General features: G+C 41.7%; 1 protein-coding gene and 1 pseudogene across 5 annotated transcripts; one reads left to right on the top strand and one right to left on the bottom strand.

Moving 5' to 3' along the window:
• Positions 1 to 19,684: 19,684 nt before the first annotated feature.
• On the bottom strand, positions 19,685 to 20,777 carry LOC112619400 (annotated as a pseudogene).
• An 8,976-nt stretch (positions 20,778 to 29,753) lies between these two features.
• Positions 29,754 to 66,571, top strand: SLC35G2 (solute carrier family 35 member G2). 5 transcript variants are annotated; one of them, XM_025377856.1, is made up of 2 exons: positions 29,754 to 30,319; positions 65,120 to 66,571. In XM_025377856.1, the coding sequence occupies exon 2, from the start codon at positions 65,138 to 65,140 to the stop codon at positions 66,374 to 66,376; it is 1,239 nt and encodes a 412-aa protein (XP_025233641.1). In that variant the 5' UTR covers positions 29,754 to 30,319; positions 65,120 to 65,137; the 3' UTR covers positions 66,377 to 66,571. The 5 variants fall into 5 exon arrangements, with proteins under 5 accessions (XP_025233641.1, XP_025233642.1, XP_025233640.1 ...); XM_025377857.1 differs by having other exon boundaries at positions 29,754 to 30,468; XM_025377855.1 differs by having other exon boundaries at positions 30,118 to 30,733.
• Positions 66,572 to 72,089: the final 5,518 nt, after the last annotated feature.

The following is a 72,089-nucleotide window of genomic DNA, read 5'->3' as shown; positions in this document are numbered from 1 at the left end:
CTCTAAGTCTCTATCTCTGTGGAGATAGCACAGACTGTGTGCCCACCTGCCACAGGAAGCCCCCTATAAAATCTACCTCCTGTGTCTCTTCATAAATGGGCTCTGTGGCTGGGAGCAGTGGCTCACATCTGTATTCTCAGCACTTTGGGAGGCCAAGCCGAGTGGATCATGAGGTCAGGAGTTCAAGACCAGCCTGGCCAAGATGGTGAAACCCCATTTCTACTTAAAAAATAAATAAATAAAAAAGCCAGGCATGTTGACAGCTGCCTGTAATCCCAGTTGCTTGGGAGGCTGAGGCAGAGAATTGCTTGAACCTGGGAGGCGGACGTTGCAGTGAGCCAAGATCGCGCCACTGCACTCTAGCCTGGGCAATGGAGCAAGACTCTGTCTCCAAAAAAAAAAAAGAGAGAAAGAAAAAAGAAAAAAGAAAAAAGAAATGGGCTCTGTGTTTCCTGTATAAGACATCTCAAATACAACTGGTATAGAATAGAATGAGCTCTTAAAACAGCTCTACATGGTTTTGCTTACAGTAGGTTGAAACAATTCCACCAAAATGATATATAAATGGAATGAGGAATTAAAGAGCAGTGACATTTTCTGGATTATTTTCCTGAGTCAGTTCTAATATTGCCTACTCTGCAATATCTTTTCCTCTTCGCCTCCCCTATCACTAAACATTGTTATTCCTACCAATGAAATATCCCTGGGACCTCTGCACTTCACTCCCAGGGCCTCTGCTTTGGTTCAAGCAGGTTGGCCCGCCCACAGTTCCCCAGTGTCTCTGACCATCTCCTCACAGCTGTCAGGGCAAAGGTTCTAAACACAAATCAGCGCATCTTACTTTCCAGCTTAAAATCTCTCAGGGGTTCTCACTGCTTCCAAAGTAAAAGCTACGTTTCCTCACTTGATGCCAGAGTCCTGCTGACACCTGGCCCTGCTCCCTCTCCAGCCTCATCTTGTGCTCATACTCCCATCACATACAATTACCCATAGAGCCTCAAAGGTCCCTTATGTTTTCTGCCTCTCAGCTTTGGCTCTTGCTATTTCTCTGTGCCTGGAATCCACTTTTCCCCCTTGTGAAACTCCCCTCAGCAAACTCCTACTCATCCTTCAAGACCCTATCCAAGTGATTCCAGATCAATGAAGCCTCCTCTGTCTACCCTGCAAGGGAATAGCACGGGGCAGAATGACTACATGTCAGTTCCTTGTAGGCTGAGTACCAAAAAGAGATGGGGCTCTGGCCATGGGTAGGGATCAAAGGAATAGATCAGAAGTTGCAAACTCAGAACTTCTCCAGTCCTTATTCTGTCTCCAGAAGTGTTTTCTTTGTCAGGCATGAGTTTCAATTTTTTAATTTTGAGCAGCTGTTCTTCAGATCTCAATTTATGTTAATGGTTGGTCCCGGAGGGCCTCTGGGTAAATGGGTGAAGGGGTTGTGGGAGGGGAACTGTTAAGAAGGGATATATAGGGCCATACATGGTGGCTCATGCCTGTAATCCCAGCACTTTGGGAGGCTGAGGCGGGCGGATTATGAGATCAGGAGTTCGAGACCAGCCTGACTAACATGGTGAAACCCCGTCTCTACTGAAAATACAAAAAAATTAGCCTGGCGTGGTGGCGTGTGCCTATAATCCCAGCTACTTGGGAGGCTGAGGCAGGAGAATTGCTTGAACACAGGAGGCGGAGGCTGCAGTGAGCTGAGATCATGACACTGCACTCCAGCCTGGGCGACAGAGCAAGACTCCGTCTCAAAAAAAAAAAAGAAGGGCTATGTAAGTATTTGGTATTTTTGGTTTTTGGACAGTAACATCTCTCCGATACACAAGGAAGAGTGTGGTGCTCTACTACTTGGTATGTGTATGGCTCCAACCATAAGACTTCTTATAAGTTCGGTTAGAGGCACCCATGAGAGTAGCTGTGCTCAAAGCTAATGGTACAAACAGAGCCTCCTCAACAAGATCTGCCCCTTGCTGCCTGGGTATGTAGCTGGAAGGGCTAGGGCTGAGTACTCACAAACTGGCAATCAGTGGTACAAGGCTGGCCACCATCAAGCCCTGTTCTACCGCTCTATCATCTTCGTGTCACAAGCTGAAATTGGAGTGCCATGTTTACTTAATTGAGAAAGAAAGAAGGCAATTTGATTTTCATCCTGCTGGTAGAGTCCTGTATCTTTTTCTGTATCCAAATAAGTCAGAACCAAGGTAGAAGCTTGCAAAAAGCTTCCCAGGGAGCTCAAATACTCTCATGCTGCTTCCCCCTCCCCTCATTGCTTGGCCCCTTCTGTTCTTTGTATGTGCTTCTGTCATAGCACGTGGCACACTAGTATACCAAATGTTTTCCATTCCAAAACACTATAGATTGTAAGACATCTTTTAATCTATTAATTTGCTAATAGAGAATTTAATAATAGATATTTGTGTCAGGGGAATTCAAAAGATTAAATGAACTCATCTATTCATGCATCTGACTTTGGAAGCTTTAAAATGTTTTTTAAAAAGCATCTTTAAATTGAGGAACTAAGTCAATGATTTTTTACACCGTTTCTCTTCAACAGAATGTGAACTTGGTAAAGTCAGGGACAGCACATTTTTGTCCCTCTTCTCCCCAACTCCCCACCTCCAGGCCATGCCTGTTGGTATCCTGAATGAATGTTTCATTTGGAAATTTTTCTAGAAGCTCCCTTGGTTACTATGGTAACCCAAAATTTGTTTCAAAGCCCTGTGTACCAAGGGAAGCCCTGCTGAGGATGGCTGCCTGCTGACCTGGACTCTGAACCAGGCTGCATATGCTGACCTCCCTTACTAGGCAAACAGAAAAATGATAGAAAAAAACACTTCCGATAAAAACTGCAGAGGTGGCAGCTTTGCTAATATAAAAAATTTTTTAAAAATAATTCTGTTGACATTTTTCGAACTTTTTACCAATACAAAAAAAAAAAAAAAAATCTGACCTCTCAAAGTGTTTTCTCAGTGAGCCCCTAGACAATTTGAACAAAGGACCCTTAGTGGAGAGTTAGAAAATCTGTTCTCATGGTTCAGTAATTTGTTGAACTTCTGTTGAATCCATTTATTCTCTGAAAATATAAAGATTCCAGCTAAGAAAGACTGCATATAAATACAATAATAGTGCCATTTCCCAGGTGCCTATTCATGCTCCAGGTACTTCACATAGACTTACTTGACAAACACTGGTATATCATTTACTGTGTACTAAGCCCCTTTCTATATTCCTTACACATATTAATTAATTTGATTCTTATAACAAGCCTATGAAGCAGCTTATGTTGTTATTCACATTTTAGAGATCAGAAAACTGAGGCATAGAATTGAGGCATAGAGGTTAAGTAACTTGTTCAAGGTCACATAGCTAGTAAGCTCTAGAGACCAAATTAAATCCCAGGGTGCCTGGCTCCAGAATCTGTGCTCCTCACCAAATTGCTACACTGCCTCTTTCAATCTTTTCAATAATCCAATAAAATAGTGACATCTATTTTATTGAATTGTACCAATTAAACAGATTTGATACTCAAGCTCAGTCAGGTAACATGTCTCCATAGCTTCTCTGCATCTGACCACATTCTGCCCTGGGAAAATTCTGGAAACACTCCCAAGGGTTATTAGAATCAACCTTCTGGCTGGGCACGGTGGCTCACGCCTGTAATCCCAGGACTTTGGGAGGCTGAGGCGGGCAGATCACGAGGTCAAGAAATTGAGACCATCCTGGCCAACATGGTAAAACCCCGTCTCTATTAAAAATACAAAAATTAGCTGGGCACGGTGGCACATGCCTGTAGGCCCAGCTACTCAGGAGGCTGAGTCAGGAGAATCACTTGAACCTGGGAGGTGGAGGTTGCAGTGAGCTGAGATTGCACCACTGGACTCCAGCCTAGCAACAGGGCAAGACTCCATCTCAAAAAAAAAAAAAAAAAAAAAAGAAAAGAAAAAAATCAACCTTCCATCTCCTACTTCCCCAAACACATACATTCATAGGAAATGCATAATGTTTCTCTGAAAGTTATTTTTAGGAGTCTAGGTGCCCCAAATGCACAGAGACAAATTATTTTGAAGTGATGCTCTAAGGCATGCACTGGCAGGAATTGAATATGCAAACATAATGAGTTCAATTAATTAGAAGAGAGTGTTTCTTTTAAGACCACAAAATAACTGCTGTTTGAAGTGTGAGCTCATAATCAGAAATCCTGTAACTTAAATGCCTAAAGTGTTTGAACTGTATTAGCCTAAGAAAATGCTCTTGGGATATGGAAGAGCATTGTCTTCCACAGACCTGTCAGCTGGGAGAAGATATAATACCCTAAGGCTGGTTCCACTCCCTCAGGTGAAATTTTGAGTCACTTAAACATACAATAGTAGGGTAATCAGCCATTCTGATTGGCCTGGGACTATCCAGGTTTTAGCACAGAAAATCCCTCATACCAATGAAACCCCTTAGTCCTGGAAAAATTGGGATGGTTAGTCACCCTCAATTAAGAACCAGTTATGGTCTGGCAAGGTGGCTCATGCCTGTAATCCCAGCACTTTGGGAGGCTGAAGTGGGTGGATCACCTGAAGTCAGGAGTTCGAGACCAGGCTGGCCAACCTGGTGAGACCCTGTCTCTACTAAAAATACAAAAAATCAGTCTGGCATGGTGGTGCACACCTGTAATCCCAGCTACTCGGGAGGCTGAGGCAGGAGAATCACTTGAACCCAGGAGGCAGAGGTTGCAGTAAGCCGAGATCGTGTCACTGCACTCCAGCCTGGGCAACAGAGTGAGACTCAGTCTCAAAACAAACAAGCAAACAAAGAAACAAACAAAACAGTTATAAGTGGCAATTTCTGGTAGAAATTCCCTTTTGGCTGGAGAAGAGGAACTGAGGGTAGTGAGAGGTAAAGTTCATGCCAGGCAGAGAGAGCAGCTTGAGCAAAGTCCCAGAGGTGTGAAATGTTAGGGGGGTTTTGAGAAGTTGCAAGCCTCCCTCATGGCTCTGGTTTAGAGTTGAGGAGGAATGCAGAGCAGAAAGTGAGGGGAAAGGGAGGTGACTGGCCAAATATTAAACTAATGGAATTTGAAATTCCTGGATAGAGCTTTATGAGCCTGGTTCAATATTAAGGAGCTGTCACCAGGACCAAGAGCACTTTTCTGGTGATGATGGTCTTTTTGAGTCTTGGTTAAATTAAAAACAAAAGAAAACACAACAAAATGGGCTTGGGGCCGGGAGCAGTGGCTCATGCTTATAATCCTAGCACTTTGGGAGGCCAAGGCAGGCATGTCACTTGAGCTCAGGAGTTCAAGACCAGCCTAAGCAACATAGGAAACCCTGTCTCTACAAAAAACACAAAAATTAGCTAGGTCTGGTGGTGCATTCCTGTAGTACCGGTTACTCGGGAGGTTGAGGCAAGAGAATCACTTTAACCTGGGAGGCGGAGGTTGCAGTGAGCTGAAGTCACACTGCTGCACTCCATCCTGGGTGACAGAGTGAGACCCTGTCTCAAAAAAAGAAAACAAAAAAAAGTAAAACAACAAAAAAAGGCCTTGGCTTATAGAACCTTAAATCAGTGGTCATCAAACATTTTGACTCACATGTTCCCTAAAATAATTTGAAAATTATGTATCTCCTTATATATTTTTAAGTTGACATTTAACATTTTTATCATAAGTTTAATCCTTGCAAACTATATAGTTTCTGGCACTTTAAAAATATAGACATTTAAAAATAAGTCAGGCCGGGCGCGGTTGCTCAAGCCTGTAATCCCAGCACTTTGGGAGGCCGAGACGGGTGGATCATGAGGTCAGGAGATCGAGACCATCCTGGCTAACATGGTGAAACCCTGTCTCTACTAAAAAATACAAAAAACTAGCCGGGCGAGGTGGCAGGCATCTGTGGTCCCAGCTACTCGGGAGGCTGAGGCAGGAGAATGGCATAAACCCAGGAGGCGTAGCTTGCAGTGAGCTGAGATCCGGTCACTGCACTCCAGCCTGGGCGACAGAGCGAGACTCCATCTCAAAAAAAAAAAAAAAAGTCATTATATAACTTTAAAATAAATCCAGTGGAATCTAAATAACAAAGCAATTCAATGTTTGATATCCTCCCCATCAACATTATTATTATTATTACTATTTATTTATTTATTTTTTGGAGACAGAGTCTCGCTCTGTGGCCCAGGCTGGAGTGCAATGGTGCGATCTTGGGTCACTGCAACCTCTGCCTCCTGGGTTCCAGTGATTCTCCTGCCCCAGCCTACCAAGTAGCTGGGATTACCAGGCACCCACCATCATGCTGGCTATTTTTTGCATTTTTAGTAGAGATGGGGTGTTGCAGGAAGTCAGGGACCCCAAACAGAGGTACTGGCTGGAGCCATGGCAGAGAAACATGAATTGTGATGATTTCATGGACATTTATCACTTCCCTAATAATACTCTTATAATTTCTTACACCTGTCTTACTTTAATCTCTTAATCCTGCTTTCTTTGTAAGCTGAGGATGTATGTCACCTCAGGACCCTGTGATGATTGTGTTAACTGTACAAATTGATTGTAAAACATGTGTATTTGAACAATATGAAATCAGTTCACCTTGAAAAAGAACAGAATAACAGCGATTTTCAGGGAAACAAGGGAAGACAACCATAAGGTCTGACTGCCTGCAGGGTTGGGCAGAATAGAGCCATATTTTTCTGCTTGCAGAGAGCCTCTAAATGGACATGCAAGTAGGAGAGATATCACTAAACTCTTTTCCTAGCAAGGAATATAATTTTAAGACCCTAGGAAAAGAATTGCATTCCTGGGGGAGGTCTATAAACGGCCACTCTGGGAGTGTCTGTTGTCCTTGTCCTGTTTCCTCAGAAGCATGTGATCTGTGTTCTCTTTTTGCCCTTTGAAGCATGTGATCTTTGTGACCTCCTCCCTGTTCATACACTCCCTCCCCTTTTGAAGTCCTTAATAAAAACCTGCTGGTTTTGTGGCTCAGGTGGGCATCACGGACCTACTGTTATGTGATGTCTCCCCCAGTGGCCCAGCTGTAAAATTCCTCTCTTTGTACTCCCTCTCTTTATTTCTCAGACTGGCCGATGCTTAGGGAAGATAGAAAGAACCTATATTGAAATATTGGGGGTGCAGTCCCCCGATAATGGTGTTTCACCATGTTGGCCAGGTTGGTCTCAAACTCCTGACCTCAGGTGATCCACCCATCTTGGCCTCCCAAAGTGCTGGGATTACAGGCATGAGCCACCATGCCTGGCCAACACTCTTTTTTTTTTTTTGAGATTGAGTCTTACTCTGTCACCCAGGCTGAAGTGCAGTGGCAAAATCTTGGCTCACTGTAACTTCCACCTCCTGGGCTCAAGTGATTCTCCCACCTCGGCCTCCCAAGTAGCTGGGATTACAGGCATATGCCACCATGCCTGGCTAATTTTTATATTTTTAGTAGAGATGGGATTTCACCATGTTAGCCAGGCTGGTCTTGAACTCCTGACCTCAGGTGATCAGTCCACCTGGGCCTCCCAAAGTGCTGGGATTACAGGTGTGAGCCATCACGTCCAGCCCCAAACCAACATCCATTTAAAAAATACATGAGTAGTCCATCTCAGTGGTTCATGCCTGTAATCCCAGCACTTTGGGAGACTGAGGCAGGCAGATCACAAGATCAAGAGATGGAGACCATCCTGGCCAACATGGTGAAATCTTGTCTCTACTAAATATACAAAAATTAGCTGGGTGTGATGGTGTGTGCCTGTAGTCCCAGCTACTCAGGAGGCTGAGGCAGGAGAATCACTTGAACCCGGGAAGCGGAGGTTGCAGTGAGCCAAGATGGCGCCACTGCACTCCAGCCTGGTGACAGAGTGAGGCTCTGTCTCAAAAACAAAACAAAACATGAACAACCTCTTTTTCAGCAGAAAATTTTACATTGGTCTTTTTTTCTCCTTGAACTTATATTTCCATTCCACTTTCTCCACAGATTTTTTTTTTTTTTGAGACAGAATTTCATGCCTGTTGCCCAGGCTGAATTGCAATGGCACAATCTCGGCTCACTGCAACCTCCACCTCCCGGGTTCAAGTGATTCTCCTGCCTCAGCCTCCCAAGTAGCTGGGATTACAGGTGCCCACCACCATGCCTGGCTAATTTTTGTATAGTAGAGATGGGGTTTCACAACATTGGCCAGGCTGGTCTTGAACTCCTGACTTCGTGATCTGCCCACTTTGGCCTCCCAAAGTGCTAGGATTACAGGCATGAGCCACTGCACCCAGCCCACAGAATTTTTTTATACTTGAAAGTCTTTTGTTGATCATACCATCATACTTCTTGGCAACAAAAATTATGCATGTAAATTAAAATGGAATTAATTAGAAATAAGTTTATTAATGAGATGGAAGCCTATTTTAAAAAATTGTTTCGGCCGGGCGCGGTGGCTCAAGCCTGTAATCCCAGCACTTTGGGAGGCCGAGACGGGTGGATCACGAGGTCAGGAGATCGAGACCATCCTGGCTAACACGGTGAAACCCCGTCTCTACTAAAAAATACAAAAAACTAGCCGGGCGAAGTGGCGGGCGCCTGTGGTCCCAGCTACTCGGGAGGCTGAGGCAGGAGAATGGCGTAAACCCGGGAGGCGGAGCTTGCAGCGAGCTGAGATCCGGCCACTGCACTCCAGCCTGGGCGACAGAGCCAGACTCAGTCTCAAAAAAAAAAAAAAAAAAAAAAAAAAAATTGTTTCATGAATGCATGGGTGAAAATTTTTTATTGCTGAAATGAGATTGCATTTAGAATCATTCATATTTCTTTTTTGTTTATGTTTGTGTATATATATATATGCATTATATATGACTGAGAAATCTTTATATAAATAAGATGATGGGAATAGAAGAATGGAAGATATTTTGTTATAACCAAATGTCACTCAAGCTTCAAACTCCTCCTAAGTTATATGCCAAAAGAAGATATATAATAAAAAATTATTTTTGTTGAACTATCAGCTGACAACTTGATTAGATCCTCCTTTGATTTTGTTGAAATTAAAGAATAGGAAACACCAGGCTTACAAATAATCTTGTTATCCAATGATTCACTTTCTCAACACTAAGATCAAAATATCGAACCTCCCCCAACACACACGGATGCATGCATGCACACGCATGCACACACACACACTACACCACCACAGACACACACCACCCACACACCCTTTCACTCTTTCTTGGTGCACTAGAGTGAGATTCAGGATGGGTGGGAGCTGTGTGCTTTCTTTAGTACAGAGGGGGAAGGATAACTGTAAAAATGGTATATAGGAAATGAGAACCTGAGAGAAAAATCAGTACCAAACATTTAGAAAAAAAGAAACAAGAAAGTTGAGGATCTGAAATTTGATTTTCTTTTCTTCTATTCTTTCTTTCTCTCTTTTTTTTTGAGATGGAGTCTCGCTCTGTTGCCAGGGTGGAGTGCAGTGGCGCGATCTCGGCTCACTGCAGCCTCTGCCTCCCAGGTTCAAGCAATTCTCTTGCCTCAGCCTCCCCAGTAGCTGGGACTACAGGCGTACACCACCATGCCGGGCTGATTTTTGTATTTTTAGTAGAGATGGGGGTTTCACAATGTTGGCCTAGAACTTCTGACCTCGAATGATTTGTCTGCCTTGTCCTCCCAAAATCCTGGGATTACAGGCGTGAGTGGCTGCATCTGGCCTGAAGTTTGGTTTTCTTAGAACTATCTTGCACTTGAATCCTTTGGAAAGTCTTCACATACTTCTAAGGCTACACACATTCCTCAGGTGGAGGACCATTGTATTAGAAGATATTATTGCTGTCCTGTGTGGGAGCAAGAATGGGAATGTCTACCTCTCATGTCCAGAATAAACTTTCTAAACAAGAATTTCCTAAGAAAAGGAAATCCCCTCCTTGTATCTTGCCATATTGGCCTTGCCTTAACCTTGAAATACTTGTCTTGGGGGTATTCCTTCTGCATCTTGAGTTTTTCTGTCTGTACATGATCCTTTTTCAGCTTCATTTCTTAGCCTTGGGTCCTTCCTTGGTGGTGTCCTCATAGATGAAAAATACTAGGGGATGTCTTTTCTGTCTCTATCCTGATTCACAGGGATTGACCCCAGGAAAAGATTCTAAGACAGTCATTATCTTTGGTGGAGGAGGGACAGATTCTTGTTTTGGACCTACAGAAAAGGATATGAGAATGGATCCGTAAGTCTGATCCAGTAAGTCTTCAAGCTGGGTGCATGACACAAATTTCCCCAATTCTGACTATCCACACGCCTCTAAACGCTCCCTCCACACCAACTCTCCCAGAAACCTGGAAATGTTTTAAATAGCAGAGAATCTATTTGGCAGAAGTGTGGAAAAATGTATTGAAAGAGTCAGGACTAAAAGCAGTGAGATCATTTAGGATAACTTTGGGACCACCTAAAAGACCTTTATGGTCTGTGCAAGAGATTATGATGGCCTAAATTCAGGCAGGAGCAGTGGGGATGGAAGGAATGTGTTAACTTGGGAGACGTTAAAGAAGTGGAAAGAACTTACTCAACTTAATGACTGATTGGATGAAGGTGATGACAGAGGGTATGGTTTAGGATGAGCTCCATTTTTCTGATATGGGCAACTAGATAAATTGTAGTACAGGTATGGTTTGGATCTGTGTCTCCATCCAAACCTCATGTTGAATTGTAATCCCCAATATTGAAGGTGGGAGGTGATTGGATCATGGGGGCAGTTTCTCATGGTTTAACATCATCCCCCTTGGTGTTGTCATGGCAATAGTGAGTTGTCATGAGATCTGGTTGTTTAAAAGTGTCTTGCTCCTGCTCCAGCCATGTAAGAGAAGCCTGCATCCCCTTCGCCTTCTGCCATGATTGTTAAGTTTCCTGAGGCCTTCCCAGAAGCCAAGGAGGTGGCCAGCATCATGTCTCCTGTACAGCCTGCAGAACTGTGAGCCAATTAAACCTCTTTTCTTTATAAATTACCCAGTCTTAGGTATTCCTTTATAGTACTATGAGAATGGACTAATACAAGTACCATTCACCCATTAGCACAAAGAAAAAATGAATTTGAGGAGAAGATGGCAAGTTCAATTTTTGCATGATTAATTTGAGGGAGCTGCTGGATAGACAGGAATACTTATAAAGTAGGTGGTTCAATACATGGGTCTGGAGCCCAGGAAAGGGCTGAGTTAAAGATACAAATTTAGGAATCAGGAGTGTATAGGTGTAAATTCAAGCCATGAGAGAGGATTAAATTACCCAGAGAGAGGGTATAGAAAGGGATGAGAAAAGTGCTAAGTGCAGAATGCTTAGAAAAACAAACACAAGTCTGGGTAAAGAAGAGACACCAGCCAAAGGGGTGTTTAAAACAGAAGAGAGGGAGGAGAGCTTCCAGGAACACATACATTGTCCTAGAGTCATATGTCTCAAAATATGAGTGGATTTTTCTTTCTTTTTCTTTCTCTCTCTCTCTTTTTTTTTTTTTTTCTCTTTTTCTGAGACGGAGTCTCACTCTGTTCCCCAGGCTGGAGTGCAGTGGCATGATCTTGGCTCACTGCAACCTCCGCCTCCTGGGTTCAAGTGATTCTCCTGCCTCAGCCTCCCAAGTAGCTGGGATTAGAGGTGCCCGCCACCACGGCCAGCTAATTTTTGTATTTTTAGTAGAGATGGGGTTTCACCATGTTGGCCAGGTTGGTCTGGAACTCCTGACCTTAGGTGCTCCACCCACCTTAGCCTCCCAAAGTGTTGGGATACAGGCGTGAGCCACCACGCCTGGCCTTTTTTTTTTGAGATGGAGTTTCTCTCTGTCACCTAGGCTGGAGTGCAACGGTGCAATCTCAGCTCACTGCAACCTCTGCCTCCCGGGTTGAAGTGATTCTCCTGCCTCAGCCTCCTGAGTAGCTGGGATTACAGGTGTGTGCCACCATGCCTGGCTAAGTTTTGTATTTTTAGTAGAGACGGGGATTCACCATGTTGGTCAGGCTGATTTCGAACTCCTGACCTCATGATCTGCCCACCTCAGACTCCCAAAGTGCTGGGATTACAAGCATGAGTCACCATGCCCAGCCAAGTGGATCTTTCCTAGACAAATGCAAATAAAATTAAAACTTTATTCAATCCTATTGCCCCATTAGTGATTCCCCCTTTTCTTTCATCTACATGCTAAACTTGTTGAAAGAGTTGTTTTCCATTTCTGTCTCCAATTCCTTATCTCCAACTCTTCTCTTAGAATCCAGCCATGTAGTTTCTGCCTTTTCCATTCTACTGATCTTGACCTCTCAAGGATCTTCAGAATATATTATCAATGGCTTTTTCTCATCCCAGACTTTTGGAGATGATGCAAAGAAGCACCAGTAGGGGTGTAAGGAAATGAGAAAAAAAAGAGAAGGGAGATAATAAATGGTGTATTTTCAAGTCAGTTACCACTGTGGGTAACTGGAACTTAATTCTGCTGGGGAACTCTCAGAGTCAGTGTACAGCACAGGCTCAGAGTTATTCTAAGGGGTGAGGAATCTGGTGTATATACATACCAATTCTAGTCAGTCCTTGATTGAGGGTTGCTACACTGGGGTGAGGATGAGGAAGCATTAATTCCCCTATACTTCTACCTTGACAGTGCTGAGGCAGAATAGGATCCAACGACTAAAGGTCCTAAGACATTAGGAGTCAGGAGTCCTGCCCTATGCAATAAGACCTGAGAAGATATGGACAGGACACTAAATGGGTCTGCCACATCCCTTCTTGGTCTCCCCAACATATTTTACTCTGCCATACACTCTTTTTTGAAGTATTCTCTTTCTTTGATTCCTGTCCTGATACCCTAACCTGGTTCCTATTCCCATCTTTGCCCTCTCTTCACCTTGAATAGTTACTTTTTTCTTTCTTCTACCTCTTGAACAGGAGCAAACTGGAAGATAGAACTTCAGTTGTCAGTCCTCTGTTCTTTGTTTCTTTATAGACTCACTTGATTATTTTTCTAACTTCACTACCTCAACTCTTGCTTTTATGCAGATTACTCCCAGTGTGTTGTATATAATTACGTTCAATGACTTAGCTGTTGAGATCAAGATTTATTTGAAGGTCTTCGGAAAAAAAAAAAAAAGACTTTGGCTATCTTTTATAACTCAACAGACTGAAAAATCTATAAATGTCTGCTGGGAGTCATTCAAGAATTACACTTCCAGCTGACAGTGTGAGAAGCAGGCTCAATAAATGACTCAGCTTGCAATCAATAGAGCATTATGCTTCAAGGAAATGGGAAAGTCTCATACCAATTTAGAATTTGTCACTAAATTTAGTCTGACTCTTTGTCCAGAAAGAAGTGCAGCTCTCTACTGTCAAAAGCTGAGCTCTTGGGAATTTTTTTGCCTATTTCCTGGGCAGAGCCATAATTAACAATGTTTGCTCTCAAGAAAAGCAGCATGACGCATGTCCTTAAATCAAGCCTGTGTGAGTGAGTGAGTGTGTGTGTGTGTGTGTGTGTGTGAGAGAGAGAGAGAGAGGGAGGGAGGGAGAGAGAGAGAGACAAGGAGATGATCATGTGGTGATCAGGGAAAGGTAGAGTGAAGGAATTGGAGCCTAAGGGAAGAATAAAGGGAGGGCTTCTGGCTCCATCCATCTCACTGGCTTCTAGGAAGTAGCGTGGAAATGAGGGAATTTTAGATTTTTAGACTGTGCTCAATCTTTTTTCATGATCATTTACAAATTTCTTTGGGCCTCTGTCTGATACATAAGAGGGGAACACTGAAAATTTTACTGGAAGCTCTGGGCACATAGGAGGGGCTTGGTAAGAAACCCAAGAATTGTGATTCCTGATTTTTTACTGTGGCCAATTTTAAGCATTTTGGGGGCTTTGTTTGTTTTCTTTCTAGATCTTGGAGATCTGTTTGTCCTCAAGGTTCTGAAATTTCACGAAGCTATGCTCCGGTGTGGGCAGACTTTAGAGTGCTATACCGGCACTCCATAGGCCCTTTCAATCTGCAAACTCTAGGATATTGTCCTGAATTATTTTGAGGATTGTTTCCTTCCCTCTTTTTTCTCTTCGCTTTTTCTAGACTCTGTATTTGGATGTTGGACTTCCTGACAGGTCTTCTAATTTTCTTACCTTTTCTGTCCTTTATTTCATCATTTTGTCCTTTTGTTCTATGTTATGGGAGACTCTCTTTCAACCCATTTACTGTGTATTTGTTTTTTAAATTTTTACTGTCTAACTTTAAATTTTCAAGGCTTTCTTCATGTTCTCTGGGTATTCCTTTTCATAAACACACCATTTTCCTCTTTCATTGATATAATATTCATCTCTCTGAAGATTTTTGGTGATTTATTTTCTGTTTTCTTTCTTTCTTTTTTTTTTTTTTTAGAGACAGGGTCTTGCTCTGTCACCCAGGCTAGAGTACAGTGGCATGATCATAGCTCACTGTAACCCTGAACTACTGGGCTCAAGTAATCTCCTCAGCCTCTTAAGTACCTGGGATTACAGGTGTGCACTACCACACCTGGCTAATTTAAAAAAATAAAAATAAAAAATAAGCTTTTTGTAGAGATGGAGTCTTGCTATGTTGCCTATGCTGGTCTCAAACTTTTGGCCTCATTCAACACTCCTGCCTTCGCCTTCCAAAGTGGTGGGATCACGGACATGAGCCACTGTGCCTGGACTAATTCATTCTTTCTATTTGTCATCTTAATTTAGGTGTCCTGAGACAAAACCTTGGATGGTCCACCCTACTTAGGGCCCTCTTCTAGGAAACACTGGTAGTGAGGGAAAGGTGTGAGTCACTGGAGGTGCCCCTGAAGAAGGGAATTCTGTGAACCTAGAAAATTTAATCTTTCCCCCAGACCAAAGAGAGTGGGGATTCCTGCAGTTCAGTCCATACTGCCTCCTGGGGCTGTGTATCTGCTGAGGTTCGCCGGAGATTCTGTAGGGGAGGGTCAGGACTGACAAAGATTATTTGCTTGATCAAACTTTAGCCAAGCTCCTAACACTTCTCTTAGGCCCATTTGTACACTCCTTTGTAAAATCCAGTTTTAGCAAAGAACCTGCTAAGTTGGTTTACCAAGACCCTCCCACACTTGATATGTGATCACCCTCAAGATCTGACCAGGTTCCACATCCTCCACCATCCCCTAGGTGACGTCTGATCATCCTGGCGTATCTTCAGCAAGAATCCTGTTAGGTTGGTTTAGCCAGAATATCCTCCTTGTCCCTGATGTTTACTCTTTTTATTTATTTATTTATTTATTTAGATTTCCTTCCTTCCTTCCTCTCTCTCTCTCTCTTTCTTGATGGAGTCTTGCTCTGTCGCCCAGGCTGAAGTGCAGTGGCATGATCTTGGCTCACTGCAACCTCCACCTCCCAGGTTCAGATGATTCTGCTGCCTACGTCTCCCAAGCAGCTGGGATTACAGGTACACACCACCACACTCAGCTAATTTTTATATTTTTAGTAGAGACAGGGTTTCTCCATGTCTCTGAGGAACTTGTAGGTCCAGAGGGGTTAATTGGTTTGCTCAAGGTCACACAGCTACTGAGCAGCAGAGCTAACAATAGAACTCAAACCTTCCATCCCTCCTCAGGAGCCTGTGCCTAACACCACCTGCTGTGTGGGCAGGCTGCCAGTCTACATGTCCGCATCTCCTTAAAGATCATTAACGTGGTTCATAAACCACCTTACTGCTGAAGAAGATTTCACTCTAATTTTATCACATTTGTTATTATTACATATAACATTAAATACCCACAGTGAGCAGTCACATCTTTTATTTTATTTATTTATTTATTTATTTTTGAGACAGAGTCTTGCTCTGTCGCCCAGGCTGGAGTGCAGCCGCGCAATCTTGGCTCACTGCAAGCTCCGCCTCCTGGGTTCACGCCATTCTCCTGCCTCAGCCTCCCGAGTAGCTGGGACTAGAGGCTCCTGCCACCATGCCTGGCTAATTTTTTGTATTTTTTGTAGAGACGAGGTTTCACCATGTTAGCCAGGATGGTCTCTTATCTCCTGACTTCGTGATCCGGCCATCTAGGCCTCCCAAAGTGCTAGGATTATAGGCATGAGCCACCGTGCCCAGCCCCGAGCAGTCACATCTTAAGTTTTAAAATGAAAGACTCTTTCTGGATTAATGGAGAGAGAAGTTACTCTGCATTTAGGAAATTTGGTGGCAGGCTGATTGTTCTTTGCCATTAGGCCCCCAATACTTCCACTGGGCCTAGCTCTGGTGATTCCTCACGGCAGATTCCCTCCCCACTGCCATGCCTTTTGTTTGTATTCTCATAGTTAAATCTGAGCAGAGGACTCCTAGGTAGTAGATTTTAGTGTATCAGGTGCAACTACTGGATATTATTTAAACATTTTTTTTTCTAGAGCACAGATCAGGAGTCAGAAAGGATCTTGATGCAGAAGTACTGACCACAGGAAAGAGTTGCCAAGATTAAGTTGTTTCTGTTTTGCATTATTTTTTTATTTTTTATTTTAATTTTTTTTAGTATTCTGTCCAATAAATGCTTGTTGAGCAGTAAGTCAAATCAGATTTGGTAGATATCAGAGGTGGTGAATATTTGCTGTTCTGGGCCACTCAACACAAATTTCCTCTTTTCTTAGAACTGGTATCTAATATTTATTCCCAGGGTCCACGTACCTCAGGGAAATCTGAAGCTATCCCTCTTCTGCTTTAGAAATGGGATATTGATATGGGATATGAAGCTATCTTAAGCTAATAAACACTACCCTTATAACCACAATGATTGGACAGGGAAGAGAAAGTCCAACCAGACTCAGCTCTGGACTTCGGTTCATCACTGGGAGTGGAGAAGTGCTCGTCTTCCTTTCATATGAACAAAGAAGCCTGTGGATCCAGGAGCCTTTGATAGTCATCTTAGAATGACAGTGAGAGAAGCCTGCCAAGAATGAAACCAACAATGAAGAAGTACAATTGAGAAACAGAGAGAAACTGGGTCTTGATCTCATCATTTTAGGAGCTAAATAAAGCCTGGCCTGGAGCTCTGGACTGTTCAATTACATGAACACTTATATTCCCCTATTGCTCAAAACAGCCTGTTTTACTTAATTTAAAATAATATATCAAGGTCAGTCTCATGCCTGTAATCCCTTTGGGAGGCTGAGGTGGGCAGATCACTTGAAGTCAGGAGTTCAAGACCACCCTGACCAACATGGCAAAACATATAAAATACAAAAAATACAAAAAATTACCCAGATGTGGTGGCAGATGCTGTAATCCCAGCTACTCAGGAGGCTGAGTCAGGAAAATTGCTTGAACCTGGGAGGCGGAGGTTGCAGTGAGCCAAGATAATGCCACTGCACTCCAGCCTGTGTGCCAGAACATGACTCTGTCTAAAAAAAAAAAAAAAAAAAAATTTACGTATTCTTCTCTTTTCCATTTCTTTGTATATGACCTTCTCTACAGTCAGACACAAGTATCTACCAACCACTGGGGATGGCAGTGGAGATTAGTACTCCTAAAAAAATAGAATTAATTTAGGAAAAAGAAGAGTCAAAGTTTAGCTTTTTACTTGGGTGCAGAAAGGGTAAAAAGGGGAGATAGTGGAGTAAGTAGCCAGACTCTTGTATCACAATTTTAACCTTCAGGCAGAAATTCCATGAAGGCTATTAAATTGACTGTGAAGAAAGCTGAAAGTAGAGGGTCTTGGATTCCACTCCCTGTTTGGAAATACGACAGGAGAAAGCCTCACAGGGTGGCTCTGCACCAATACAGGATGGCTAAAGCAGAGTGAAAGAGCAACACGGCACAGACAAACAGAGTGAGGCCTGAGTTGACAGTCCTGATTCTATTCAGGCTTTAGCATGTTATGGAAGGGACTCACAGGTTGCACTGTTAGGTACTTAGAAAGTAGCTGATGGTGCTAGCTAGTCTGGCAGAAGGTTATCCTGGTGGCAACAAAGTGACCTTGTAGCCAAACCTACAGGCAAATTACCTGGGTTGGCAATTCTCTGGGAGTCACAGCCAGACATCAGGGGGATCAACAGTGCCAGTGTCAACCAAGCAGGGACAGAGATAATCTGCCCTGTTGCATTGACTTGAGTTTCCCTCATATGATTTAAAATGTTTTAAATGTACTCATGTTTTTCTCTGAGAGTACCGTGTACTATGGGTGGTGACACACTTGACATTTGTATTTGCATTTTTCAGCCAAAAAAAATATTTTTTTTTAAAGACAAGGTCTTGGTATGTGGTCCAGTCTGGAATGCACTGGCATGATCCTAGCTCATTGCATCCTTGAACTCCTGTGCTCAAGTGATCCTCCTACCTCAACCTCCTAAGTAGCTAGGACTACAGGTGTGTGCCATCACACCTGACTGTTTTAAACTGTTTTATTTTTTGTAGTGATCAGGTCTTGCTATGTTGCCCAGGCCAGTCTTGAATTTCTGGTCTCAAGTGATCCTCCTGCCTCAGCCTCCCAAAGTGCTGGGATTACAGGTGTGAGTCACCGCACCTGGCCCAAGTTAACGTTTTTTTATTGTGGTGAAATATGCATAAGATAAAATTTACCATTTTCACCATTTAAAAATTTGTAAACTTCATTTTATTATTTAATTTGTAAGACTAATAAAAATACCATGAAAAGCAATTAAAATCATAAAGATAGTATTGTGGGTTTTTTTTTTTTTTTTTTTTGGAGACAGAGTCTCACTTTGTCGCCCAGGCTGGAGTGCAGTGGCCGGATCTCAGCTCACTGCAAGCTCCGCCTCCTGGGTTTACGCCAGTCTCCTGCCTCAGCCTCCCGAGTAGCTGGGACTACAGGTGCCCGCCACCTCGCCCGGCTAGTTTTTTTGTATTTTTTAGTAGAGACGGGGTTTCACAGTGTTAGCCAGGATAGTCTCAATCTCCTGACCTCGTGACCCGCCCGTCTCGGCCTCCCAAAGTGCTGGGATTACAGGCTTGAGCCACCGCGCCCGGCCGGGTTTTTTTTTTTTTTTTTTTTTTAAGATGCTGTCTCGCTCTGTTGCCCAGGCTGGAGTGCAATGGCGTGGTCTTGGCTTATTGCAACCTCTGCCTGCCGGTTCAAGTGATTCTCCTGCATCAGCCTCCCAACTAGCTGGGACTGTAGGTGTGTGCCACCACACCTGGCAAATTTTTATATTTCTAGTAGAGACGGGGTTTCATTATGTTGGTGAAGGAGATTCAAACTCCTGACCTTGTGATCCACTGCCTCGACCTCCCAAAGTGCTGGGACTATAGGTGTGAGCACCCGGCCTGTATTGTTTTTTTCTATGTAGACTTCGGAATTCTTTGATTATTGTATTATAAACCATTAATCCGAGTAATTAAGAAAATATCACTAGAGAATTTTCTTTCACTAAATGTTTAAAGGAATTTCTTTTCTTTTAATTTAGATGCTAGTTAAAAGAGATGGAGAAAGAGTAGGTCCTTTTTTTTTTTTTTTCCTTTGAGACAGTTTCGCTCTTGTCACCCAAGCTGGAGTGCAATGGCGCGATCTCGGCTCACTGCAACCTCTGCCTCCTGGGTTCAAGCAATTACCCTGCCTCAGCCTTCTGAGTAGCTGAGATTACAGGCTCCCACCACCATGGCTGGCTAATTTTGGTATTTTTAGTAGAGACAGGGTTTCACCACGTTGGCCAGGCCAGCCTTGAACTCCTGACCTCAGGTGATTCACCCTCCTTGGCCTCCCAAAGTGCTGGGATTACAGGCATGAGCCACTGCACCTGGTGAACAGGTCCTTCTTAGATTTCTGATTGAAACTGCAGTGTAGACCCTTTCATTTTCTTTTCATAATCTTCAAATTTCTCATACTAAGCGACAGAGAATTGATTCTTCCAGTCTACAGAAATATCCTTTCTTATGAAGGGAGACAGAATGGTCCATCTGATTATTTTCCATAGTGGTATAATTTCCACTAGGATTCTGCTTTATCACATCAGAAGAGCTATACTAGAAGATTTTTCCACAGTTTCTTCTGGCATTTCTTTTTCTATTTAACAGCTTCTGAATTCCACACTTTGAATTCTCTTTCATGTCTTCATAAAAATAGGTAAAAGATACAAAACCCTTTCCTCTTCTCCCAGCAGTTTCATACCATAAAAGATACATCATAAAAGATACATCAAAAAAGATACAAAACCCTTTTCCTCTTCTCCCAGCAGTATAGTCATACCAGAAACCAAAACACATCTTTACAGCCATGAATTTATCCAGGAACTCCTCCCAGCTTTCAGGCCTTGGGTGCATTTTTGCCAACTGGTAGAAATAATAAGACACAGCCACATCTTTGGCATTCCATGCCATGTAGATTATCCTGCAGTCATTCTTCTGAAATAAAGAATGGAGAAGTTGAATGTGTAGGTATGTTTTCACCAATCAAGGAGATTGCATGTTTTTATTTCATTTATTTTTATTTTTTATATATTTTTTGAGATGGAGTCTCACTCTGTCACCCAGCCTGGAGTGCAGTGGCGCGATCTCAGCTCACTGCAAGCTCTGCCTCCCAGGTTCACACCATTCTCTTGCCTCAGCCTCCCGAGTAGCTGGGACTACAGGCGCCCGCCACCATGCCAAGCTAATTTTTTTATATATATATATTTTAGTACAGACGGGGTTTCACCATGTTAGCCAGGATGGTCTCGATCTCCTGACCTCATGATCCACCCGCCTCAGCCTCTCAAAGTGCTGGGATTACAGGCGTGAGCCACCACGCCCGACCAGCGATTGCATGTTTTTCAACTGCTCAATACCACTTGTGAGTCTGGGAATTATAAATTCCACGAAAGGCACTTGGTTTGTATATTGCAACCCATTTAAATTTCTCTGCATCTCCATTGTTACAGACCAAATCCAGTGTTTCACAGATCCGGTTTTGGGATAGATGGATGTCGGAAGGTCGTTTGGTTGTGCCTCAAGCAACCCCACCTGGGACCACTCCTTAGCAATGCTCCAGAGGAGGAGAATACGCTGAACATTCACTCATTCCCTCCTGAAGCTATTCTGCTTCTTGTCAATTTGAGGAGATTTTTCTGAAGTGCAATTTTTTATCTTCCTTTGTTTCAAGCTTTTTCAACTCCACCCCTGCCTTATCTCATTCAGATTGATTGATTGATTGATTGATTGATTGATTGAGATGGAGTCTCACTCTGTCGTCCAGGCTGGAGTGCAATGGCATGATCTTGGCTCATTGCAACCTCCGCCTCCCAGGCTCAAGCGATTTTTCCCGCGTCCGGCCTCATTCAAGTATTTTTTATTTAAAAAGATTACAGGGTGGGCTCAGTGGCTCATGCCTGTAATCTCAGGACTTCGGGAGGCCAAGGCAGGTGGATCACTTGAGGCCAGGAGTTTGAGACCAGCCTGGCCAACATGGTGAAACTCCCATCTCCACTAAAAATACAAAAAAGTAGCTGGGCATGGTGGCATAGGCCTGTACTCCCAGCTACTCAAAGAACCTCTTGAACCTGGAGGTTGCAGTGAGCTGAGATCAAGTCACTGCACTCTAGTCTGGGTTACAGAGTGACTCTGTCTCAAAAAAAGAGAAAAAGACAAGACAAGAAAAGGAAAGGGAGGGGAGGGGAGGGGAGGGGAGGGGAGGGGAGGGAAGGGAAGGGAAGGGAAGGGAAAGGAAAGGAAAGGAAAGGAAAGGATAGGAAAGGATAGGAAAGGAAAGAAAGGAAAAAAGATTATGGTTATGGCTGAAACTATTTGGCAAAAGACAACGACAAAATTATAGGCTGTGCACGGTGGCTTACGCCTGTAATCCCAGCACTTTGAGAGGCCAAGGCAGGCCTCCCAATCACCGATCACCTGAGGTCAGGGGTTCGAGACCAGCCTGACCAACATGGTGAAACTCCGTCTCTACTAAAAATACAAAAATTAGCCAGGCGTAGTGGCAGGCGCTTGTAACCCCAGCTACTTAGGAGGCTGAGGCACAAGAATCACTTGAACCCAGGAGGTAGAGGCTGCAGTGAGCTGAGATAGCACCACTGCACTCCAGCCTGGGCAATAAAGTAAGACTCTCAAAAAAAAAAAAGTTATAATAAATTTAGCTTAAATACTTCAGTTGGCTTTATTTGTGATTCTAGAATCAAGACTTTATTCCTTAAAATAGAGTAAGTATTCCCCCATTTTTGTTATTTTTAAGTGAACAGTTCTATGGCATTAAACACATTCACATTGTTGTTCAACCATCACCACCACCCATCTACAGAACTCTTCTGTCTTTCCCAACGGAAACTTTGTACCATTAAACACTAAGTCCCCATTCTCCACCCCAGCCTCAGTACCACCATTCTACTTTCTGTCTGTATGAATTTGACTACTCTAGGTACCTCATATAAGTGGAATCATAAAGTATTTGTCCTTTTGGCCTATTTCACTTAGTATAATATTATTAAGGTTCATGCATGTAATAGCATGTGTCAGAATGTCCTTCCTTTTCAAGGCTGAATTATATTTCATTGTCTGTGTATACCGTACTTTTTAAATTCATTCATCCATTGACAAACACTTGAGTTACTTCCACATTTTAGCTATTGTGATTAATGCTGCTATGAACACGGTGTACAAATACCTGTTCAAGTCTCTGGTTTCAATTCTTTTGTTTGTGTATCATAAGTAAAATGACTGGATCAGGCTGGGCACAGTGGCTCATGCCTGTAATCCCAGCACTTTGGGAGGCCAAGGTGGGCAGATCATCTGAGGTCAGGAGTTCGATACCAGGCTGGCCAACATGCTGAAACTCCGTCTCTACAAAAATTAGCTGGCATGGTGGCACATGCCTGTGGTCTTAACTACTCTGGAGGCTGAGGTGGGAAGATCACTTGAACCTGGGAAGCAGAGGTTGTAGTGAGCTAAGATCATGCCATTGTACTCCAGCCTGGATGACAGAGCGAGACTCTGTCTCAAATTGAAAAAAAAGAAAAAAGAAAAAAAGAAAAGGAAGTAAAATTACTGGATGATATGGTAAATCTGTTTTTAATTTTTTAAAGAATCATTACACCAGTTTCCCAGTGGCTATGATGCACGATTTTTTACTCCTTAGTTTAGTTAAAATCCAGAGTATTGTCTCAGGACCAGGAAAAATTAGGCATGCAGACACATTGAAGGGTAAGGAGGGCAGATTTATTGCATGAAAAGAAAACTCAGCAAAGAAAGAGGGGGTCCTGCCAACAGGATCTCACCTCACAGATTGAATACCAGGCCACCACACATGTGCTGAAGAGGCCAGGCTCCTCCCCTTATATAAAGTGTGAATTCCCGGTGGCTCCACCCCACTCTCTCAGGGCACAGGCATTGCAGGCATGCCCAGGGAAGACTCTGGGCAGGTTCCCTCATCTGCACAAAGGCATCTGATATTTGGGATAGTGAGAGATTCTCTGGGAACCCTTGCTTATTTGCCTCCTGTATCTATCAGCTATAGCATTTTACAGTTCCCACCAGCAATGCCAACAACGCCAATTTCTCCACATATCCTTGCCAAGAATTGTTAATTTTTGGTGTTTTGATAATATTTTTCCTCATGAATATGAAGGGGTATCTCATTGTGGTTTTTAATTTGCATTTCCCTAATAATTAGTGATGTTGAGCATCTTTTCATGTGCTTATGTGCTTATTGGCCATTTGTATATATATCTTCCCTTTTTTTTTTTTTTTTTTTTTTTTGAGACAGAGCCTCCCTCTGTCACCCAGGCTGGAGTGCAGTGGCATGATCTTGGCTCACTGCAACCTCTGCTTCCTGGGTTCAAGGGATTCTCCTGCCTATAGTCCCTCCCTAGTAGCTGGGACTACAGGTGCGTACCACCACGCCTGGCTAATTTTTTGTATTTTTAGTAGACATGGGGTTTCACTGTGTTAGTCAGGATGGTCTCCATCTCCCAACCTTGTGATCTGCCCGCCTTGGCCTGCCAAAGTGCTGCGATTACAGGCGTGAGCCACCTTGCCTGGCCAATTTTTTTTTTTTTTTTTTTGAGACGGAGTCTTGCTCTGTCACCCAGGCTGGAGTGCAGTAGTAGCATGATCTTGGCTCACTGCAACCTCTGCCTCCTGGGTTCAAGTGACTCTCCTGCCTCAGCCTCCCAAGTAGCTGGGATTACAGGCACCTGTCACCATGGCTGGCTAATTTTTGTATTTTTAGTAGAGACAGTGTTTCACCATGTTGGCCAGGCTGGTCTCAAACTCCTGACCTCAAGTGATCCGCCCGCTTCAGCCTCCCAAAGTGCTGGGATTACAGGCGTGAGCCACCACACTCAGCACATTTATATATCTTCTTTAGGGAAATGTCTATGCAAATCCTTTGCCTGCCCGTCCCCTCCGGCTTTTTTTTTTGAGACAGGGTCTCACTCTGTTGCCCAGGCTGGAATGTACTGGCTCTATCTTGTCTCACTGCAACCTCCTATTTCTGGATTCAAGTGATCCTCCCACCTCAGCATCTCAAGTAGCTGGGAACTACAGGGACATCCAGCTAATTTTTTTTATTTTGTGGGGTAGAGATGCCCAGCTAATTTTGTATCTATAGTAGAGATAGGGTTTCACCATGTTGGTCAGGCTTGTCTCGAACTCCTGATCTCAGGTGATCCGCCTGCTTAGGCCTCCCAAAGTGCTGGTATTACAGGCGTGGGCCACTGCACCTAGCCTATCCTATGTTTTCTTCTAAGAGTTTTATAGTTTATGCTCTTATATTCGGGTCTTTGATCCATTTTGAAACTCCACACAGTCAATAATCCACACACAACTTTTGACTCCCCCCAAACTTAACTATTAATAGCCTACTATTGACTGAAAGTCTTACTGATAACAGAAACAGTTGATTATCACACATTTTATATGTTATATGTATTTGGTATGTATTCTTACAATAAAGTCAGTTAGAGAAAAGATAATGTTAGTAAGAAAGGTAATCCACCCGCCTTGGCCTCCCCAAGTGCTGATATTACAGGCATGAGCCACTGTGCCTGGCCGCAGTTATGATTTAATACTGCATCTTCATGTTTGTTTATATTTCCCTTGACTGCTAATGGTGACATATACAGTCTGTGTTTGCTTAAGTTTTGATAAGTTTTTTTTTTTTTTTTGAGATGAAGTTCTGCTGTTTCACCCAAGCTGGAGTGCAGTGGTGCCATCTTGGCTTACTGCAAACTCTGTCTTCCAGTTTCAAGTGATTCTCCTGCCACAGCCTCCCGAGTAGTTGGGATTACAGCCACCTGCCACCATGCCTGGCAAATTTTTATATTTTTAGTAGAGACGGGGTTTCACCATGTTGACCAGGCTGGTCTCAAACTCCTGACCTTGTGATTTGCCCGCCCTCGTCTCCCAAAGTGCTGGAATTACAGGTGTGAGCCATGGCACCCGGCCCAGTTTTGATAAATTTTGACTTTTTTTTTTTGAGAGAGTCTCACTCTGTCACACAAGTTGGAGTGCAGTGGCGCAATCTGGGCTCACTGCAACCTCCACCTCCTGGGTTCAAGTGATTCTCCTGCCTCAACCTCCTGAGTAGCTGGGATTACAGATGTGCACCACCAAGCCCGGCTAATTTTTATATTTTTAGTAGAGATAGGGTTTCCCCATGTTGGCCAGGTTGGTCTCGAAGTGATCCACCCACCTCAGCCTCCCAAAGTGCTGGGGTTACAGGTGTGAGCCACCACAACTGGCCTGATAAATTTTAATGTTTTATAATAGATCTGTGTATATTTTATGATAGTAAATGATAGAATGGACTAGTATCTACATATATTTTATGCATTCATGACGTACCTAACTTTTTCTTATTTTTTTTCTATATTTCTAGGCTATATGGTTTGCAAATTTTTTCAAATGGTCACAAATCTTCAAAAACTTTTCCAATATATTTACTGAAAAAAAAAGGCCCACATATAAGTGGATCTGTCTAGTTCAAACCGATGTTGTTCAAGAGTCAACTGTATTGAGTTTTGTATCTGATTATGAGAGTGAAGTCGATGATGTTGATAAGAGGAAATAAGTATCTCCAGAATGGTAACGAGGAACTCTGGTAACTTATTCAGGGCTTTGAGGATTCTAGTTCTTTTCTGGGATCAGAAAACGGGACTTTTTACTTAAATAAAAATTGTGAGTATATGAAAACTCAGACTAAAATACATTTTAAGAATCTTTTCTGGTATCTCTTTGTATAGGAACAGCAAGACATTTCACTTTATTTTTTGTTTTGTTTTTTATTTGTTTTTTGTTTTTTTTTTGTTTTTTTTTTTTTCTGAGACAGAGTCTTGCTGCAATGCCCAGGCTGGAATGCAATGGTGTGATCTCAGCTCACTGCAACCTCTGCTTCCTGGGTTCAAGCGACTCTCCTGCCTCAGCCTCCCGAATAGCTGGGATTACAGGCACATGTCACCATGCCCAGCTAATTTTTGTGTTTTTACTACAGACGGGGTTTCACCATATTGGCCAGGCTGGTCTCGAACTCCTGACCTCAAGTGATCTGCCCACCTTGGCCTCCCAAAGTGCCGGGGTTACAGGCGTGAACCACTGTGCCGGCTGACATTTCACTTTATTTTTTAAGTTAAAGAAACATTTCAGCTGCCTTGCTGTCATTTTCAAAAGAAACACTAGTTTGGTGTCCACAAAAAATACTGGAAAGCAATATACATCTTAACCGAAGTTGTTTTGAGAGGTACCTATAGTGGATATTTTCTTTTTTCACTTGCCCATCACTATATGGTTTCTTCTGGTAAAACGAATCTTGATTTTCTTTTGGAGGATGAGCTCTCCCCTATTCTCTGTCTCTAGATTTTTCTTTTTTTTTTTGAAATGGAGTTTTGCTCTTGTTGCCCAGGCTGGAGTGCAATGGCACGATCTGGGCTCACCGCAACCTCCGCCTCCTGGGTTCAAGTGATTCTCATGCCTCCACCTCCTGAGTAGCTGGGATAACAGGCATGTGGCACCACGCCTGGCTGATTTCTTTTCTTTCTTTTCTTTCTTTCTTTCTTTCTTTCTTTCTTTCTTTCTTTCTTTCTTTCTTTCTTTCTTTCTTTCTTTTCTTCCTTTCTTCCTTCCTTCCTTCCTTCCTTCCTTCCTTCCTTCCTTCCTTCCTTCCTTTCTTTCTTTCTTTCTCTTTCTTTTTCTTTCCTTTCTTTCTCTCTTTCTCTCTTTCTCTCTTTCTTTCTCTCTTTCTTTCTCTCTTTCCTTCTTTCTTTCCTTCTCTCTTTCCTTCTTTCTTTCTTCCTTTCTTTCCTTCTTTCTTTCTTTCCTTTCTCTCTTTCTCTCTTTCTTTCTTTCTTTCTTTTTGAGACAGAGTCTTGCTCTGTCGTCCAGGCTGGAGTGCAGTGGCGCGATCTCGGCTCACTGCAAGCTCCACCTTCTGGGATCATGCCATTCTCCTGCCTCAGTTTCCCGAGTAGCTGGGACTACAGGCGTCTGCCACCACGCCTGGCTAATTTTTTTTTGTATTTTTTAGTAGAGACAGGGTTTCACCGTGTTAGCCAGGATGGTCTCGATCTCCTGACCTCATGATCCGCCCGCTGCAGCCTCCGAAAGTGCTAGGATTACAGGCGTGAGCCACCGTGCCCGGCCCTAACGAGACGGGGTTTCTTCATGTTGGTCAGGCTGGTCTTGAACTCCCGACCTCAGGTGATCTGCCTGCCTTGGCCTCCCAAAGTGCTGGGATTACAGTCATGAGCTACTAAGCCCGGCCCTGTCTCTAGATTAAGGTATATGAATTTGCCAATGAGACATAAACTTAAGATTTTATTGGAACTACTGGGAAATAAGTGCTCTGCTTATTTTGGAATGGTTAGCTATAAAGATGATATAAGTTGAACATTGGGGAAAGGTGGGGAGGTGGCAAGAAATCACTATGTGAGAACAAACTCTTTGAAGTCAACAAAGAGGAAAGGAGAGATCATGTCCTGATGTCAATGTTTGCATTCGTGAATCTAGTCATATCTGAAGTTACCTATCTATGGATTTTTCAGTTATTAAGCCAAATATACTCCTTTTCTTAAATCAGTCTAAGTTTTTGACACTTGTAAGGAAAAGCCCTATGTATCATAGCACAAAATAATTTCATTTATTAAACATCACAAAAAGTCTAAAAATCCTCTTTCATATCTTTCTATACCTTGGTGTCACTCAGAATGTCAGCTGTGCTAAATCCCTAGTCTCACTCTCTCAAAACTCCCAGAAACCATCTATCCTAAAGTCAGCTCATTCTAGGTCTTTTTTTCTTACGCCCTTACTCAAACTTTGCTGGTTGTCTTCCTTATTCCCACCCCATTCCACCTTCTCGAAAACAAAAAATCTAACTGAGCCTTGCAGATCAGCCTAGCTTTCTGAAGCTCCTTTTGCTTCTTTACCTCTACTCCTTATTGAGATCAGCACAATTAATGCCTGTTTGAACAACAAATGATCCTTTCTCTTTGGAAGGGTGAAAGTATGGAAATATTTACATGTTAAATGTTCTGTTCTGGTCTCATTTGTATTCAGTACAAATAGTGTGTTTGCTTGGACATTAATTTTATTTACAAATAGCTACAGCTGGGGGTCCCTTTGGGTAAGTCTTGCTAAGATACTGCATTGGTGGGTTTTTTGTTTGTCTGTTCATTTTGTTTTTGTTTTGTTTTTTAAGGGGATGGGGAAGGAATCCAAGTAGTCAAATCAGTTTGGTTGTTTTTACAAGCCTGAGAAATGGTCAAATTCTGGATTCAGACCAAGCACACCATAGTGTGCTAGAGGCAATTTAATGACTTCCCGCCCTCTTGCCTTTTTCCCCCTCTTTGGGAACATTCTTGTATTTTCTACAGAAACAGCCAGAGGCTCCCAATTGACAATTGCCTCACTCAGCAGTTTCTTGTTAGCACATTTATCAGCCACTGTTCCCAGGACTCTCTTAAGTGTCCTAAGAATATTGACTCATTCAAAAGCAGCCCAGTTGTAGTTGGGAGAGCACCAGCACTTGCTCTATAAAGATCTAGATTGTCTCTCTACCTCAAGAGGAATCCAAAGTCCTATTATGCTGGACTCTCAAATGATCCCCAGCCCTTTGGTGCTCACACTGTTTATGAGCAGTCTGAATTTCATTCTTGGGTCTACCTAAACCGGCACCCTCGGGCTATGGGGCCCAGTGGGGAGACCACCTAACATGCTGGCTGCCTGGAGCCCAGGGAACTGTCACGATGGCTCTGGAAGACTTCTCACCTTTTAAAAGCCCCATATTTCTTTTACATATCTTTTCGTCTTCATGAATTTTGCCAACCACAACGGACTAAAATCTATTATAGTGTCCTGGAAAGGTGGGGAAAAGATGAGATAGTTGAATAGAGTTTAATAAAGGGACTATTTAAAAAGGTGTGGATGGGGTTAAAGGAAACCTCTGGGCGTCATTACCCACCCCAGGCCTGAGGCGGCAAGGGTAGTTAGTGGTAACCAGAACCTGGAGGAAACTGCAGGAGAGGGCCACAGGATGGGAGTAATGGCTTTCAGATGAAGAACATAGCCACTGCTAACAGGGTGGCCCGCTGGGGATGCAGGGGAGGTCCTGAATCACATTCTGCCTTCAGATCTGCTGGTGCCTCCCACTTGCCAAAACCAATTGAAAGCCAGATTATAGTTGACGTAGCCCATAAAGGTCAGTCCTGAGTCACAGAGTGGAGTGGACAGTGGGTCTGAAGGGACAGAGGAAAAAGCAACAGGCAACTCCTGTTTTTTCCCCACAGTCAGCACCTTGGTTCAGCCCTCACCCTTTCTTGCCTGTTCCCTGGACCCATCAAATCCACTGCTTTTGATGACCAGTCTGTTTCCAAGAGGCTATATTCATTCCACTTGGGACTGCGGCATATGGACCTGGGTAGAAGAACCAGGTGTGCAGTGTCAAGACCCTTACTTCAGAGACCTCATCAGTAAAATGTCGGGTGGACTCGGGATGCCCGAAGACTTTTCCGGACCAGGATTTTCCGATGCTGGACACATGTTTAAACATCAAGGAATCGACTTGCGACTTTTAAGCACAAACAATGGGTGGAAATGGACAGAACTGCCTCCCTGCCCACTTGCAGCGGACTACATAGCCCTGGCAGGCAATTTCTTCAAACAGGCGCCCTCCAAGGGCGTAAGCTAGAGGGGCCCGGGCAGGCGCTTTCCCGTACTTTGACCCTCCCACCTCGCGGGTAGAGGAAGTCCTTCAGTTCGGTCACAACCCTCGGCGTCCCCGGCAGTCTCCGACTCCGGCGCGAGTCAGGTTGTGGGGCGGGGAGGGGGTGGTGGCGGCGGAGAGCGCAGGCGCAGAGTCTGCGCCGGCGGCGCCCCGCTCTCTCCGCACCCCTCCGGGCAGCGCCCGCCTTGATTTTCTCAGGCGAGTGCACGCCCGCCTGAGTCGCCTCTGGGGGCACCTTCCTCGCCGCGACACGCAGGTAACCGGGCCCCGGGAGCCGGTCGGCGGCGGCGGACTGGGACCCTGACCCTGCCTGCCCGGCCGCCCCACAGGGGAATGAGAGCGGACCCCGAACTCCACACACCCGCGTTTAGCCGCCACACCTAAGGGGCAGAACAGTCTTTTTGGGTAAGGGCCGGGTTGGAGGCGACGCGCCCCGCCCGCTTTGCAGACCTCAGGGTGCTCTGCACGACGCCTGAAAGGCCGCGGGGCCCGCATTTCTCTGCGCTCACCTCCTGGAGAACCGGGACACGGGGACGGCAGGGCCAGCATCGGCTACGGCCCGGTTTCCCGTTTCTTTCCGCTGTCGCGTGTCTGGGCCCTCCTGCAGCGTCCATGATGAAAGCCAGGGGCTGTTGCTTTCCTCTCGCCCAGTAGCCCACCCAAGCAAGGGGTGAGTCCCTGTGGCGTCATGGAATCAATTTCAAATACAAGTTTTAAAAAAGGCTGGATGATTTTAGAAATATGGTCAAGAATGTGTATTTTCCATTACTGTCTTGTCTTATGCCCATCACTCTTGAACGCCAGTCTATGGGCGCTGAGATTTTCGTGGTACGTCGACAGTTTGTAGAAATATTTTCCCAAGGGAAGACGAGGGCAAGGGTTAGTGGAGGAAGGGCCTGGTCACGGCCGAGAGTGGCGGAGGAGGCTCAGGGCAAGTCAGCTCAGCCTCCAGCAGCCACGGGGAGGAAAAGGCGAATCTTTCCTGACGGTGCTGTGGGCGCTGTAGAATTTCTACGCCACGTGCACCCATTTGGCCTCATTTGAGAGGAGGAGAGGGAAAAAGGGTCGCGTGGACCGGCAGGAAGTCGTGTTGTGGCGTATGAGGGCTCAGCGCGGATTTCCATCTCGGGCCAGGTTTTCTCCCGGCTCCGCGAGGAACGAGGCGGAAAGCTCGCGGCCGAGTGACGATCAAGGGCGCGGAGATAGTAACGCCCAGGGTTCAGAGGGCTGGGGGCAGCTCCCGAGGAGCGATCTTCCTCCGCGAGAAAGGACTTGGATCAGGCTTGCCTGTGTCCGTGGTGCTGAAGTGCCTCGCGCGCCCTGGTCGACTGACTTCCTGGGCGGCGGCCTGCGTTGCCCTTCTACTCTGCACCTTTGCCAAAAATAGCCCATCTCCACGGCAGGTGGCCAGAGTGGAGCAGGCCCAACACTGAAACCCTTTTCAGACAAGTTGAGGCTGGTTTCCTGAACATAACATGAAAGCAAATTGTGGCTTGCCTTGGAGGTACAGATAAGCATATGCATAACAGATTTTATTACCTATGAGAAAGTACACACCATGAGCATAAACAGGAATTCTCACATATACTTAGGAAAGATACAGGGATGTGTATTTACACACAAACCTAACACACATGCAAATACACTCATCCCTTTTGAAAACCATCATACACTACGAGCCACACATTTTTTAGAGCTTTTGTAATCCATCTTTATTTTTTGACACTTCTAGTAAATGTGAACTCTGCAGCACCATTTATTTTCATAATCATCTGTTCCAAAGGCACAGAGCCTGTGGATTGAAGTGTTTGGTATTTGGCTGAGCGATTAAGTATTTACACTTATTTAAATTCCAGAACAAAGTCTAGGAAGATGTAAAATTGATATTGATAGCAAAAAAAATTCCTTAAAGCTTAAGGAAAATGAATTAATGTAAATTTTAATAAGAACAACATATAAATCTTATAGAAATTTATAATCTGAAGAACATATGACTAAAATGTATCATAATGCAGACAATTTTAAATATATTGGTGGTATGTGGTTTGTGAAGTTCTTAAAGTTTACATTTGTATTTTTCAAAAACATTGGTATTGTTTTTTCTGAAAAAAATATATGCTCATTGTAAGAAATTTAGGTAATAGAGAAATGCATAAACATAGAAAACCATTGTAAACAGATTTTCATTTAGATGAACATACATACATTTTAAATGGACCAATCCTCTATTGGTTGCATTTTTGCTATATAATTTATAATTAATGTCTTTCAAACCAATACATATAAAACTAGGTCATCATTAACAGTTGCATAATATTGATCTGTGTGGACAGAATGTAAGTAATTTAAACAATCCCATAATAATGAACATTTACGTCCAATTTTTTGGACTTTAAAACAATTATTGTGGAAAGAATATGTAACATGAGATCTGTCCTCTGAACAAAAAAATTTTTTCTTTTTTTTTTGAGACATTGTGTTACTTGTTGCCCAGGCTGGAGTACAGTGGTGTGATCTCCGCTCATTGCAACCTCTGCCTCCCGGGTTCAAGGGATTCTCCTGCCTCAGCCTCTGGTGTAGCTGGCCACCACACCCAGCTAGTTTTTGTATTTTTAGTAGAGACAGGGTTTTACCATGTTGGCCAGGCTGGCCTTGAACTCCTGTCCTCAGGTGATCTGCCTGCCTCGGCCTCCCAAAGTGCCAGGATTACAGGTGTGTGCCACTGCACCTGGGCCTATCTTTTTAATAAAATTTTAAGTGTATAATACATCATTGTTGATATATATTGTTGATAGATGCGATGCTGTATAGCAGATCTTTAGAGCTTATGCGTCTTGCTTAACTGAGTCTTTATGCCTGTTGATTAGTAACTCCTGATTTTCCCCTGGCCTAACTGAGTCTTTATGCCTGTTGATTAGTAACTCCTGATTTTCCCCTGGCCTCCAGTCCCTGGAAACCACCATTCTACTCCTTGATTCTATGACTTGTGACTACTTCATTTTAATTTTAATTTTAATTTTTAATTTTTGTGGGTACATAGGTATATATATTTATGGGGTACATGAGATACTTTGATATAGAGATGCAACATGTTTAATAATCACATAATGGTAAATGGGGTATCCATCCCCTCGAGCATGTATCCTTTGTTTTTATAAACAATCCAATTATAATGATTTAAAAATGTACAATTAAATTATTATTGACTATAGTCATCCTGTTGTGCTATCAAATACTAGGTCTTATTCATTCTTTCTACTTTTTGTATCCATTAACGATCCCCAGTTTTCCCCACACCCCCAACCCTCTCCCACTACCCTTGCCAGCTCTGGTAACCACCATCCTTCTACTCTTTTTTCTGTTTTTTTTTTTTTTTTTTTTTTGGAAATTGAGTCTTGCTCTTGTTACCCAGGCTGGAAGCTGGAGTGCAGTGGCATGATCTCGGCTCACTGCAACCTCTGCCTTCTGGGTTCAAGCGATTCTCCTGCCTTAGCCTCCCAAGTAGTTGGGCTTACGGGCACCTGCCACCATACCTGGCTAATTTTTGTATTTTTAGTAGAGATGGGGTTTTACCATGTTGGCCAGACTGGTCTTGAACTCCTGACCTCAGGTGATCCGGCTGCCTCAGCCGCCCAAAGTGCTGGGATTACAGGTGTGAGCCACTGCGCCCAGCCTACTCTCTATCTCCATGAATTCAATTGTTTTGATTTTTAGATCCCACAGATAAGTGAAAACACGTGAAATTTGTCTTTCTGTTCCTGGCTTATTTCACTTAACATGATGACCTTCGGTTCCATCTATGTTGTTGCACATAACAGGATCTCATTCTTTTTTATGCCTAAATAATACTCCATTGTATATAAGTATTTGTTGATGAACACTCAGGTTGCTTCCAAATCTTGGCTATTGTGAACAGTACTGCAACAAACATGGGAATGCAGATAACTCTTCGATATACTGATTTCCTTTCTTTTGGTTATATATCCAGCAGTGGGATTGCTGGATTGTATGGTTGCTCTATTTTTAGTTTTTTGAGGCACCTCCAAACTGTTCTTCATAGTAGTTGTACTAATTAATATTCTCACCAACAATATGTGAGAGTTCCCTTTCTCCACATCCTTGCCAGCATTTATTATTGCCTGGATTTTGGATAAAAGCCATTTTTACTGGAGTGAGATGATATCTCATTGTAGTTTTGATTTGCATTTCTCTGATGATCAATGATGTTGAGCACCTTTTCATGTTTGCTATTTGTATGTCTTCTTTTGAGAAATGTCTATTCAGATCTTTTGCCACTTAAAAATTGGATTATTAGATTTGTTCTGATAGTTATTTACCATTCCTTATATATTCCGGTTATTTTTTTTTATTTTTTATTTTTTTTTTTTTTTTGAGACGGAGTCTTGCTCTGTCGCCCAGGCTGGAGTGCAGTGGCGCGATCTCGGCTCACTGCAAGCTCCGCCTCCCGGGTTCCCGCCATTCTCCTGCCTCAGCCTCCCGAGTAGCTGGGACTACAGGCGCCGCCACTTCGCCCGGCTAGTTTTTTTCTATTTTTTTAATAGAGACGGGGTTTCACCGTGTTAGCCCGGATGGTCTCGATCTCCTGACCTCGTGATCCGCCCGTCTCGGCCTCCCAAAGTGCTGGGATTACAGGCTTGAGCCACCGCGCCCGGCCTATATATTCCGGTTATTAATCCCTTGTCAGATGGGTAGTTTGCAAATATTTCCTCCCATTCTGTGGGTTGTCTTTTCACTTTGTTGACTGTTTCCTTTGCTGTGCAGAAGCTTTTAAACTTGATGTGACCCCATTTATTCATTTTTGCTTTGGTTGGCTGTGCTGGTGGGGCATTACTCAAGAAATTTTTGCCCAGAACAATGTCCTGGAGAGTTTTCCCAAGTTTTCTTGTAGTAGTTTTGTAGTTTGAAGACTTATATTTAAGACATTATTCCGTTTTTATTTGATTTTTCTTTTTCTTTTTCTTTTTTTTTCTTTGAGGTGGAGTCTCCCTCTGTCGCCCAGGCTGGAGTGCAGTGAGTGCCGTGGCTCAATCTCTGCTCACTGCAACCGCCGCCTTCCAGGTTCAAGTGATTCTCCTTCCTCAGCCTCCTGAGTAGCTGGGATTACAGGCATGTGCCACCACGCCCAGCTAATTTTTTTTTGTATTTTTAGTAGAGACGGGGTTTCAGCATGTTAGTCAGGCTGGTCTCGAACTCCTGGCCTTGTGATCCACCCACCTCAGCCTCCAAAAGTGCTGGGATTACAGGCTGATTTGGTTTTTCTATGTGGTGAGTGATAGGGGTCTAATTTCATTATTCTGCATATGGTTATTGTTTTCCCAGTATCATTTATTGAAGAGACTGTCCTTTCTCCAGTGTATGTCCCCGGCACCTTTGTGGAAAATGAGTTTACTATAGCTGTATGGATTTGTTTCTGGATTCTCTATGCTGTTTCATGGGTCTGTGTATCTGTTTTTATGCCAGTACCATGCAGTTTTGGTTACTATAGCTCTGTAGTATAAGTTGAAGTCAGGTAATGTGATTCTTCCAGTTTTGTTCTTTTTGTTCAGGATAACTTTGGCTATTCTGGGTCTTTTGTGGTTCCATATAAATTTTAAGATTTTTTTTTTTCTATTTCTGTGAAGAATGTCATTGCTATTTTAACAGGAATTTCATTGAATCTATAGATTGCTTTGGGTAATATAGACAGTTTAACAATATTGATTCTTCCAGTCCATGAACATGAAATATTTTTCCATTTTTTGGTGTCCTTTTAAATTTCTTTCACAAATGTTTTATAGTTTTCTTTGTAGAGATCTTTCACATCTTTGGTTAATTCTTAGGTGTTTAAGTTGATTTGTGGGTATTGTAAATGGGTTACTTTTTTGATTTCCTTTTCAGATTGTTCACTTTTGGCATATAGAAATGCTGCTGACTTTTGTATGTTGATTTTGTATCCTGCAACTTTACTGAATTTGTTTATCTGTAAATAATAGTTTACTGATAAATTCTAAAGTTCTAACAGTTTTTTGGCGGAGTCTTTAGGTTTTTCCAAATATAAGATCACATCATTTGTAAACAAGGATAATTTGTCATCTTTTCCAGTTTAGATGTCCTTTATTTCTTGCTTTATTATTATTATTATTATACTTTATGTTCTAGGGTACATATGCACAACGTGCAGGTTTGTTACATAGGTATGCATATGCCAGGTTTGTTTGCTGCGCCCACCAACTCGTCATTCACATTAGGTATTTCTCCTAATGTTATCCCTCCCCCAGCCCCCAACCCCCCATGGACAGGTGTGTGATGTTCCCCCCGCCTCGTGTCCATGTGTTCTCATTGTTCAACTCCCACCTATGAGTGAAAACATGCAGTGTTTGGTTTTCTGTCCTTGTGGTAGTTTGCTTAGAATGATGGTTTCCAGCTTCATCCATGTCCCTGCAAAGGTGGATGTCCTTTATTTCTTTATGTTATCTGATTGCTGTAGCTAGGGCTTCCAGTACTGTCTTGAATAACAGTGGTGAAAGTGGCCATCCTTTTTCTAGATCTTACAGGAAAGGCTTTCAGTTTTTCCCCATTCAATACGATACTAGCTGTGGGTCTATCGTATATGACTTTTTTTTTTTTTTTTTTTTTTTTTTTTTTTTTTTGAGACAGAGTCTTGCTCTGTTGTTCGGGGTGGAGTGCAGTGGTGCCATCTTGGCTCACAGTAACCTCTGCCTCCCAGGTTCAAGCAATTCTCATGCTTCAGCTTCCCAAGCAGCTGGGACTACAGGCATGCACCACCATGCCAGCTAATTTTTTGTATTTTAGTAGAGACAAGGTTTTGCCGTGTTGGCCAGGCTTGTCTCAAACTCCTGGCCTCAAGTGATCCGCCCCCTCAGTCACCCAAAGTGCTGGGATTACAGACATGAGCCACCATGCCCAGTCACATATGGCTTTCATTATGTTGGGATATGTTCCTTCTATGCCCAGTTTTTTGAGGATTTTTATCATGAAGGGATGATGAATTTTATCAAGTGCTTTTCCAGCATTAATTGAAATGATTATATGGTTTTTGTTCTTCATTCTGTTGATATAATTTATCACATTGATTGATTCACACATGTTGAACCATCCTTGCATCCCTGGGATAAATCCCACTAGGTCATGATGAATGACTGTTTTAATGTATTGTTGAATTTGCTTTACTAGTATTTTGTTGACGATTTTTGCATCAATATTCATTAGAGATATTGGCCTGTAGTTTTCTTTCTTTGATGTGTCTTTGTCTAGTTTTGGTATCAGAGTAATGCTGGCCTCATAGAGTGAGTTCGGAAGTATTCTCTCCTCCTCTATTTTTGGGAACAGTTTGAGCAGGATTAGTATTAATGCTTCCTTAAATGTTTGGTAGAATTCAGCCATCAGGTCCTGGGCTTTGCTTTTCTTTTCTTTTTTCTTTTTTTTTTTTTGAGACGGAGTCTCGCAGTGTCACCCAGCCTGGAGTGCAGTGGCGCAATCTCTGCTCACTTCAAGCTCCACCTCCTGGGTTCACGCCATTCTCCTGCCTCAGTCTCCCAAGTAATTGGGACTACAGGCACCCGCCACAAGGCCCGGCTAATTTTTTGTATTTTTAGTAGATACGGAGTTTCACCATGTTAGTCAAGATGGTCTCGATCTCCTGACCTTGTGATCCACCCATCTCGGCATTCCAAAGTGGTGGGATTACAAGTGTGAGCCATCGCGAGGTCCTGGGTTTTTCTTTATGGGGAGGAAAAGAACTTTAGGATACAGTAAAGTTGCAGGATACAAAATCAACATACAAAAATCAGTAGCATTTTATTGCAACTTTGATCTTGTTACTTGTTATTGGTCTGTCTAGGTTTCAAATTTCTTCATGGTTCAATCTTGGTAGGTTATATATGTCTAGGAATTTATCCATTTCCTCTAGATTTTCCAATTTATTGGCATATAGTTGCTCATAGTAGCCACAAATGATCCTTTGAATTTCTGTGGCATCAGTTGTAATGTCTCCTTTTTCATCTCTAATTTTATTTTATTTTTTAGAGATATGGTTTGTCACCCAGGCTGGAGTGCAGTGGTGCAATCTTGGCTCACTGCAACCTCTGCCTCCCCTGGCTCAAACAGTCCTCCCACCTCAGCCTCCCAAGTAGCTGGGACCACAGGCATGCACCACCACACCTGGCTAATTTTTTATATTTTTGGTAGAGATGGGGTTTCACCATGTTGCCCAGGCTGGTCTCAAATTCCTGAGCTCAAGTGCCTACCTCACCCTCCCAAAGTGCTAGGATTATAGGCATGAGCCACCTTGTCCAGCTGCCTCTGATTTTATTTATTTGGGTCTTCTCTCTTTTTCTTAGTCTGACTAAAGGTTTGTCAATTGTGTGTATCTTTTAAAAAAACCAACTGTTTGTTTCAGTGACCTTTTGTATTGTTTTCCTCATTTCAATTTCATTTATTTCTGCTCTAATCTTTATTATTTATTTTCTTCTACTAAGTTTTTTCTTTTAAACAGAGTCTTGCTCTGTCATGCAGGCCAAAGCGCAGGTGCATGATTATAGCTCACCATAGCCTTAACCTCCTGGTGCCCAAGTGATCCTCCTACTTCAGATTCCCGAGTAGCTGGGACTACAGGTGTGCACCACCACGCCCAGCTAATTTTTGTATTTTTTATAAGGATGGGGTTTTGCAATGTTGCCCAGGCTGGTCTCAAATTCCTAGGCTCAAGCAATCTGCCAGCCTCAGCCTCTCAAATTGCTGGCCTCTTCTACTAACTTTGGGTTTGGTTTGCTCTTGCTTTTCTAATTCTTTAAGATGTGTTATTAGGTTACGTATTTGAAGTTTTTCCTCTTTTTTTGATGTAGGCACTTATAGCCATAAGTTTCCATCTTAGTACTGCTCTCACTGTATCTCATAGCTTTTGGTATGTTGTGTTTCCATTATCATTTGTTTCACGAAATGTCTCAATTTCCTTAATTTCTTCATTGACCTCTTGGTCATTCAGGAGCATATTGCTTAATTTCCGCGTTTAATTTCCATTGCTTAATTTCCAATTTTTTTTTTTTTGAGACAGGGTCTTGCTCTGTCTCCCAGTCTGGAGTGCAGTGGCAAGATCTCGGCTCACTGCAACCTCCACCTCCTGGGTTCAAGCGATTCTCCTGCCTCAGCCTCCCGAGTAGCTGGGATTACAGGTGCGCACCACCATGCCCAGCTAATTTTTACATTTTCAGTAGAGATGGGGTTTTGCTATGTTTGCCAGGCTGATCTCGAACTCCTGACCTCAGGTGATCTGCCCACCTCAGCCTCCCAAAGGGTTGGGATTACAGGCGTGAGCCACTGCACCTGGCCTTTTTAATGTTTTAAGACTTGTTTTGTGACCTAACATGTATTCTATTCTTGAGAATGATCCATGTGATGAGGAGAATATGTATTCTACAGCAGTAGGATGAAATGTTCTGTAAATATCTATTAGGTCCATTTGTTCTATATTGCAGATTAAGTTCAATGTTTCTATGTTTATTTTCTGTCTGGATGATCTGTCCAGTGCTGAAAGTGGGGTGTTGAAGTCTCCAGTTATTATTGTATTGAGGTATCTCTCTTTTGCTCTAATGTTTAATTTATATATCTGGGTGCTTCAACACTGGGTACATATTTATTTATAGTTGTTATAGCCTCTTGAAGAATTGACCCTTGTATTATTATACAATGACCTTCTTTGTCTCTTCTTACAGTTTTTGTCTTGAAATCTATCTTGTCTGATATTAGTATAGCTACTCTTGTCCTTTTTTGGTTTTCATTGGCATGGAATATCTTTTTCCATCCCTTTATTTTCGGTCTATGTGTATCTTTATAGGTGAAGTGTGTTTCTTGTAGGAAATAGATTCACTGGGTCTGGCTTTTTAATCCATTCAGCCAGTCTATGTCTTTTGATTGGAGAATTTAGTCTGTTTATATTCAATGTTATCAATAAGTAAGGACTTCTGCCATTTTGTTATTTGTTTTCTGGTTGTTTTGTGGTCTTCTCTTCCTTTTTACCTTCCTTCTTGTCTTTTAGTGAAGGTGATTTTCTCTTGTGGCATGATTTAATTTCTTACTTTGTGTGTATCTGTTGTATGTTTTTGACTTGAGGTTACCATGAGGCTTGCAAATACTGTCTTTTAACTCATTATTTTAAACTGATGACAACAAAGATTGCATAAACATGCAAAAAGAAAACTAATAAAAACTCTACACTTTATCCTTCTGCTTTTTAACTTTTTGTTGTTTCTCTTTACTTCTGTTGTACTATGTCTTGAAGTTATTTTTGATTGGTTTATCATTTAATCTTTCTATATAAGAGGAGTTTACATACCACAATTATAGTGTTATAATGTTCTATGTTTTTCTGTGTGCTTACTATTACTAGTGAGTTTTGTACCTTTAGATGACTTTTTTTTTTAGATGGAGTCTCGCTCTGTCACCAGGCTGGAGTGCAGTGGTGCCATCTCGGCTAACTGCAACCTCTGCCTCCCGGGTTCAGGCGATTCTCCTGCCTCAGCCTCCTGAGTAGCTGGGACTATAGGCGGCCACCACTATGCCCGGCTAATTTTTGTATTTTTAGTAGAGACGAGGTTTCACTATATTGGCCAGGCTGGTCTTGAACTCCTGACCTTGTGATCCGCCCGCCTCAATCTCCCAAAGTGCTGGTGTGAGCCACTGCGCCCAGCCTCCTTTAGATTATTTTTTATTGCTGATTAATGTTCTTTTCTTTCAGATCGAAGAGCTCCCTCTAGCATTTCTTGTAGAAAAGGTCTGGTGTTGATGAAATCCCTCAACTTTTATTTGTCTAGGAAACTATTTCTCCTTCATGCTTGAAGGATATTTTCATCAGCTATACTACTCTAGAGTAAATTTTTTTTCCCCCTTGGCACTTTAAGTATGTCATGCCACTATCTCCTGACCTGTAAGGTTTCCACTGAAAAGTCTACTGGCACACATATGGGAGCTTCATTATATGCTGTTTCTCTTCTCTTGCTGCTTTTAGGATCCTTTCTTTATCCTTGATCTTTGGGAGTTTGATTATTAAGTGCCTTGAGGTAGTCTTCTTTGGGTTAAACCTGCTTGGTGTTCTATAGCCTTCTTGTACTTGAATATTGATCTCTTTCTCTAGGTTTGGGAAGTTCTCATATTATTTCTTTGAATAAACTTTCTACCTCTATCTCTTTCTCCATCTCCTCTTTAAGGCCAATAACTCTGAGATTTGCCCTTTTGAGGCTGTTTTCTAGATTTGTAGACATACAGTCTTTTTTTTCTTTTTCTTTTTTTTTTTGACGGAGTCTCGCTCTGTCGCCAGGCTGGGGTGCAGTGGCCCGATCTCAGCTCACTGTAACCTCTGCCTCCCGGGTTCAAGCGATTCTCCTGCCTCAGCCTCCTAAGTAGCTGGGATTACAGGCACGCACCACCACGTCCAGCTTTTTGTATTTTTTTTTTTTTTTGAGACAGAATCTTGCTCTGTCGCCCAGGCTGAAGTGCAGTGGCACAATCTCGGCTCACTGCAAGCTCCGCCTCCCGGGTTCACACCATTCTCCTGCCTCGGTCTCCCGAGTAGCTGGGACTATAGGCATCCGCCACCACGCCCAGCCAATGTTTTTGTATTTTTAGTAGAGATGGGGTTTCACTGTGTTAGCCAGGATGGTCTCCATCTCCTGACCTCGTGATCCGCCCGCCTCGGCCTCCCAAAGTGCTGGGATTACAGGCGTGAGCCACCGTGCCTGGCCTACTTTTTGTATTTTTAGTAGAGACTGGGTTTCACCACACTGGCCAGGATGGTCTCGGTCTCCTGACCTGCTGATCCGCCCACCTCAACCTCCCAAAGTGCTGGGATTATAGGCATGAGCCACCGTACCCAGCCCACATCATTTCTTTTTATTCTTTTTTCTTTTCGCTCTTCTGACAGTGTATGTTCAAATAGCCTGTCTTTAATCTCAGTAATTTTTTCTTCTACTTTAAGAGTTCTGCTGTTAAGAGACTCTCATGCATTCTTCAGTATGTCAATTGCATTTTTCAGCTTAACACTATTTTATAGTTATAACCATATATGAACTCAATCCACATGCCTGCTATCTTTACTAAAGTGTGTTTAATCATTTTCTAACTGTATAAAATCACTTGCTTTGTATCTCTCTTTTATTTAAGACCCCAAAGTATCAGCAACTTTACTGAACTCTTTTACGTTAGGAACTCAATGAAGGAAAGAAGAAATATTAGGTGATCTCATTTCCCATTTATTTTGCCTCTGGTTTCTGTGTAACTCTGGCTGGCTGCTGTTGTAAATGTGAGTGAAGACCCTGAAAAATGAATGAGGCTGCTGAAGAGGATGGTGGACAACAGCCAGATACTCACATTGCTTATTGGATTCCCTCACTTCAGAGTTAGGAGATACAAGACAGAGTTAGGTTGCACAATTGTGACAACCAAAGCTCTGCACTACAACTAATTAGATCCAGAATTAGAGGTGCTTGGTTAAGAAGGTGACTTTCTCCAAAGCATGTCAGCTAAGCCAGAGGACTCATTCATTCTCCCAGCATTTGTTGAGTCTTACACTGAGCTAGGAGTTGGAGATACTAAGAAGAAAGATAAAGACATACATAATGCCTTTTCTTGGAGTGGTAACACTTTATCAGGGGATACTGGTATATAGGCACCTCATAATGATACAGTATGTCAAGGATGAATGTAGAGCCCTGTAGAAAGTGTTCTAGAATCCAGAGAATGAACAGATTGTTCAGTGAGGGGTTTTACAGGTAGGTCACCAGGAAAGTTTTAGACACGTGGGTGGGAATTTGCCAGAGATTGCTTTGTTGGGCATTAAGTAGCTGATAATCTTAAGTTGTAAACGAATGGCCTGGAAGGTGACAGCCTGGGTTTGAAGCCTGACTGCACTATTTAGCACCTTGGTAAGCTTGGGCAAGTCACCAAACCTTGCTGAGCTTCATTTAAGTTTTTTTAAAAAAGGAGTAATATTAGTACCTACCTTGTTGAACTTGTGGGTTTAAGTGAGATAATACATGTAAAGTGCTTGAGTCTAGTCTTTTTTTTTTTGCCTATTTAAAGAATTGCATGTAAATCACTCTGCACAAATAATTATTATTCCTGTTGTCAGAGCTCTCAAGGGTTAAAAAACTGTATGAACTCTTTGTGTCTTCTGCATTTGTGTGATCATTCTTCTAATCTAGAAGTTTTTCTTTTAGTGTAGTTTAAATCTCAAACTGCTCCTTTTTACCAATTCTCATGCTATCCCAAAACAAATTAGTTCTAGGCTGAAATTGTCATTACTTTTGCTTTGTTCTCCCATATTCTTATGTTAAAGCAAATCTATAGTTAATTGTATAATTTCCTTCCTTTAATGTGCATAGTACTTGTGTCTGTTTTGTGGCATTTATTACCATACATCTTTTCTCACCCATTAACATGTATGTTCCTTAAGAGAAAGCTTATGTCTTCTTGGTCTTGTCTCTTATAATATCTTAGCATGGTGCCTTCCACATCACAGGCACTCATAAATACTGACTGAATGAAGGAATAATCATGAATGCATGAGATTGCAAGATAGCTGATGTGATCTCAGACTGCCTTCATAGAAACAAAATGCCCCTGAACAGGACAAAGTATAGAAACTGAGGAGAGTAGTTAAGATAGTGAGAGGACTGAAAGCCATGATTATACATGGAATAATTGAAAACTCGGGGGATATTCAGTTTGGAGAAGAGGAAACTTACAGTGGGAGAACTTAGTTGAGGAGGGTAGGGAATAGTAGTTTTTGTTATCGAAATGTTATGTGGAAGAGGGAATCAATTTGTGACCTCAGAAGACATGTATAGTAGCAGCCTCTGGAAATTACATGGAGAAAGATTTTGACTCATTGTTAAAAAGTAACTTTCTAACAATCAGGAATGACTTCCAATTGGCTGTTCTCAGGAGTGTTTCCTGTCATTGTAGGTGGTCAATCAGAAACTACTATTTGATGGGGATGCTATAGAGCAGTGATCCCCAACCTTTTTGACACCAGGGACTGGTTTCATGGAAGATAGTTTTTCCATGGAAGGAGTCAGCGGGGTGAGGGGTGTGCTCACTAATGGTTTCAGAATGAAATGGTTCCACCTTAGATCATCAGCCATTAGTCTCATAAGGAACATGCAACCTAGATCCTTCACATGCACAGTTCACAATAGGGTTTGTGCTCCTATGAGAATATAATGCCACTGCTGATCTGACAGGTGGTGGAGCTCAGGCAGTAATGCTCACTTGCTCTCCACTCACCTCCTGTTGTGTGGCCTAGTTCCTAACAGGCCACGGACCAGTACTAGTTCATGCCCTGAGGGTTGGGACCCCTGCTGTAGAGAGAGGATACAGTTACTCTCAAAGGAATTGGAGTAGATGATTCCCAAAGTCTTTTAAACTCTCATGGTCTTTAATTCTATGTATTGTAATATATATTAACATACATATTTAATAAAGGTTAATAATATACAATGCTATTGTATTGTATATGGTGTTGTATAGTAACCGTATACAATAGCATTGTATATTATTTACCTTTATTAAATATGTTAATATATGTATATATTTATGTATTGCATATTCTCATTATCACCATATTGCCTAAAGTAATGAAAGGTGAAAATGGATTTTTAAAAATTTGATCTTGGATTATTTAAAAAATATTACTAACATGTCTTTTGCTTGGGGACACTAGTATATAAAACATTATATGAACAGTGTTTAAATTGCAATAAACAAATTGACATTGTTGTTAGCATGTCAAATGCAAGTAAATACTATTTTAATTTCTTTGTTAAATCTAAAAGGAGAAAAGTGAGCCAGAGTGAACTCATCCCAATTCAGATGAATTGTGTGTTTATTGTTTATTTATTTTTGAGATGGAATTTCACTCTTGTGACTGAGGCTGCAGTGCGATGGCGTGATCTCTGCTCACTGCAACCTTGGCCTCCTGGATTCAAGCGATTCTCATGCCTCAGCCTCCTGAGTAGCTGGGATTACAGGCACCTGACACCACACCCAGCTGATTTTTGTATTTTTAGTAGAGACAGGGTTTCACCATGTTGGCCAGGCTGGTCTTGAACTCCTGACCTCAGGTGATCAGACTGCCTTGGCCTCCCAAAGTTCTGGGATTACAGGTATGAGCCACTGCGCCTGGACAAATTGTGTGTTTAAAATTCAGGACTTCACCACCACCACCACCACCATTGTCTATCACCATCATTGCTAACATATATCTAGCATTTATTATGTGTCTAGCTCTGTTATAAACATACCACAAATATTAATTCATGTATTTTTACCCAAAATCCAAAGAATTAAATACTGTTATTGCCATTTTCTTAACTTTTTATTTTGAAATAATTTCAAACGTACGTAAAAGTTGCAAATATAGTACAACAAACTCCTGAGTAAAAGATAACTCTTTTATTATTCTTCACTCAAGTTCTCCAATTGTAAACATTTTACATTTGTTTTGCCATTCATTCTCTTTTTCTGAACCAATTGAAGTAAGTTGCAGAGGTGATTTCAATTATCCTTAACTACTTAAGTGTTTTCCTTTAAGACAAGGACCCTCTCCTGCATAACCACAGTATTATCACCAAAATCAGAAATTTAACGTTGATATAATTCCTCTAATCCACAGACCACATTCAAAATTTGTCATTTGGTCTAACAGTTTCCTCTTTGAAAAAATATTTCTTACTTTTGGTCTAGAATCAAAGTCAGGATTATGAATTGCATTTAGTTGTTATGTCTCTTTAATCTTTAATTTGTGACATTTCCTCAATCCTTCCTTGTTTTTAGTGACCTTGACATTTTTGAGTTCAGGCCTTTCCCTCCCTCCCTCCCTCCCTCCCTTCCTTCTTTTTCTTTTCTTTCTTTTCTTTCTTTTTTTTTGTAGAGTTCCTCATTTTAGGTTTGTCTGATGTTTCTTCATGATTAGATTCAGGTAATACATTTTTTGGCAGGAATGTGATAGAAGTGAAATTGTATTCTTCCAAGTGTATCATATTAGAAGGCACATAATATTGACTTGTCTTTTTGCTGGTGATGTTAACTTTGATGGCTTAAGGTGATAATTTCTCCACTGTTAAGTTATTCTCTTTCCCTTTGAATTAATAAGTATTTCGTAGGAGGACACTTTGAGGCTATGTAAACATCCGGTTTCTTAAACTTTCACTTGCTTATTTTATGATTCTTGCATAAATTGTTACTAGGATGATTGCCAAATTATAGTTTTTCCAATTAAAACATTTGTTTTCCATTTACTAGTTGGGATTATATTGTATAGAAGTTTTTTCCTCTCCCTTCTTATTTGCTTATTTCCATCAGCATGAACTTGTGGATTTCTATTTTACCCAATAGATTATAAGCCATTACTATCACCATTGGTTTTAATGCTGAAAATGCTCCAGTTCCAGCCATTGGGATACCCTTCAAGCCAGTTCCTGTGTCCTTTTGACATCTCTATGTCATTCTGAGAGTACTTTCTTTGGGGTGCAAGACATTTCAGGCTCTTCTGGTATTTTTTCTGCCACAATCATTGCAGTTATTTCATCAGCTGTTTCTCCACTGAGCTCTGGTTCCTTTTACTTGAGAATGCATTTTTAGAACCAAGATCTGGATGCTAGGTGTGGTCATTGCTACTGGAGTGTTACTGTTTTTAGGTCATTTTAGCAGACAGAGCTAGGGAATTCACACACACACACACACACACACACACACACACACACACACCCCTATATCTATTTATATATCTTTCTGTCTATTTATATTAAAACTCATGAATTTACTCCAATATCTCTAGCTCTACTCCAACACTACAGGGTTCATTCTAGTCTTCACCCTTATTGTATTTGTAACTTCCTTCTCTCTTGGTAAAAAAAATCTGACTTCCATTATCCTCGATATATTTAACTATTTACTGATTCTTCTTTTATGTAACCAATCTCCTGACCTCACAGGCCAACTCCTTAATTGTTCCTCAGACTCAGGCCTGCTTATCCCACCAGTCTCTTCCCAACATAAATCAAACAACTAGAAAATTGTGGAGCAGAAATTTAAACCTCAGTGCTGTAATTACTTGATAGAGAGCCCTTTATTAGGTCTTCAACACCAATGGAGTTGATTTGTGAAACAGCTTCTATGAAAATGCTCATGGAAAAAAAGGCCCTTGGGCTAATGAGATGAAGATTTATCCAGAGTGTCAGCCCCAGAGATGTGCCTTCCATAAGAAGCTTGGGAGCATCAAGCCAAATGCTACTACCTGCCAAGAACCACAGCAAGGGGATTCTCCAAAATTGGTGAGGTTCAGGGACCAGATAGCCAGCACCACCAGTGCCATAAATATCCCACTGTGTTTTATCGTATCAAGAGTACATTTCATTAAGACACAAATATATTACTTAGTTATATTTCTATAGAGGGAAATATTGCTTTTATTACAGATTCTTAGATTGAAATTCTAGGAGATGGATGATGGTGTCTCCTGTTTTAGTGCTGACTTCATTTCCTGGTCCAGAAGATCAGAAATCTGTTCATGTTTCAGAGAACAGCATGAGGTCCATCTGTTCAGGTCAGATTTTTCCACATTAACATAAAGATTTATGGGGTGGTAACTTATGTAAGAAAAGCCAAAGGTAATTATATTCTTTGCTGCCATTTGGAACCTACATTATGTTTTTGGTTAGTAATGAAAATATACTAGTATATATCTACACACACACACACACACACACACACAGAATTATTTCAAACACTATGATAAAGTCATCCTCTTCAGTTTATATAATATTTCACCTCTGTTTTGGTTTAGGCACTAGACACCATTCATTCAAATTTTCTCTGTAATATGGTCTGTTTATATACAGTTTTCCTTCCAACAGAAGGCACAGAAATAAAAGAGCTACAATTGGCTTCTTGGGTGACTATTTTAGTGTGACTGAAATACAGAGTAATGATTTTTTTCCTCTGATGAAAATAGCTTGATTTTTTTTCGGATTTTAAAGGAAATATATACTTATATGAAAAATAAACAGAAAAGAGAGAAAATACCATATAATTGAATTTCCACCATTTGCAAGGATGAATAGAATCACATCATGAATACTCATTGACATCTTTCTTTTTACTCAGCAATATGACATGAGGGTTTTCTTATATCTCTCTCTCTATATAAAAATTACCCTTTTAGATGGCTGCATATTACATTAATGATTTTCTTTAACCAGCATCCCATTAATGAGCAGTTTATTTCCAATTTTTCATTGTATAAAGAAAGCCATGATGAATATTCTTACATGCACATCTTTATATACTTTACTGGTGATGATCTTAAGATATATCCCTGAAAATAGCATTGCTGGGTCAAAGAGTTCACATAATTTTACATGTTCCTGGTAAAATTAACTTTTTTTTTTTTTTTTTTTTTAGAGACAAAGTCTTGCTCTGTCACCCAGGCCAGAGTGCAGTGGTACAATTTTGGCTCACTGCAACCTCTGCTACCTGGCTCAAGCAATCCTCCAGCCTCAGCCTCCCGTGTAGCTGGGACTACAGGTGGGAGTCATCATGCCCAGATCATTTTTGTGCTTTTTTGTAGAGTTGGGTTTTTGCCATGTTGCCCAGGCTGGTCTCAATCTCCTGAGCTCAAAGTGATCTGCCTCCCAAAGTGTTAGGATTACAGGCATGAGCCACTGTGCCCGGCCATAAAATTAACTGTTGATGAGGTGAATTACAGTATGTATAGTCTTATATATAATGTCCCTGTCAATGACAGAACTTGGTAAAGTCTCTTTTTAACTTTGCAGTAGTATTTATATATACATATATATATAATGCACACGCACATGCGTGTGCTTGTGCATGCATATTCTCCTATAGACATTAAAGGAGTGCAGTGATTTTAATAAATCTAGGTGTGCTACTTAACCAATCAGGTATTGTTAGGTTTATTCAAAATTTGACCTATGGTTTGGTCTGAAACGATGGCATCTGGTAACCATTTCTTATCTTACGTTGATTTTAATGAAATATGGTATATGGGAAGAGGTGACTGAGTTGTCGTTTTAGTGAGTGGTATCTATGGTGTGAAGAATCAATGGTGTCAATAGTATGAAGAATCAGTTATGATTAAGCCAAACCAAATTTGTAAAATTTTGAACTGATTCATTTGGTATATTTTAAAGTTTTCACCCCAAGAAGGAGTTCAGGGTTGGCTTTTTTGTGGATAAGTAGTAGCAAAAACAAGACAAATGTGAGCATGTGGCGCATGTAGTGTTTGAAGGATTTGATAGTAGCTTCTGTTGATCCTGGGGTGTTCTTTTTTAGTTCAGGAACTGATGCGTATCCTGGGCAGTTGGAAGCCTTTGAACTCAGCTGGGCTGTTCTGAGGATCTCTCAAGAGTTAGGTAAATTACAAACAACCAAGAAGTACAACCTTAACATGCATATTGGAACAGCCCAGTAATTTTACATTTAATTAGCATCTAACCTAAATGGGTATTTAACCATTTAAATAGAAACATAAAAAATCATGGAAATAGAAAAGGATCATTTTATTCCTGCTCCTCCTCCTTCTAGTGATGGCTTCTTCCTACCCTTAACAGCTTCACCCAGCACAGCTGAATTTAAAGCTGCTGACTCACAGCAAGGTGATTCTGCTTTTTTTTTTTTTTTTTTTTTTTTAAACAGAAGGAAAGTTAAGTGGTAGATGATAAATATGTGTTCATTGAGGATGGCATATTTTATGCAAATTGATAAGTCCACTGATTCGAAGATTAGAAAGGCTCTTTCCTGGAAAGGGAAGTGTCGATTATAAATGCTGAAAGACTTGCATACTTGCATTCTAGCAAGTTCTTAGCTGCCAGTTGACACATTCATCACCGTGTGCCAAAATGGATTTTAAAATGTCACAACACAAATTGCTCTGCTCCAAATCAGGCACCATCACAGTCACACAAGCCAAACCAACCTGCTTGTTTAAAAGTGCCACATAAAGCTTTTTTTTCAACCTCAGTTAACCTTTTCCTTTCCTGGTATGCATGGTTCATTACAGTCTCCTAAAGTCATGAACCATGACTGAGTAAAGCGAGGCCAGGCTTCTCCCTTTGACTTTGCCTATACAGCAACTAACTGGTCCAGGTGCTTTCAAACTAATGATAAGACTAAATGTTTAGCCCAGCTCTAACCAGCCTGATAACTCTCACCCCTACTTTTTCCCCTCATACCTTCTGCTCTCATTTATTTATTTTGTTTTTCTCAATCTTTTCCCTCCCAGAGCCAGCTGTTGACTTCTAGAAGCTACTGCATAGCCCAATAGCCCCTGACTATTCCTTCCCTAATTTTCTGCTTTAGAACTGTCAGTGGAGTGTCCAGCTCAAACCTGGGCTAGCCCTCCTGTTTGATGCTTCTCTTTCCAGCCCCTACCTCAATACCATCAGATCTGTCTTCTTACCTTCCCTCATCTCCAAGTCCCTTAGCTGTAATTTCCACCCCCTCCTATAACCCAGACTGACACAGCTCGGCAAAATCCTCAGGTCTGTCTACCATTCTCCTATAGCCTAGCTCAGCCCAAAATGTCTTAGTCCCCTTAGATCACATTCTACCGTGCTCCTCCCAACATGGCCCACTCTGGAATCCAGTATCCACTACTTTTCCTAGTCCAACTAAGCAGCCTTCATCCCCAGCCTAATTGGTTGGGGGGACTGCCATACCTTCAGCTTCAGTGTATCCTCCCTCTTGGGAAGCTTCTGCTTTTCAACCCAAAATAAGGGTTCTCTTGTACCCAGATAGCCAGCCCTCTTTTAAGTTGATTTTGGCTAGCATGCCAAGGAGCTTATCATTCAGCCTAGTGTGCCCAGAATTTTTTCTAGGCTGCAATGAGTGAGCTGTCATCCAGTTCTGGCACTCTTGTGCCGCCATTAGTACTGCAGGGAGTCATCCTCAAAGAGGATATCACCACTGACCTGTCACCAGAAAGGCACAGTGATGATGATAAATTTGGACTGATTCATCCATATTCTTCCCCTGGTTGTTGCCCTTCTTTTCTTTCTTCTTCCTCCTCCTCCTCCCCTCCCTCGCTCCCTGTCTCCTTCCCTTCCTTCTCCTCCTTTTTTTTCTTTCTCTTTTCTTTTCTGTCTCCCTCTCCCGCTCTCTCTTTTTTCTTTCTTTTCTTTTCTTTCAACAGAGTCTCACTCTGTCATCCAGGCTGGAGTACAGTGCGTGATCTCGGCTCACTGCGACCTCTGCCTCCCTGGTTCAAGCAATTCTCCTGCCTCAGCCTCCCTGGTAGCTGGGACTATAGGTGCATTCCACCATGCCTGGCTACTTTTTTTTATTTTTAGTAGAAATGGGGTTTCACCATGTTGGCCAGGCTGGTCTTGAACTCCTGCCCTCAGGTGGTAAGCCCGTCTCAGCCTCCCAAAGTGCTGGGATTACAGATGTGAGCCACTGTGCCTTGCCTTTTTTTTTCTTTCTTTTTTTTTTTTTTGAGATAGGGTCTCACTGTTGCCCAGGCTGTAGTATAGTGGTGTGATTTTTTTTTTTTTTTTTTTTTTAAGAGACAGTTTCACCATTTTGCCCAGGCTGGTCTCCAACTCCTGAGCTCAAAGTGATCTGCCTGCTTCAGCCTCCCAAAGTTCTGGGATTACAGGCATAAGCCACCACGCCCCACTCCTTCCCTGGTTCTTCTAAGCAAGAGGATGCATTTGCAAGATGGTTGGCAGGATCAGGAGTGCAGTCAGTGGCTATGGAAACAAAAGTTAGTTGTTGCTATGGTAATACAGAGCTGCACTCTATCTAAAGGATGGACACAGCACCAAAACTAGATTCTGGAATGTAACAAACTTATCATTCCTCAGACTCTCAAACTAAATTTTTTTCTTAAGAACAATGAGCTCATGGATAGAATGAAGGACTTCATATCCTACTAATTTTTGAGTCAGGTATCAGTTCCCTACTGGCCAATAATGTGAATATAAATATCAGAGTCGATCCCCAAAATAACATTTTTAGCATAAATACCTAAGAGTCACCATCAGACAGTCATGTCCACAAATTGTGTGGAAAAACCCCCGTTTGTAGTCAAAGTCTAAAATTATATCCTTTTTACTCTGAAAAATCTAAAATGTAGAAGAGAATCACTTCTGACTAGTATAAACAAAAAGTAATAAGCAATCATTTTAATACAGGATTTAATAAGTTGTCTTAATATTTCTGATATTCAGATGACTACTTTGAAGTATTTTGAAATAAAGATACTTTTCATATTTCATAAAGCTACTTTTAATATATTAACATTTATTGCTCTTGAGTTCAAAGTATATCTTATTCTAGCCACCAAAACATTTAGAAAATAGAAAAAAAGGTAAAAACTAATGTTTTTGTTTCTTACATTCCAGACACTTAATACCCTTACCCCATTCACTGAATGCAATTCATTGCTATTTCCTTGTTTTGTCCTTTTGAGTGGTTTGGGATCTGCTTCAAATGACAAAGAGATGTGAGTAATAGGGTTCAATGTCTTTCTTATTTTCAGATTTAAAGCTCTTCAATGATGTAGCTCAAAATGAAAGTTCCTTCAATCCAACAACTTTGCAGAGATGCTGATCCCTCTCCCAGGTGAATCCTGGCCAGGCCTTTCTGACAATCCTGGGATACCCTGGGGCCAGTATAGAGTTCAAGGGCAGACCAGACTGGCAGAGGGGTTCCTGAGGGACCTGGAACCAGCGTCACCAGCATAGTCAGAATTGCAACCTAGTGGCAAAGATAACTGTGAGAACAATCTCAAAGGTGGGGCCAGGACAGAAATGGTAGAATAAATAGCAGAGCTTGTGATGGCTATTATAGGATGGGACAAAGCTCAAGGAGCAGTTGTAGAATGCAGTTCAGGACCAAGTCATTATTTTTGTTTAATCAACTTTTATTAAATGTGCTCTGTGTGCCAGGAACGCAAATATGAATGAGAGCTCTCTTGCCATCATGGAATTCACAAAGGAGACTGTGACTTGGCATGCCCCAGTTAGATGGTGCCTGGATTTGTTGGAGGAGTGGACATGGCAGCTTAAATGAGCCATCTTGGGCTGTGAACAACCCAGAAATTTCGAGGTGTGCCAATGTGTCTGTCTAGTATCATTGTGGGAGGATGTAGAGTCATTCTATGATTGTTTCTGATGTCTCTGTGGCTCTGAGTCTTTTTAGAAGGAGCACTTTAAAAATCAGAGTTCTGGGTCGGGTGCGGTGGCTCAGGTGTGTAATCCCAGCACTTAGGAAGGTTGAGGCGGGCGGTTCACTTGAGGCCAGGAGTTCGAGACCAGCTTGGCCAATGTGGCAGAACCCTGTCTCTACTAAAAAAAATACAAAAATTAGCCGGGTGTAGTGGCACACACCTACAATCCCAGCTGCGTGGGAGGTTGAGGCAGGAGAATCCCTTGAGCCCAGGAGGTGGAGGTTGCAGTGAGCTGAAATTGCTCCACTGCACTCCAGGCTGGGCGACAGAGTGAGATCCCATCTCAGAAAGGCCAGGCGCAGTGGCTCAAGGTTGTAATCCCAGCACTTTGGGAAGCCGAGGCGGGCGGATCACCTGAGGTCAGAAGTTCGAGACCAGCTTGGCCAACATGGTGAAACCCTATCTCTACTTAAAAATACAAAAATTAGCTGGGCATGGTGGCGCATGCCTGTAGTCCCCGCCACTGAGGAAGCTGAGGCAGGAGAATCCCTTGAACCCAGGAGGTGGAGGTTGAGGTGAGCTGAGATTGCCCCACTGCACTCTAACCTGGGTGGCAGAGTGGGACTTTGTCTCAAAACAAAACAAAAAAATCAGAGTTCTGAGTGAATTTTACTATCTACACGTTGACACTTACCCTTTGCCCTGAGCCTAGCTGAGCCTAGATGAAGGTTTGAATAGAAGTTATTGGGAGGTGGACAGGATGTGCAAGTTATAAGAAAACAAATTTGCTGGCCGAGCACGGAGAGAATCAAGGAGAATTGCTTGAACCCGGGAGGCAGAGGTTGCAGTGAGCCGAGATTTCACCACTGCACTCTAGCCTGGTGATAGAGTGAGACTCCATCTCAAAAAAAAAAAAAAAAAAAGAAAAAGAAAACAGCCGGGTGCGGTGGCTCACGCTGGTAATCCCAGCACTTTGGGAGGCCGAGGTGGGCGATCATGAGGTAAGGAGATGGGGACCATCCTGGCTAACATGGTGAAACCCCATCTCTACTGAAAATACAATAAACTAGTTGGGTGTGGCGGCAGGCGCCTGTAGTCCCAGCTACTTGGGAGGCTGAGGCAGGAGAATTGCTTGAACCTGGGAGGTGGAGGTTGCAGTGAGCCAAGATTGCGCCACTGCACTCCAGCCTGGGAGACAGAGTGAGACTCTGTCTCAAAAAAAAAAAAAGAAAACAAATTTGTTGACTGGGCGTGGTGGCTCACACATGTAATCCCAGCACTTTGGGAGGCCCAGGCTGACTGACTGCATGAGGCCAGGAGTTTGAGACCAGCCTGGCCAATATGGCAAAAATCCTGTCTCTACAAAAAATACAAAAATTCGCTGGGCGTGGTGGCTCACACCTGTAGTCCCAGCTACTCCTGAGGCTGAGGCACGAGAATTGCTTGAACCTGGGAGGTGGAAGTTGCAGTGAGTAGAGATTGGGCCACTGCACTCCAGCCTGGGCGACAAAGCAGGACTCCGTCTCAAAAAAAAAAAAAAAAAGAAAAGAAAAAACAAGACAAAACATTCCTTCATGTACATTCAATGGAAAAACTTCAAAATTGTTATCTGTTTATTTTCACATATGTGGCATTTCCTGTTATTGCTATGAATCTAGCCCTGCATAAGGGTAGTTTGTCATCCCATTTGCCTTTCAGCATTAGGAGGGCTGAAGTTAATGTGTTCAAAGCCCTTCTTGGCTCCATATTAACTAGCCATTAAAAGTGATATTATGTAATTTTTAATGACATGGAAAATGTTTACAATGCATTGTAAAATGGGAAAGTTATAAAATAGGATATGATGTTTGATATCATTTTTGCAAGAAAAATCTTTCTAGAGGAGTCTGTAGTTGTCTCTGGTAGGATTATGAGTGATTTTTATTTTCTTTGCTTTCTCACATTTCTAATTGTTCTATAGTAAACACATATTGCTTTTGTAATAGGAATAAACAAAATGTTATTTATTTAGAGATCTGATGGTGGTAAATAGAATAAGCTCTTGGGTGAGAAGCTTATTCTGAACAAGCTCAGATATGGAACCACTGGGAAGCTCCTGATGTGGAATCACTGTGGATTTGCTGGTGCTGGGACTCACTTGACTGGGCCAAAATGTAAGGCATACACTGGGAAACTATCAGGAAACTAGCAGTTGAAACTCAGCCTGAAGATGCTGAAACACATGTATTTCCAGCACCCTTCAGAATTGACTGAGAATAGTTTAATTCTCTAGTGGTTTAAAGCAGATACAAATTACTTAAGGAACAGCTGCAGTTATGCCCTAAAAATTTAATTCTTTTCTTTTTTTTTTTTTCCGACACGGAGTCTTGCTCTGTTGCAAGGCTGGAGTCAGTGACATGATCTCGGCTCACTGTAATCTCTACCTCCCAGGTTCAGGCAATTATCCTGCCTCAGCCTCTCGAGTAGCTGGGACTACAGGCGCACGCCATCATGCCCAACTAATTTTTGTATTTTTAGTAGAGACGGGGTTTCACCATGCTAGCCAGGATGGTCTCGATCTCTTGACCTCGTGATCCGCCCGCCTTGGCCTCCCAAAGTGCTGGGATTACAGGCGTGAGCCACCGTGCCCGGCCCCTAAAAATTTAATATTAAAGGAAATTTGGGAGACCTAGCAGCAGAAATAGTGCCAGAGGTAGAGAAGCTGAATACACAAATTCTCTTAATAGCCAAACTGTATACTGTGATGTTTTATTCTTGAAATATTAGGAACTTTAAAGTGTTTTAATGGATAAGGCTTCCTATTTGAGTTGCTAGCCATTTAAATCCATTTATTTATATTATTTATATTTGGTTGGTACTAAATTTTGCTTCATTAAAAAAATAGTTATTCTTCATTTGACAATTACTGAATTCTCATCTCATGCCGAGTACTATATTAGATGTGGTCTCTGTAGTTGAGACCGTCACAGGTTCAGTGGAAGAGAAAGACAAACATTTGTAATTCAATATGGTAAATTCTGTGACTAAAGGTATAATGAAAGTTATATCCCCCGCTCAGGTGCAGGTATCTAACTCAGATTGGATTGGGAGGTAGGCCTAGGGAAGTTTTTGAGAGAAGGTGATATTTAATCTGGGCCTTGAATAATGAGCAGGTATTAACCAGGTGAAAAAGCAGGAAAAGAATATTCCATAAAGAAGGAACAGCATATTAGACAACCTAGAGACATGAAAACATGATGTGTTCAAAGAATTCCCAGTAGTTGGGAATAGTCAGAAGCTTTGTGCATATGGGAGACAAGCAGGGGATAAGACTGATGGTTACTTTTCTTTTTTTTCTTTAAAACAATCTTTTTTTGTTGCTTTTTAATGTTTTCTTTTTCTTTTTCTTTTTTTTTGGTCTTCTATTATTTTGAGACAGTCTTGCTCTGTTACCCAGGCTGGAGTGCAGTGGTGGCATCTGCCTCCTCTGCAACCTCTGCCTCCTGGGTTCAACCGATTCTCCTGCCTCAGCCTCCTGAGTAGCTGGGATTATAGGTATGTGCTACGACGTCCAGCTAATTTTTGTATTTTTACTAGAGATGGGTTTTGCCATGTTGGCCAGGCTGGTCTCGAACTCCTGGCCTTGTATGAGCTGCCACACCTGGCCTCTTTAAAAAAAAAAAAAAAAATTCTATGGTTACTTTTACGTGTCAACTTGGCTGGTCAAACATTATTCTGGATGTTTCTGTGAGAGTTTTTGGATGAGATTTACATTTGGAAGGGTGGACTTTGGGGGAAAGCAAATTGCCTTCCATAATGTGGGTGGGCATCGTCCAATCAGTTGAAAGCCTGAAGAGCACAAAAGACTGACCTCCCCCAAGCAAGAGGGAATTCTTTAGCCGACAGACTTTGGACTTAAACGGCAATACTGGCACTTCTCTGGACTGGCCTGCTACCCACTCTGCAAATTTTGGACATGCCGACGTGCCAGCCTCCATAATTGAGTATTACTTTTCTCAACCATAGGAATGAGGTGGTCTCAGGCCTCATATTCTGGGATCTAGCTTGGAAAATAGTTCCTCTTTTGGATAAAAATAGTGGTTTTAAGCTCGCCACACTGAATGTGCCCATTGTTCAAGCAGACACCAAACTGCATACTTTTAATCCATTTGTATCCAGTATTTTTGGTGGAAACATTTGTAGCTAAGCAGACTAGACTTCTGGTTCTATTTCATATTCCCTCTAATTAGCTGAGTTGCTCTGCACTGGTGAAGTAGACACCTCTGCCTTAGTGGTCACTTTCCCCATGTGAATCCCTGTCAGAGGAACTAAAGCCATGATACTGGTTTAGAGCACTTGTCTCTGAGGAAGGAGGAAAAGTTGAGTTGGCACTTTGATCAGAACAATTTAGAGCAGATTGCAGAAAGTTACAGTGGCTAAAGTACATAGTGGTCTTGCATTGGGAGAAATATCAAAACACTAGAAGTATGAAGTCATTAAAAAGACAAACCGATTGTGAAGACATGTCAAAAGATCCCAACAGTTACCATCCAAAACACTTTCTCTTAAGACAGACAATAATTATTACTCTTGTTGGTGGCCAAACCAGAACTCAAAATTTCTGAGTCTTAAATTTCTTATCTCTAAAATAAAATTTCCGGCTGGGCATGGTAGCTCACACCTGTAATCCCAGCACTTTGGGAGGCTAAGGCGGGTGGATCACCTGAGGTCAGGAGTTTGAGATCAGCCTAGCCAACATGGTGAAACCCCATCTCTACTAAAAATACAAAAATTAGCTGGGCGTGGTGGTGCATGCCTGTAATCCCAGTTACTCGGGAGGCTGAGGCAGGAGAATCACTTGAACTTGGGAGGTGGAGGTTGCAGTGAGCTAAGATCATGCCACTACATTCTAGCCTGGGTGACAGAGTGAGACTCTGTCAATAAATAAATAAATAAAATTTCCTAGTTTCCTGGTGCCAAGTGAATACTGTTGGTTCCTGCCCAGGACAGCTGCCTACTAGGCAAGAAGACCAAACAGCAAAAATCTGTGGACTCTAAGTCTCAAAATGTAAGGCTCTCCCACATCAGGGATTTGTACTGAGGAGGCCCTCCAGATTTTACCTGAGATAACCTACATTTGGACACTTGCAACCAAGAGAATATTGGTGGCCTATTAGAGTTAGCAGAAGACAACAAGCAAGGAGAGAATTCTAACGTATATCAGAGTTAGGAGTTAATTTGAAACACAGAACCAGTAGGGGATTTATTATACAGAATTGGCTTCATTGCACTTCATTGCACTCCAGCCTGGGCAACAAGAGTGAAACTCCATCTCAAAAAAAAAAAAAAAAATTGGCTTATGTTCTTGTTGGGGGCTGGATAAGCAAGTCTGAAGTCTGTAGGCAGTCATTCAGGAAGGGGAGATTAAGGGCCAGTTAGGGCTGGGAGCAGTGGCTCATGCCTGTAATCCCAGCACTTTGGAAGGCCGAGGCAGATGGATCACTTGAGGTCAGGAGTTCGAGACCAGCCTGGCTAACATGGCGAAACCCCACCTCCACTAAAATACAAAAATTAGCTGGATGTAGTGGTGGCGGCAGTGGGTGCCTGTAATCCCAGGTACTCAGGAGGCTGAGGCAGGAGAATCGCTTGAACCTGGAAGGCAGAGGTTGCAGTGAGCTGGGATGGCATCACTACACTCCAGTCTGGGTGACAAAGCAAGACTCTGTCTCAAAACAAAACAGAAAAAACTGGTTAGAAACCCATGAGCACAGGATAATGCTTGTTGTCCACAGGCAGTAAAGGAAAAATCATGAACAGGCTGGAACCCCAAGGGCATAAGCTGTTTGGAATCTCTGAATTTAAGGAAGGCCTAAGCCCCCACCTTTAAAGGGTTCCCCTTATTAAGTCAGGCCTACCCAGGATAAAGTCAACAGATTAGGGGCTATTTATTTATCAACACATTTACAGCAAACAAAAGGGACTTTTATCACATCTGTAAAATCTCTTCACAACAGCAACTTAGATAGATTAGTGTTTGATTAAATAAATTGCAAAGTGTAGTTCAGCATAGCCAAGTGTACACACCAAAAAGCCATCAGAGGCTGGGTATGGTGGCTCATGCTTATAATCCCAGCACTTTGGGAGGCTGAGGTTGGTGGATCACTTGAGCCCAGGAGTTTGAGACCAGCCCGGGCAACATGGCGAAAACTCATCTCTACAAAAAATACAAAAATTATTAGGTGGGCGTGATGGCAGGCGTCTGATGCCCCAGCTACTTAGGAGACTGAGGTGGGAGGATCACTTGAGCCAGCCATATTCACTGGGTGATAAAGTGAATCTAGAGTGACAAAAAGCCATCATAGTCATAAAAAAGAATGAAATTATGTCCTTTGCGGCAACATGGATAGAGCTAGAGGCTATTATCCTAAGTGAAATAACTCAGAAACATAAAATCAAATACAGCATGTTCTGTCTTATAAGCTCTTATTAAGTGGGAGTTAAACAATGGGTACACATGAAGATGGAAATAATAGACACTGGAGACTCCAAAATGGGGTAGAGCGGGTGGGAAGAGAGGGTTAAAAAATTACCTATTGGGTACAATGCTCACTATTTGGGTGATGGATACACCAGAATACTAAATCTTACCATTACATAATATATACATGTAACGGACCAGGCGTGGTGGCTCGTGCCTGTAATCTCAGCACTTTGGGAGGCCAAGACAGGCAGATCACCTGAGGTAGGGAGTTCAAGACTAGCCTGACCAACATGGAGAAACCCCGTCTCTACTAAAAATACAAAATTAGCCAGGCGTGGTGGCACATGCCTGTAATCCCAGCTACTCGGGAGGCTGAGGCAGGAGAATCGCTTGAACCCGGGAGGTGGAGGTTGTAGTGAGCCGAGATCGTGCCATTGCACTCCAGCCTGGGCAACAAGAGCGAAACTCTGCCTCAAAAAAAAAAAAAAAAAAAAAAAAAATATATATATATATATATATATATATATGTGTGTGTGATGTGTGTGTGTAACGAATCTGCACAGGTACTCCCTGAACCTAAAAAAAATTATGTATTATAGTACCTAATTTTTATTGTGTGCTAAATACACCATAAGTTATGCCATTTAATTTACATATATTTTATCATTATACTTTGTAATAATCATAGGTAATAAGTATTATTATCTCTTTTATACATGTAGAAACTAAAGTTTATGAAAACAAAATCATGTACCCAAAGTCATGATTAATAAGGGGTAAAGTTGAACCCAACTTTTTTTTTTTTTACTTTAAATCCTGTGCTTTTATTTATTTTTATTTTTTATTTTTGACACAAGTTCTCACTGTGTCTCCCAGGCTGAAGTGCAGTGGTGCGATCTTGGTTCACTGCAACCTCTGCCTCCTGGGTTCAAGTGATTCTGGTGTCTCAGCCTCCCAAGTAGCTGGGACTACAGGCATGTGGCACCACGCCCAGCTAACTTTCTGTATTTTTAGTAGAGATGAGGTCTCACCATGTTGGTTAGGCTGGTCTCAAACCCCTGACCTCAAGTGATCTGCCCGCCTCAGCCTCCCAAAAGTGCTGGAAAATGATATTGATGGACCCAAGTGATACAGTTTGTGCCAGCATATTGAGAGATTGGATCCTTCTAAATTCTTCGTTCTGCTCATGACCAGTTGCCATATACTGCAGAATGTCAACTGCCTACAAGGTAAATTTCACATTGGTCGACTCACCCTTCCTATCACTCCTGATAATGCACTCATGGTTTATGGGTTGTTTTAGTAGTATGTGGTGAACTATAAGCTGTTACAATGGGAGAAGTTTTTTTTTTAAACCTCTTAAAAGTTGATGTATATATATATACTTACCACTAAGCATAACTTTTGAATTAGGCATGTGGCAATTCCTTTCTTGATGTTTTTAGGGAAAATGAGCCAAATAATATTTTAAAAAATGTATTAGCCAGGCTAGTTTCTATCCTTTCCTCTATTAAACTCAGGATCACACAAGTAGGCACGAGTGTGCACAAATATTTATACCTTGCATTGTTCTGAGAATTAGTAAAAGAATATCTTGAAAGCATGATATAACTTTGTGTCCAATAATATAACATACAAAGTTGTTGAATTAAAAAAATAATAATAATAATGCCGCGGGGCGTGGTAGCTCACGCCTGTAATTCCAGCATTTTGAGAGGCCGAGGCGTGCTTATTGCTTGAACCCAGGAGTTTGAGATCATCGTGGGCAACATGGCAAAACCCTGTCTCTACAGAAAGTGTAAAAAATAGCCAGGAGGGATGGTGTGCAAGTGTCTCAGCTGAGGCTGAGGTGGGAGGATTGCTTGAGCCCTGGAGGTTGAAGCTGCAGTGAGCAGTGATCACGCCACTGCACTCCAGCCTGGGCAACAGAGTGAGACCCTGTCTCAAAATAACTATTATTTGACATATCAAATTTGGGCACAGTGACTAGAAACAAAATTCCACTGAGTTGAGACAGCTAGATCACAAAATTATTAGATTACAAAATATTAGGTTAGAAATACTACTGCAGATGTTTAAACAAGGAAGAAAAACATACAAGTGGCTAGAGGTCAGGAAAGGCTTGTTTCTAAAAGATAGAATTTGTACTGGGCCTTTAAAGATGAACAGTGTTGACCGGGCACGGTGGCTTACACCTGTAATCCCAGCACTTTGAGAGGCTGAGGAGGGCGGATCACAAGGTCAGGAGATCGAGACCATCTTGGCTAACACGGTGAAACCCTGTCTCCACTAAAAATACAAAAAATTAGCCGAGCGTGGTGGCGGGCGCCTGTAGTCCCAGCTACTCGGGAGGCTGAGGCAGGAGAATGGCGTGAACCCGGGAGGTGGAGCTTGCAGTGAGCCGAGAACGCACTACTGTACTCCAGCCTGGGCAAAGAGTGAGACTCCCTCGCAAAGGGAGATAAACAGTGTTTACAAAGTTGGAGCAGAAGGGAAACTAGTGAAAATAAAAGCTTAAGATACATATGGAGAATGAGGACAGGGAAGACACTGGACTGACTGCTCAGAGCAAAGTAGGCGTGTTGAGCTAAGTACTGATAGGAGCTAGATTAGCCAGGGTATGGAGAGCCTGGCAGAGTAGCTGAAATTTGATAAGGTAGAGATTAGCAAATCACTGTAGGTTCTTGAATGGGGAAAGCTTGAGAAAAGTTTTTTTTTTTTTTTTTTTTTTTTTTTTGAGTCTTTTAAAGGCAGATCAATGTGACAGTGGGATAATATAGATAAATTTTAGAGAAGGACTGGGATCCAAGGGAGGCTAGTTAGGATGCTTTCGCAATATTCCAGATAGGAATTCCCAATAACCCAAACCACAATTATAAAAGTTACATAGAATTGGAGGAGAAAGGGAAAAACTGAGGACTATTTCAAAGACAAAAACAGTAAGATTAGTGACCAAATGCAAGTAAGATGGCAGAAAAGATAATTCACAGTATTCCCTAATCTCTAGCTTGGGGAACTGGAGAAATTGTGGTATCACAAACATAAATGAGGACATTAGGAAAAAAATCTATTTGGGAGAACAAGACTATTCAGTTTGCGATTACTGAAGCTGAAGCTATGATTTGACATGTCCTGGCAAAAGTTGGAAATAAAGAACAATCAGATTAGGCTGATAGTGGTGTGCAGGAAGAAGGGCTGCAAATGGGACATCCAGGCTAGGAAACAGAAGGGTTTGGAGGCACAGGTGATACTTTTTTCATGACTTCTTCCAGCTGAACGTGGTGCCTTTTCAAAAAGAAAGGAGTAAATAGGAATACAACAGTTGGCTCCCTAGATGGTGTCAAAGAACAAAATGAGATTTTATTTCTGGGCCATTGTTTAAGATCTTGGAACCGATGAGTTTCTGGCAAGAAATCGGGGAGTCACGAGGAAGGAAAAAAGATTTCTTTTTCTTTTCTTTTCTTTTTTTTTTTTTGAGATGGAGTCTTGCTCTGTTTCTGACGCTGGAGTGCAGTGGCACAATCTCGGCTCACTGCAACCTCCGTCTCCTGGGTTCAGGCAATTATCCTACCTCAGCCTCCTGAGTAGCTGGGATTACAGGTGTGCGCCAGCACACCCAGCTAATTTTTGTATTTCTAGTAGAGATGGGGTTTTACCATGTTGGCCAGGCAGGTCTCGAACTCCTGACCTCAGGCGATCCGCCTACCTCGGCCTCCCAAAATGCTGGGATTACAGGCATGAGCCAGAGTGCTTGGCCTCTTTTTTATTTTTTAACTAGGAGGAGAGGAATCATTGGGAAAGAAATAGGAAATTGCTGAAAGGAAAGAAAGAACCAAATGAAAAAATAAAGGTCTAAAAGAAATAATAATATTGTAGAAGATACCCAGTGTTTCATAAAGTTGTTATAGGTGAAAGGAAGCCAAATTTATTGCTAACATTTATTGAGAGTTTACTACATGCCAGCACTGTGGCAGATTGTTTATGTGCATTATTTTATTTAACTCTTACAGTAAGTTCAACTTTTTTTTCCACTTGACATTATATAGTGGACATCGTGTTTTTTTTTTTCTTTTTTGAGACAGAGTCTCTGTCACCCAGGCCGGAGTGCAGTAGCACAATCTTGGCTCACTGCAACCTCTGCTTCCTGGATTCATGTGATTCTCATGCCTCAGCCTCCCGAGTAGCTGGGATTACAGACACATACCACCAGGCCTGGCTAAATTTTATATTTTTAGTAGAGATGGCGTTTCACTATGTTGGCCAGGCTGGCCAACTCCTCTCAAACTCCTGGCCTCAAGTGATCCGCCTGCCTCAGCTTCCCAAAGTGCTGGGACTACAGGCATGAGCCACCGTGCCTACATTGTCATTTTTAATAGATAGATAGCATAGTATTCCATTGTATGAACATTCGTTATAGTAAGCTACAATGAACTCTCCTGTATGTATATTTTTGCCACATTTTTGGGTATATTCTTTTTCTTAAGTAACAGATAAACATTTTAATTCTAATTTTTTTGGATAATATCACAATTCAAAAATAAAAATGTAAACAAAAATAACAAAAAGGTTTTCTTCCATTTGTGTTCCTCCTGTCACCTGAACCACTATTAGTTTTCTTGGTATCTTTATATAATTTGTTGGGTAAGCAAATATAAATATGTATTATTATTCCCCCCCTTTTTTATTCAGAATGTAAAAAGCATATTGTGATCATCTCTTTAGCATAAAATCTTAAAAGTGGTATTGCTGAGTAGAGGGTAGTTAAAATCTTAATACATATGGCCCAGTTGCTCATGAGAGAGGTTGTACAATTTAACCTTTCTACCAACAATGCATGAGTGTTACTAAATTCATGTTATTTATGTTCTAATTGCAGTGTATTTTTATATCTCAAAACTTATGGGGAGTCCAGAATAAATATTTTAAAATCACTATAATTTATAAGGTGAATTCTGGTATTATACAGAATTGATTATACAAAATACTTTGGACTTATAATTTATAACAGACAAATGGACCCAATGAGAAGGAAAGGTTTGACCTAAGTTATTATTTATCTTTCTGTGTTTTGTTTGTTGGATAGGTAGAGAAACAGGTAGAAAAGATGGAAAAATCGGTTTGTAGTATAAAGATAGAAAATAGAGCTGAATGAAACAAGCAAGCAAAGAGACATGGGGGCAGACTTCAGATGAGAGTGAAAAAAGGGTAAACAATTCCAGTAGGTACCATAATCTGATAAGGCATATTGCCAGATCATCTCTATTTTTTTTTTTTTCTGGACTACTGTTACAGCCTCTACTTTCTATCATTGAATTGGTGCATATGATTATAATAGAAATTAAATTTTCAATGAAATGAATGTCTTTTTGTCATTTTTTTTCTTTAAATAGAATTGACTATCTGAAGAAATGGATACTTCTCCCTCCAAAAAATATCCAGTTAAAAAACGGGTGAAAATACATCCCAACACAGTGATGGTGAAATATACTTCTCATTATCCCCAGCCTGGGGATGATGGATATGAAGAAATCAATGAAGACTATGGAAATTTTATGGAAGAAAATCCAAAGAAAGGTCTGCTGAGTGAAATGAAAAAAAAAGGAAGAACTTTCTTTGGAACCATGGATACCCTACCTCCACCAACAGAAGACCCAATGATCAATGAGATTGGACAATTCCAGAGCTTTGCAGATAAAAACATTTTTCAGTCCCGAAAAATGTGGATAGTGCTGTTTGGATCTGCTTTGGCTCATGGATGTGTAGCTCTTATCACTAGGCTTGTTTCTGACAGGTCTAAAGTACCATCTCTAGAACTGATTTTTATCCGTTCTGTTTTGCAGGTCTTATCTGTGTTAGTTGTGTGTTACTATCAGGAGGCCCCCTTTGGACCCAGTGGATACAGATTACGACTCTTCTTTTATGGTGTATGCAATGTCATTTCTATCACTTGTGCTTATACATCATTTTCAATAGTCCCTCCCAGCAATGGGACCACTATGTGGAGAGCCACAACTACAGTCTTCAGTGCCATTTTGGCTTTTTTACTCGTAGATGAGAAAATGGCTTATGTTGACATGGCTACAGTTGTTTGCAGCATCTTAGGTGTTTGTCTTGTTATGATCCCCAACATTGTTGATGAAGATAATTCTTTGTTAAATGCCTGGAAAGAAGCCTTTGGGTACACCATGACTGTGATGGCTGGACTGACCACTGCTCTTTCAATGATAGTATATAGATCCATCAAGGAGAAGATCAGCATGTGGACTGCACTGTTTACCTTTGGTTGGACAGGGACAGTTTGGGGAATATCTACTATGTTCATTCTTCAAGAACCCATCATCCCATTAGATGGAGAAACCTGGAGTTATCTCATTGCTATATGTGTCTGTTCTACTGCAGCATTCTTAGGAGTTTATTATGCCTTGGACAAATTCCATCCAGCTTTGGTTAGCACAGTACAACATTTGGAGATTGTGGTAGCTATGGTCTTGCAGCTTCTTGTGCTGCACATATTTCCTAGTATCTATGATGTTTTTGGAGGGGTAATCATTATGATTAGTGTTTTTGTCCTTGCTGGCTATAAACTTTACTGGAGGAATTTAAGAAGGCAGGACTACCAGGAAATACTAGACTCTCCCATTAAATGAATACTTGATTATTATTATCTCCTTAATGTTCAATTATTAATACGTATACTGCCATTTTAATGTTTACCTATGAATGTCTTTTGTGTTATATAATTGACAGAGTGCTATATAATATATAATATATACAAATGCAAAAAATTTATTCTAGTCTAATATATTCAAATACAAATATTAAATTATAAAATACGTTATGAATCTGGTATCTTTATTGGTATTTATCAGTGTCTTTCCAGGTAAATTGTAGTAGAAGGAGAATATTAACTGCTATTATTAAATAATAGAAGACTCAAAGAAATGACCCCTTTCAGATGGAACTGAAGTTCAGAAATTAGAAATGTTCTACAAATGTTCAACAAAACTCCTTCATTTGTGAAAAATACACTATAAGGTGAAATGTTGAACACCAAACCCTGTTTTGTCATCTACTTGCATTAGAAAACTAGAAGTCATAGGGCTGGGTTGAGGCAGGAAAAGAGGAAACAAAGGAAAAGAAGTGGCTTTTTAATGACAATGGGTGGTTGTCCAAAGTTAGAACAGGAAATTGGTATTCCCCTTATTATGGCTACATTAGGTGATACATAGGAAACAGAAATAGGGAGAAGTGTGGATTCTCGCCAGTCCCACCTAGTCCATGCCATTTTGTCCCTGATGTTCGGAGACTTAACGTTGGGGTAGGGTCTGCTTATCCTCAGTTATGTAGATCTCTTCCAAGGCTGCCCTTGTTTATGATTTTGTGGCTAATGTATGTGTAAACCGCAGTAAACGTACTCCTTACTCCTGAAAAAGGCACCAACAGTAAACACAGTATAGCAGAAAATTGACATGGTATCCTGAGATTCTTTTCAAAAAGGTCTAAAAGTCTGTAAAAGGCTATATGATGGCATTAAGTCTAATTTTGGCCATTCTTACCAATTTAGCACAAATAAATGATATGGTGCTGGTTATTAAACTATTGTCTCAGGTCCACATTCCCCCTTCTATACTTTCCTCTGTAATGCTATGGCTCAAACCCTGCAAAGTACATTTTTTCTATGCCAGCTGATGTCTCACTAGGTTCCATCAATAAAGGGCATTAGAGGGAGTCTGGAAGGCAGAAGGCAGGAAGGGACTTCCTCCTTTCCATTTGTTTGCAGTTTCTGTCACTGTTATCCCAGCAACAAGCAAGAGCCCTTTGCTCCAGCAGCAGCCATTGATTTCAGCCTTGAGCTTCTTTTGACATCCTCCCCACCCACAACCAGTCTCATCATATCCTTCCCCGAAGTAGTAGAATCAGCCAGACAGCATCCTCTCGGGGGTCTGAGCAATACTCAGCCAGGTCATTTGTCTAGAGTTTCTGAGACCTCATAGTCCACCTTGATTCTCCCTTCTCATTAGATCTAACATTGATAGCTGCTCCCTGCAGCTGTCACCTCTGGGTGACCTCAGTGTTCCCTTTTTGCTTTTTCAGTCAATGAAAACTCAATAGTAAATCCTCTCTGTAGTAATACCATCTAATTTCTGATTTCCTGACTAACATATCTCTAAACCTTCCCCCAAAGGAAACTATAGCCATCAGCAGGGTACTGTGCTTTGGGAAAATGTCAACATTTAGATTTTTTCAGGGATTACTAGACAGTGGCTCTCAATAGAAATTATGCAAACTGTAACACAGAAAAAGATTTGGAAAAAAAAGAATGAACAGAGCCTGAATGACCTGTACTAAGTACTGAGAAGTCTAGCATGAGTTTAATTGTAGTCCCAGAAGAAGAGAAACAGAATGGGATAGAAAAAAAAACATTTGAAGAAATACTGGATAAAGGTCTTCCAAATTTGATAAAAGAATTAAAAAAGAAAGAAAGAAAATGAGAAAACAGCAACCCACAGATCCAGAGAATGAAATGAACCCCAAGCAGGATAAATAGAAAACCAAAACAAACATCACAGTGTAATGAAACATCACAGTGTAACTTTTGATAAATATAATGAAAATCTTAAAAGCATTCATAGAAAAAGACACCTAGAAACATCAGTGTAACTTTTGATAAATATAAACAAAATCTTAAAAGCATTCATAGAAAAAGACATAAGACACACAAGAAAACAATGATAAGAATTACAACTAGTTTCTCACAGAAACAATGGAGGCTGGAAGATGAGAATGACGTCTTTAAAGTGCTGAAAACAAAAACAAAAACACCCTTTGATGGCTTCTCATTGCCTATAGAATAAACTGTAATGTGCTTGACTTCCATAACCTGGTTATTGATTGTATTTCTAGCTATCTTTTGCTCTAGCAATATTCTACTGTTGTTTAATGCCTTTTTATTATGTAGGCTCCTCTATGTGGACAGCTTTTTTCTAGTTAATTGCCTGACTAACCTGACCACACAACTCCTTTCCCCTGTGGCTTAATGTCCTCCTTGCACCTATCTATTTTTGTATTTACTAAACTAATAACAAATATCTGTTTACATTTCATTCTCTGACACTGGTTTGAGCACTGTTTTTTTTTTTTTTTTTGAGATGGAGTCTTGCTTTGTTGCCCAGGCTGGAGTGCAATGGCTCGATCTTGGCTTACTGCAATCTCTGCCTTTTGGGTTCAAGCTATTCTGCCTCAGCCTCCCAAGTAGCTGGGATTACAGGCGCACACCACCACGCCAGGCTAATTTTTTGTGTATTTTTAGTAGAGATGGAGTTTCACCATCTTGGCCAGGCTGGTTTTGAACTACTGACCTTATGATCCACCAGTTTCAGCCTCCCAAAGTACTGGGATTACAAGCGTAAGCCACCGCACCTGGACTCTCTGTAACAATTTCTAACTATAAGCTATCAGGTTTCTGGGAAAGGTCTTGACATGGAGGCTTATTTTTCCCTTTCTTGTGTTCCCAAATTCTTTTATTTGGGATTGATAAAGTAAGCCACCTGCGTGTTTTTAATCGTAGACAGATTAGCTGCCCATATCCAAAGCGCCACCTGTAGTCCCTAGATAAATTTTGTTTTTGTTTTGAGACGTGGTGTGATCATAGCTCATTGCAGCCTGAAATTCCTGGGCTCAAGCCATCCTCCCACCTCAGCCTCCAGAGTGGCTGGGACTACAGGCACGTGCCACTATGCCCAGCTGATTAAAAAAAATTTTGTAGAGACAGGGTCTAGCTCTGTTGCCAGGGCTGATCATAAGTTTTGACTTACATTTTCTTGTTGCCTGATTCTGGTTAGTCCCTGATCCACGCAGCACTAATTAGCAAGGCTGATTCCTGTTTTTGGTTTGAGTTCCCCTGAAAGAGAAGAAGCAGCAGCCATGTGCATGTTTATATTTGGAAGCTGGGTAGACAGACTGTGAAAGGAAGTCTCTGGGACAGCTCCCACCCCATGAAAACATGTATTGCATCCCTTCTAAGTGCAATTTCATAAATGCCTTTCTGCCTATCTGCCCTTCCAGTCTATGCTTTCCTTTTTCATTGCTGTTTCCTTATTCTTCTTCGACTCCTCTTTTGCATATATTTTTGGAGGTTTCTTAAATTTTTTTTTCAGAGTTCCTGGTAAGAATGAGTGATGAGAAAGATTAAAGAAGGAAAATTAAGATAAAGTGGCTGGGTGCTGTGGCTCATGCCTGTAATCCCAACACTTTGGGAGGCTGAGGTGGGTGGATCACCTGAGGTCAGGAGTTTGAGACCAGCCTGACCAACATTGTGAAACCCGTCTCTACTAAAATTACAAAAAATTAGCCAGGTGTGGTGGTGTGTGCCTGTAGTCCCAGCAACTTGGGAGGCTGACGCAGGAGAATTGCTTGAACCCGGGAGGTGGAGGTTGCAGTGAGCTGACGTGGTGCCACTGTACTCCAGCCTGGGCAAAAGAGCAAGACTCCATCTCAAAAAAAAAAAAAAAAAAAAAAAAAAAATCTGAATGTATGACTTAAGCATATTTTTTCCTGGGTAAATTTTCCCCACTTAAGGTGGTGGTAAGCTACGTGAAGGCAAGAACTGTATTTCTATCTTTTACCTGTTGTATTTGATTTCACACCTTCTGCCTCCATCAGATGTTAAGTATGTAATTAGAATTAAAATTGAGTCAGGCTGTGCTAACAATTTGATGGGTGATTTTGCAGCAATAGTTTTAACTCTGGACAAGTTTCTTCAAAAATGAATATAATATTAATATCTCAGTCTGTAAACTTTATAAAATGTATCAACAAATAAAACCATTGTATTAGCTTGGGCTGCCATTAACAAAATACTAGATTGGGTGGCTTACACAACAGAAGTTTATTTTTTCAAAGTTCTGTAGGTTGGGAGGTCCAAAAGAGGGTGCTGGCATGGTCAGTTTTGGGTGAGGGCTCTCTCACTGGCTTGCAGATGTCTGTTTTGCTGTGTTCTCAAATGGAGAGAGCTCTCTGGTGCCACTTTCTATAAGGACATTAATCTTATGGGATTAGGGCCCCACCCTTATGACCTAATTTAATTTTTATTACCTCCCTAAAGGCTTAGCCCCAAATAGAGATAGTCCCTGACTTAAGATTTTTTTGACTTTATGGTGGTGCAAAAGCCATATGCACTCTAGAATCTGTATTTTAAAGAGTACCCATAAAACCATCCAGTTTTTCATTATTTAGTAGATTATATGAAATAATACTTTATTAAAAAATAAGCTTTCTGTCAGACGATTTTGCCTAACTGAAGGCTAATGTAAGTATTCTGAGCACGTTTTAGGTAGGCTACACTAAGCTATGATGTTTGGTAGGTTAGAAGCATTAAATGCATTTTTGACTTACGGTCTTTTCAACTTATGGTATTTTCAATTTATGGTGGGTTTATTGGAACATAACCCCTTTGTAAGTTGAGGGACATTTATATAGTCACATTAGGAGTGAGGGCTTCAGCATATGAATTTTTTGGGGGGATGCAATTCAGTCCATACCAGTCATGATAAAACATGCAAAGCTATTTAAACCCTTAGAATAAACTCAAAATCCACCGCCAATATTCACTTTGGATGCCAATAATAGAATGTAGACATAGAGTAGCTGTTGCCAAGTTTCATGGTCTACTTGTCTCAGCCAACCTGAGGATAGTACAGCATAGATAGATAAATTTGTGCTTGACCTTGTGATCCTACATATGGCAGGTTGTCTTAGTCCCTTTAGTGCTGCTAGAAAGGAATACCCAAGGCTGGATAATTTATAAATAAAAAAGGTTTATTTGGCTTATGGTTCTGATGTCTGGAAAAGTTCAAGACTGAGCATCTGCATCTGATGGGAGCTTAAGACTGCTTATACTCACAGCAGAAGGCAAAGGAGAGCTGGTGTGTGCAGAGATTACATGGCCAGAGAGGAAGAAAAAGAAGGGAAGTGCGACGTTCTTTTTAGCCAGCTCTCAGGGAAATAAAGAGTTACCCCCTTCCCAGGGAGGACGTTAATCTATTCATGAAGGAACCACCTCCATGACCCAACACTGCCCATTAGTCCCTACCTCCAACATTGGGGATCAAGTTTCAACAGGAGGTTTAGGGGGACAAACATCTAAATTACAGCACAGGCTAACCACATGCATGCATTACCAATCAAATAATTTGAAGTTAAATGCAGAAAACTGCAAACTTTTGAGGCTTATAGCCAGGGCCAGGATTAAAATAAATATTAATGCCTTAAACAGTATTTACTGACCATCTACCCTACTACAAGGCCCTAGGGAGAAACTGAACAGACATGGTTCCTGATTCAGTGGAGTTTACAATCTAG

Source organism: Theropithecus gelada, chromosome 2 (genome assembly GCF_003255815.1).
Source record: "Theropithecus gelada isolate Dixy chromosome 2, Tgel_1.0, whole genome shotgun sequence".
In the NCBI taxonomy this organism is placed as follows: Eukaryota; Metazoa; Chordata; class Mammalia; order Primates; family Cercopithecidae; genus Theropithecus; species Theropithecus gelada.
This window is presented reverse-complemented; position numbering and strand designations above follow the sequence as displayed.

Bases quoted from the DNA above. Each gene is read 5' to 3' on its own strand.
- SLC35G2 (XM_025377856.1), top strand. From the start codon at position 65,138: ATGGATACTTCTCCCTCCAAAAAATATCCAGTTAAAAAACGGGTGAAA.